This window comes from Dendropsophus ebraccatus, chromosome 11, assembly GCF_027789765.1.
Source record: "Dendropsophus ebraccatus isolate aDenEbr1 chromosome 11, aDenEbr1.pat, whole genome shotgun sequence".
In the NCBI taxonomy this organism is placed as follows: Eukaryota; Metazoa; Chordata; class Amphibia; order Anura; family Hylidae; genus Dendropsophus; species Dendropsophus ebraccatus.
In genome coordinates, this window is record NC_091464.1 from 42,446,092 (window position 1) to 42,514,787 (window position 68,696).

The 68,696-nt window shown below is 44.8% G+C and overlaps 3 protein-coding genes across 3 annotated transcripts; 2 read left to right on the forward strand and 1 right to left on the reverse strand.

Moving 5' to 3' along the window:
* Positions 1–843: 843 nt before the first annotated feature.
* On the reverse strand, positions 844–5,326 carry TXNDC17 (thioredoxin domain containing 17). Its single transcript, XM_069944501.1, has 4 exons — positions 5,098–5,326; positions 3,328–3,409; positions 1,474–1,549; positions 844–1,201 (listed from the first exon to the last, which is right to left on the reverse strand). Exons 1-4 carry the CDS (start codon positions 5,240–5,242, stop codon positions 1,133–1,135), a joined length of 372 nt encoding a protein of 123 aa, XP_069800602.1. The 5' UTR covers positions 5,243–5,326; the 3' UTR covers positions 844–1,132.
* Positions 5,327–6,405: 1,079 nt separating this feature from the next.
* On the forward strand, positions 6,406–30,264 carry KIAA0753 (KIAA0753 ortholog). The gene is made up of 16 exons (XM_069944669.1): positions 6,406–6,566; positions 7,592–8,150; positions 9,694–9,800; positions 10,363–10,425; positions 10,578–10,799; positions 12,576–12,783; positions 13,234–13,430; positions 20,224–20,390; positions 22,310–22,429; positions 23,595–23,684; positions 24,034–24,103; positions 26,091–26,234; positions 28,280–28,358; positions 28,446–28,566; positions 28,731–28,943; positions 29,961–30,264. The coding sequence occupies exons 1-16, from the start codon at positions 6,492–6,494 to the stop codon at positions 30,082–30,084; spliced, it is 2,559 nt and encodes an 852-aa protein (XP_069800770.1). The 5' UTR covers positions 6,406–6,491; the 3' UTR covers positions 30,085–30,264.
* A 15,846-nt stretch (positions 30,265–46,110) lies between these two features.
* On the forward strand, positions 46,111–48,112 carry LOC138767966 (uncharacterized). Its single transcript, XM_069945896.1, has 5 exons — positions 46,111–46,196; positions 46,283–46,330; positions 46,439–46,499; positions 47,005–47,084; positions 47,644–48,112. The coding sequence occupies exons 1-5, from the start codon at positions 46,115–46,117 to the stop codon at positions 48,051–48,053; spliced, it is 681 nt and encodes a 226-aa protein (XP_069801997.1). The 5' UTR covers positions 46,111–46,114; the 3' UTR covers positions 48,054–48,112.
* The last annotated feature ends 20,584 nt before the right edge of the window (positions 48,113–68,696 follow it).

Genomic DNA, 68,696 nt, shown 5'->3' on the forward strand with positions numbered 1-68,696 from the left:
TCGTGATCTACTGTTAAGTGTCACTGTTGTTACACAAAACTTTTGACATGTCCAGGTCTGAGTGTTCAGGGGATGTACTGATGGGGAGAAGATGCTCTGCAGGGCAGAGCTAGAATAAGAGTCAGACTAGACAGAAAAAAGAGAGTTGGGCTCCATTATAACACTCCCATTCTCCAGGTCGGTACAGGATTGAACACTCAAACATGTCAAAAGGTTTTTGTAATAACTGACACTTTAAAGTAATTTTCCAAGCATATATGTGTTTGAGCTTAGACCCTAAACTGCAGCAGTCCCTGCATATCTGTGGGCATCTCACAAGATGTGGACATAGCACAATTGTGGTGTGAAGGCATTGTTATGGGTAAGTAGTTAAAGTACATGATATCCTACTGCTCCAAAGTGACAGCAGCCTGTATTATAGTGCAGGGCAGCTCTGATTTTGGTGCTTGTTACTGGAAATGGTCAAACTTGTCTGCAGATACCCATAACAGAGCTCTAATAGCAGGAAAATGTTGTTGCTGTGTATTTCTGATAGCAGGACCACAACCCTGTATGAATTTTCCTGGTTCTCTATTTATGTGTTTTCAACATTTTATTTGGTATTTGAAAAATAGCTGAATTCTTTTGTAAATATAAAGTTAAAGTTATTTTTGCTCTGTTTTCCGACTGTGCAATACTGTATAATTACTGGCTGATACCTGACAAGTAAATTGCCAGACAAACCCACCTCTCAGGAACAGGAAGGGTGTATTGATACACTGTAATATGTTGTGTGATCAGGGCACCCTTGGGGGACTGACTACAGGTCCTTTGGTGGCGGACTTTTGTATAATGGTTTTAGAATTTGTTCCATTTTCTTTATTGAATATTGAAGACTGAACAGGCAGATAATAAAGCAGTGTGAAAACATGCAGGACTAATAAGTAGCTACAACCAGAAAGTGGTTTGATTGAATGGGATAAAATCATAGTAGAGCTACAAGTGTGGAACATGTCCAGATTCAGATAGTAGTATAAATTCTCTTCTCCATCTCTACACAGCATCACAATGGATGTGGATGAGCTCTTGTCTCCTTTTGGTGATCCCCAATGTATACAGGGAGTGGAGATATAAGGCACTGTCCAAGGATTGCTTAATCTTCAGAGAACATCATCTGTATCAGATCAGGCTTGAGGCATTCATCTTCTGTCAGTTTCTGTGGCTGTCAAGAAAATACATAAGACGAGTGTTTTAAACAGACCATGTACATGAAGAATCCCTAAACTCCCAATCACCCAGATTGATCAAACTGCACAAGAATATGGGATAACAATCTGAAACACTGAAACTTATCATGCGCCGCTCACATCAGCAGCACTGTTTCTTTTTGCATTAAAAACAGGTAATCTGCAGACTGGCAAAGTGGTAGGACCTTGGTGATATCTAGTCCTAAAGGGTTACTAGGTGAAGACTACGTATGGAGGGAATACTTACCGTTCCAACCTTGAGGAGAGTGGGGACACCGGTCAGCTTTAGGATTCTTTTGAAGTCATTGTTTGGGTTTTTCCAGCTGCAGAATAAAATGCAGTATGTGGTGAGAAAGCAGATAAACACTGTTACTTGTCATCCCAACTACAGACCCATACCATAGCTGCTACTAGGAGACACCACACCATTACCAGCTAGGAAGGATATACCAAGACATATAGTGTTTACACCAGTGGTGGGGAACCTTCGGCCCTCCAGCTGTTGCAAAACTACAATTTCCATCATGCCTGGACAGCCAAAGATTTAGCTTGTCTAGGCAGGATGGGAATTGTAGTTTTGCAACAGCTGGAGGTTCCTCATCCCTGGTTTACACAGAAAGCTTTATCTGATAGGTTCTTGAAGCCAAAGCCAGAAATGGATTTGAAAAGAGGAGAAATCTTAATCATCTTTATGACCTGTTCTGTTTATAGTCTTCCTGGCCTTGGCTTCAATTATCTGTGTAAATGTAGCCTAAGGCTATGTTCCCACTGGGTAAAAATAATGGCAAATAACGGACATTATTATCATTATTAGTTGTTGCTTTGCAACAACGGACGGTATTTTCCCTTATTTTTACCTTGTGGGAACATAGCCTTAAGGAGTTTTAATAACCAATGTATCTAGGATGTTTACAATGATAAATTTAAATCAGTGTGTATTTGCCTACTGGCACCCCACTAATCAGCTGATGGGGTGGCAGCAGGCATGTAAGTGCAGTGGAAATCCTAAAAGGCACTCCTGATGGTTTCCCGATTACTGTCAGCAAATCCTGATGGTTTTCTGAAGCCGCCTGATCAAGATTTCCTGGTAGTAAAAGCTGACACAGACACGTGAAGGGTCCTTACTTTTATTTAAGTTGAAATAGTTTAATTTATAGCCGAGTAATGATGTAGGGCAGATTTACTATCATATTGGTTGCAGGCAATGCTTTCTCAAAGAAGTTAACATTAAAGTGTTCCTGTTATTTGCAAAAACGTGACAAGTTATGATAGGTCGGAATCTAGGTGTTCATATCCCCACTGGCTGTGCTGTTCCCTCCTCAGCTTCTTGTGATCTCCATTAGAGATGAGCGAACCAGCCGAGGTTCGGATTCGTATGAACCTGAACTCTCGGCTTCTGACTGTCGCTGTCTGCACGCTCCGTGGAGAGGGTGGATACAGCCGGAGGACCGCCTGGAAAACTGGGATACAACCATAGCCATAGACTGTATTCGAGTTTTCTAGGCGGTCCTCAGGCTGTATCCACCCGCTCCACGGAGCTGGCAGACAGCGGGAATCAGCCGGCCAGTTCGCTCATCCCTAATCTCCATCTCACTTCAGCAGATTGCAGCAAGTCGTAAAGTGTACTGCATAGCAGTGTATTTCTGCCAACTTGTTCTAATGTTTGGATGAGGTCTGAACACCCAGACTCCAACCACGACAACTTTTGACACAACTCTTTGACAAATGTTTTGTTAAGTAATAGGGACACTAAGGGTCCCATTCCACCGGCCGATGGGGCCCGATCAATAACGTAAACAAGCTCCAATCTGCTATTACACGGACCGATAATTGTTTAGCAAGGGCTGCAGGGACATTGTTACTGATGTCCATGCAGCTCTTGTTTAAACACCATAGTTTACCTAAACATGCGCTCCTTCTTCCTCCCACTCCTGTGTGCAGCAGCAGCAGCTTTGGCTCAGCCAATCACTGGCTGCAGCAGTCCTAGCCAGTGATTGGCTGAGCGGTCTGTCAGCTAAGACAGCCGCTAGTAATAATCATGATCATGCCTGACGCCTAAAGGACAGAGAACAGGAAGCTGCAGTATACAATAGTTACTTACTATGCTCTCTCTCCAACTTCGCAATATATAAATACAGATCCCTCAGGAACATGTGTCAGCTCCTTACGCACAACCGGCTCAGCTAGAAAACAAAATGCAGATAAAGTCAAGTATAAAACACCTCAGCCTCATAAAAAAAGAATGTATATATAATTTTTTTTTTCTACAAAAAGGGGGGGGGGGCATTAGTGTAAACACCCCGATAAAATATCACCTACAAAAAACAATATAACCTATGTACGTTTTATTGGTCACAATTACAAATAGACAACAATTAGGGGAAAAAAAAAAAGCTGGGCAAAAAAAAACATTAAAAATCTGGGTCGAGATGACAGTGCCGAGGCCTCTAGCGATTGCTGGATGTATGCGGGAGAAGTTCACAGCTGTGGGCTTCACCTCTCAACATGCAGCTTGATGGCCATTTCAGGATGTGGCCTTTACTATAAGGGCCCTATTCCACGGGACGATTATCTTTCGCATAATCGTTAACGATAAACGATCCAAACGACCGCTATTGCGAAAGACCTGAAATAGTTCACCCATTTACATGGGACGATAATCGTTACTTATGATCGTTCGTGCGGTCGTCTTGTCGTCGCTATTGCGTTTTTCACTACTGCAAAACGACATCTTATTCAATGCGAATGAGCAATGATAAAAATAGGTCCAGGTTATTAAACAATCAACGATTTCTCGTTCGGTCGTTAATCGTTAACTGCTATTCAAATGAACGATTATTGTTTAGATTCGAATGATTTAACGATAATCTAAACGATAATCGTCCCGTGGAATAGGGCCCTAAGTCTATGAAGCCTGTCTTTTACATTGAGTCGGATTGGGCAGCCAGCCAGGGAGTAAAGAGCACAGCTATGTGCTTCACCTGGAAATAACCAACATTCAGGGGGGGTGTCAACAATCAGACAACACCCAATCTTACCTTTAGGGTATAAACCCACACACCGTATACGCAGCAGATGTGATGGTGAAGATTTGATGCTGTGTTCAGCTATTTAGATCTAATCTGCTGCGTATCGCAGTAGTAAATACGCTGCATATACGGTGTGTGGGTTTATACCCTTACTGCACAATCTGTCTACTACTGAGAGAAGCCCTTAACCGTGTGCTTCTCCCACCACAATCTAGCAATCAAAATTTTTTAGTTAGTTAGAAGGTTTGTGAAATTACACTTTAATGTGACGATTCAGTTTACAACAGCTCGTAGAAAAAAAATCCTATTCAGCTATTCCACCAATGATTAATGAGGATGATGATGAGCGCTCCAGCAGGCCATGGGACCTTTGACACATTCTTCAGGGACCATGGATACAGTAGGCGACTCTCTTCACCATCATCTATCAGCAACATAAAAACAGCTAGAAGACATCTGCCCCATAGCTATAAGTAGAGATGGGACCTGGCAGGCTGACAATGAGCTGCTGCCGCTCCATGGGGCTGCCCACTGATTCCATCCTATGTTACCCTATAGGGCCAGCTAGTCACATGTAACCAAAGAATCTTTATGTGTGGCATCTTTATGGCAAAACACTGCAAATAATAATAATAATAATAAATGCATCCAGATGTAAGCTGGAAGACAGCAGTCACCCCATACCATGACCTTACACTCTACTGCAGTCATCTCCAACCCATAGTGCTACAAGTTCCAGCTAACCACTGCCCAGGCATGATGGGATATGTAGTTCTACACCCTACTTTGCTGTGCTGATCTCAGGTGCCTCTCCCCTGATGTCTATGGGCAGGGCTCAGTACCTCTCACACAGTCCGGGCACCAGCTCACCCCCTGCTCAGTCTTATCCCCACAGAACAGGGCGAATAGCAGCTTCCCCTTGTGCTTGTCCACCGCCTGGCAGTACTCCTCATAGCCGTGCACCTTCACCTCTGTATAGCGCTCCATGCCAGCTGCCTGCTCTCCAGCACTGAACGTAGCCAGAGCAGGACGGCTCACGTGGTCTCATTCACCACTACTCACGCTTCCTGGCTCCACCTTTAAAGGGCCAGCGATTGGGTGCCTTCACACGTACCGTATCGCTGCGTATTCAACGCTGCGTTTTTATAGTTGAAAATCAAAACTCGCATGTAAAAATCGCACTAAAAACGCAGCGTTGAATACGCAGCGATACGGTACGTGTGAAGGCACCCTAATAGTGCAGTACAACCGGTCTAAACGAATTAGAACTGATCCCTAACCAGATCATAAGGGGTTAATGAATCTCTGGCTAGCATGTGACGTACAAACATGGTAGTGAAGCGTTGGCGGCCATCTTTAGTGAAGGAAGTAAGGGCAGCACAGTTTATATTGATGACAAACGGCTACTACAGGGATGGGGAACTCTTGGCCTTCCAGCTGTTGCAAAACTACAATTCCCATCATGCCTGGACAGCCGAAGCCTGTCCAGGCATGATGGGAGTTGTAGTTTTGCAACAGCTGGAGGGCTGAAGTTTCCCCATCCCTGGTTTACAACATATCTATTACATTGGTCATGAGGTGTGGGCGGCCATCTTTGTTTAGATAAGTAAGGGCAAGAAGGCTTTGTAACAAAAAAACATTCAAACTCAACTGACTTTATTTATAAAGCACTCGCACTCGTTCACAGATTACATTCTAATCTGTGTATCGTGTATCTATCTAATCTTAGCCAGTCAAAGAGTTTGACTCCTCCCATATACGTCACTGGTCACATGGTCATGACATCTTAAAGGTCCTTAAGCCTATAAAAATTTAGCATTTTCCTATCTCACTTTTTTTTTCCCCCAATCTGTGGCCACCTATCTTCTGTAAAACTACTACCCCCATCAATTCATGTCAGGGCATGATTGGAGTTGTATTCTGTAATGGCTGTGTAGCCACGGAATGGGAAACAGGGATCTAACGGATGGTGCTTACGTCATCAAAGGTCCTTTAGCATTTACTAACGGATTGAATTTTGGTCCGGGCGGGGACTCGTAGTTGGTAAGCAGTTGCTATGGCGCCGGTTTTAACTGCTTTTTAGAGGGAATATGGAGTAGGTTTACTGTATGTGACTGGAGGAGACGTGGAAAGCTCTATGAGGGTGTATAATGGAGCCGCAATAGTGAGAGTGTGGAGAGGAGTGTGACAGGTAAAGCCATGACAGGCTGTCTCCCATAGCCCATAGTGGGCAGCCATGGCTCTGGAGCATCAGCAGAGTGGATCAGGCCATCCTCAGAGGCCACATATCAGTCACAGCAAGGGGACCCAGGTGAGTGGGGATCTGGTTACTTGTCGGAAAGTCTTTTAGATGGCATTTCTGTGTCTATGGGTGGTGCTCACAGTAAGAAAGTTCCAGCAGTATTATAAAAATCTCGGCACTCACCATAATGCTTCATCATTTTTATTGTAGAAAAAAGTCCATCACAAAATACAACGACAACAGGACGTTTCTGCGTCGGCTTGACACCGAAATGTCCTGTTGCCGTTGAATTTTTTTAATGGACTTTTTTTTTTACTATAAAATTCATGAAGCATTATGGTGAGTGCCGAGATTAAACTTTTATAATGTGATCTGGTTACTTGTCATGAGTAGAGATGAGCCCGACGGCATCGGCACTCTCTCATCATGCCTTTGATCCCGGCCGCATAGTTGCGATCCCGCGAATATGCGGCCAGGATATTCCAGGGAATTCAACAGGGATTCCCTGGAATATCCTGGCCACATGTTCCCGTAAGCGCAAGTATGCGGCCCGGATCAAAGGCATGATGAGAGAGCGAACTGCTTTCGGACTCATCTCTAGTCATGAGATAATATTTGAAGGGGGGGGGGGGCACACACTACAACCTGTTATGTATGGTCGGAGTCACCTGGGCTTAGTGTATGCCCTGTCACATTACATGTAGACTGGCTGGATACATGAGATCAGTGACCCCCAACCTGTGGCCCTCCAACTGTTGACAAACTACAACTCCCATCATGTACATAAATCCTGGCAGGAGTTGTAGTTTGGCTGCAGGTTGAGGGAAAACTGCACTAGATGTTTCCTTCTCTGAAGCCATGGGTGGCGAGATGAACAGCGACTCCTATGGCAGCTGTACTGGTAGCCATATTGGATGTCATGTCATACCACTTTCTCAAGAACCAATGTGTCACATTTTATATTGTAAACTATGTTAAATAGTCCCAAAAACAAAGGTTTGCACATCCATAGTACATTTTCTTTACCCATGTTGACATGCCCTAAGAGAACAATCCTATGGAACTATACATTACATTTTCCTTTTTCCCCACAGCTTCGATTTAATTTGGACGTCATAACACACCCGACTAACCTGGCTGCCCAGTATACAAACCCCTCTCCTATCATAATAGAGAAGATCTCAGCACCTCAGAATAAATCCACAGACAAGGTAGCTGCTGAAGATTTACTCCGAACTTCCCATTCCTCCTTCAGCATTGTCTCTAAGGAGCGTCTAAACCTTGCTGTTCAACTTGCAAAGCGAGATGTCAGGCGAAAAAATTTCAGGGAGAATTCCGAATCCAAAACCCAACCCCATCCCACAGGGGAGATGGCACGCAGTCCTCACAGGGTTCACAGGAAGCCACAAAGCAAAGAGCAGAGGGCCAAAGGTTCAAGAAAGCCTGAAGTGACCAGGTCAGGGGCCAGGGTATATGTATATACCCCAAATCAAAGCAGGATGGACATGGGCATCTCAGACTCGCCACCTACCCGGGATACTGGTCCTGGGGATAATAAAGTAACAGGAATGGACCCAAGCGAGCACGAGGTGAAGCGTCTACAGAAGGAGCTGCACACATATATGCAGAAGATTGAAGAGCTTGCTAAGAAAGGTAACATTCTAATTCATCAAAGAAAAACCTTTAACAAAACCGCTAACACCATAATCATGATGAAAAATGACAAGTGAATGACAATACCTCCCTTCCTTTATCTGTTTCATGATAGCATGCTGAGAACTTGCTAGGGGATGTCCAGAAACCACACATACCATATAGAAAAGCGCATGTAGCATGGAGATCCTAAAATCCCTTTAGGTATGAAAATCCTAAAAAATAAAAAACCTGAGAAGCGGTGCGTTTACAACATGTTTCTGCTATGTTTAGCCTTCATCACAGCTGTGATAAAGAGTAGGCTTAGCTGAAGCACATCACAAAGCACACCATTTGTCATGTTTTTTATGGATTTTCATAAATAAAGGGATTTTATGATGTATATGCTGAAACAATCTTTTGTATATGGATATAACTTTTAAATTGTTTGGGAACAAGGGTCTGCCACTTTTCTCCAAGAGATAGGTTTTTTGTTTTGCAAAACTCTAGGCAAGTACATATGGCTGAGCTGCAATAACAATATTAGTGCTGTTCCTGGAGGAATTTAAGTTGTATTTTTTTTCTACTTTCAGACTACCCATTTGACTGCATCAGTGAGATACAGACCAGAACATAATTTTTTCTGTATTAAATAGGGAAGTGGTGGGGTTGCTCAAATTTACAGGGAGCAATTTGGCAGTATAGATAGATATGCACATACACTGCACTCTATTTATAATTCTGTGAGTTCCTCTGTATCCTATATAGAAAAGGGGCATCCATGTCAATCGATTCAATGTCCTTATGCAATATTAAAGGGGTAGTGCAGCGTTTAACATTTATTCACTAAATAACACATCTTACAAAGTTATACAACTTTGTATTGTGTGTTATTTAAGTGAATGGCCCCCTTCCCCGTGTAACCCCCACCCCCACCCCGGAAGTGTGGTGCAGTATACTTACTCAATTGCTGTCGCCCCCTGGCCGCCATCTTGGGTCGACGTTGTCATCTTCGGGAGGCCGGCCAGACCGCTCCCAAAGATGACTTCGTCGACCCAAGATGGCGGCTGGGGTCGACAGCAATTGAGTAAGTGTACTGCACCACACTTCCAGGGTGGGGTGAACACGGTGAAGGGGGCCTTTCACTTAAATAACACACATTACAAACTTGTATAACTTTGTAATGTGTGTTATTTAGTGAATAAATGTTAAACGCTACACTACCCCTTCAAAGGGAATAGAGGCACTCACAGTATAAAAAAATCTGCATTTCCATGATGAGTACCCCGCTAACTATTTGACTCTATATATGTCTGTCTGCTTGGCTTCCTAGTACTGCCGGTTCCCTTTACTCATTATTGCGCTTCAATGTCCTTATGCGTTGGATGTGTGTAGAGGTTTATAGATGCATATTACATCTTTTAATATAAATGTAACGAAAACTCTATAAGGTATTTAACATTTCATTTTGAATTTCAGATGATACCTGAATATCTGGAATGTATTTTTAATGTATGTGCTTGCCTTTTATGTTGACACATATATTTTCTGATATGTCTTTTAGACAACCGTGCAGATTTATTAGATCCGTCAGAAGAAGCGAGAGGCCGCATACGCCAGCAAGAACGAACAGCCCGATCAGCCAGAATGCTCTATGTCTTGCGGCAACAGGTAATGAGGTTTACTAATGAATTTGTAATGTTTTTGGCAGATTTGGCTTTTTCCTTTAAAAAGGCTATATAACTAAACCAGAATCACAGCTCTAGTTGTATACATGCATCTTTTACCTACAAACCTGGTTCTACAGGCTCTATCTCAGTCTGTGTTACCAAAGAATCATAGCTTTATAACAAGCTCAAATTCAAAGTGGAGCCGCATAAGCTGAGTGGAGGAGAGAGACGGAAACCAGTGTGGGCACCTGCAGACAAGCAGAGGGAATGTGATCTACAGCCCCCCTTCAGTTATTGTACATCTGCAGATCGGCATAAAAACTGCACTTTGGGGATGGGAGGGCAGTTAAGCAATTTTTTTTAAAAGGGGCCAGCCCCTCTGATAAAGTATGTTACAAAAAGAATGACCATTACTTTACATTGCCCTCTTAAAAATGTTTATTCCCTTGACACCCCCCCCCCCTTTTTAATTTGTTGTGTTTGATTTGCATATAGTGAATACATAATAAATAGTAAATGGATGGCTTACCGACTTACTGTATTGTAACTTTTTTATGTAATAGGTGAAAGAAATCCAAGACGATTTAGAGAAGTTAAGTCCTCTGAAAATCAAACACACAAAGAAGGTAAGAACAAGCAACTGACTGCATAAGTCCTCTCATGGACTCTGGTCAAAATCTATAAATAATATTGGCATAAAAGAAAATGGCAAATATTTCAACCTACCCAGACATAATGATTAATATTACGTGCATGTGTTTTTTTCTTCTCCTGTCAGTCCCGTGCCATGTCTAGACTGGCAACTGTTCATCGAGGAGCCATTCGTGCCCTGCAGTTGTTTATCACTCAGCTGAGTGAGCGTGGCGAGCTGCAGATCCCCTCTCTCTATAAGGAGCTCGGACACATCATTCGTCAGTTATCTCTCTGCACTGCAAAGCTTGAATCCGGAAATGATCCTGCTGCCTCCAATCTGATCAGCTCAATTCTCCAGCAAGTCCAGGTAAACGTAGAAACATACAAGATTCTTGACCACCAGGTCTAGTCCGCCAGTCTCTTATATTATTTTTTTTATTATTATATTTGGATACATATATATTTGTCCCAGACTTGTTTAACTTTAGTTACTGTACATTTACCAACCACATCTGCTTGAAGTTTTTCATGCTTCTACTATACTTTTAGAAAAGTAATATTTTATCGTGTTGCTTCTGATCTCCCCTCTCCCGAATCCACCCCAACTAACCTCTGATTGTGTATCTTTGTTCTTGTGTTCAGCTCTTTCCCTCCAGAACCTCCATTGAGTCCCTTAATATATTTAAAGGTTTCAGTTATGTTCCCCTTTCACTTTTTTCCTTCAGAGACTATAAAGAGTTAGTACTTTCTGTCATTCCTGATATGTTTTGCTTCACCATCCACCATTTTTGTAGCCCATCTTTGGACCCGTTCTGTTTTATCAATATCTTTTTGTAGGTGAGGTCTCCAGAACTGGACACAGTATTCCAGATGTGATGTCACTAGAGTTCTATACAGCGGCATCACTATCTCCCCCTTCCTACTGGTTATACCGCTAGCTATACAGCCCAGCATACAATTTGCTTTCACTACCATCTGGTTATACTGGTGGTGTATTTTAGAGCAAATGTACCATCAGGTACATTTGCTTTAATTGTAGCATCAATAGAACGGCGCCGGCACGGCAAACAGCAGAAGCCCTGGAGGTGGGCCAGCCTGCCCCCAGTGCGAGGAAACTCCTGCCCCTGTGTGACGCGGCTCCATTATAATCAATAGAATTGCGTCAAAGAGGGGTGGGGGTTTCCTCCCACTGGGGGCAGGCCGTCCCGCCTCCAGTGCTTCAGCCCCAGCCAGTGCCTGATAATAGAACAGCGATGTGCACGGAAACTGGGCCACGGTTCAAAAAAAGGGCTGGCTTCCCTGCGCTGGCACCATTCTATTGATATGCTACACTTAAAGCGAATGTACCTAATGGTACATTTGCTTTGAGGTGTCACTGTTATAACTTTCAAAATCTAAATCAGCAGGAAATGTCATATAAAGTAAGTTTGCAATTTACATTCATTATTTCTTTTAATGCTTTCATGCTGTAAAACAAAGCTATACTTACCAGAAATACAGGTCCAGTGCTGTGTTTTCCATAATTAAAAAAAAAAAAAAAAAAAAGAATGTAAATTGAAAACATGCTTTATATCACGAATCTACTGTTTTAGGTTTTGAAAGTTATAATGACAGTCAACGACACTTTAAGGCTGTTAGAAATCGATACCCCTAAAATTTTCTCTTTAGAAGTCTTTTACTACCAAACTGCCAATACAATACTCAGACAGAGGATTTATTTTCCCCAAGTGCATTTTTTCATTTGGGAACATTGAAGTGCAGTTTCCATTTTTGACCATCTATCTAGTAATGCTAAATAATTTTCCATATTACAGGCACACTGCATGTTGTATAAAGGTTACTTGTCACTGTGCTGGAAGATCAGAGTGCTGATCCCTGGTCAGCTGCATGGACGAGCTCGATTCTGATTAATAGAGCTTGTGCATGGAACTCCCCCGGCATGGTCATTTGCTGTGGCAACCCGACCTTCTGGTATCAGCCGAACTTCATTTAAAACTGTGGAGAAGAGCACAATGACAAGTACCCTTTAATGAAATCTTGTATAATTGTAAAGTCTCAGTACTGTTACCGTTGAAATATCAATTAAAAGCCTACTGGCTACTGAAGGTTATTTTCCAATTGTCATATTTTTCTTTCCTCTTAGGACTTGGATGTACTTCTTGAAGCTAAAATGTCTTCAGAGGCAAGAAGGCCTTTGCAGGATACATCTCCCAATAGATCTCAATCTGTGGTAAAGACTTCCACAAACCCTGCATCACCTGTGAAAGGCCGTCGTATCCCCCATCCTGTTAGTAAACAAACAGAGCACCGAGAACAAAGTCGGATGCATGTGAATAGACGTCTTGTGGTTGGTAAGTTATATGTGTATATACACAATAGATTTCAAGCCTATGTTGCTTTAAAAAACAATGCTACAGTTGTGAATGTGACTTGTGAATCCGTTTGCAGAAACCTGTACTAATGCTATGAAGCAGATAGTACCTTCCTGAGCCAGTCCAGATGCAGCATTGGTTTTATTTGTTTGTTTTGTCCTGTCACACTTATATCCTTATATCTGTGTCAACATCTCAGACAAAGTAATGTGATGGTTACCTATTGGGGTGTATAGAAGGGATCGTATCCAAACTGTTTTTGACCCTTTTGTCACCCGCTGCAAAAAGCATCTCTTTGCCAACATGATATGGGTGCCCAATAATTTGTATACTGTGTAATATTTCATTTTACCCAGAATTAACATCTGATCATTGGGCGGCCATCTGTGTCTGATTTAACTTTTGTATGTTCCTATTTACTTTATACAGAAGACCCTCCTGAATCAATGAATATTGAAGTCCAGATGGAATCTAACCTACCACAGCAACCTTCTTCTCCAGAAAGGCGTTTGGCTTTGCGGTCAGGTCTAGAGGCATTAATTCAAGCTGGGCGTCTGAAGGGATTGCAGAGAAGTCAGGTGGGACAAAAGAAGAGCAAAGGAGTGCTGATTCCTTATAGACCGAAGGTACAAAATGTCATGATAATAGTTTTTGTTTCTCGTGCGTCTTATTGGGGGACACAGATACCATGGGTATAGGCTGCTGCCACTAGGAGGCGCTGACACTAAGAGAGACAAAGGAAGTGACTCCTCCTGAGCAGGATATACCCGCCCACAGGCACTGAGCTAAACCAGTTTAGCTTAGTGTCAGTAGGAGGCAGACACAGGTCTGGGTTCTCCAGACCAGTTTCTTCCTTTATGTTTAGTTAGTTGGTTTTTCTTTTTCCTTCTAGGTCCTATGGATTCTTGGGCACGGTGGGTTATCTAAAACTCACCCTGATCCCCCCACTATGCGACCAGGGAACAGACCATAAATGTAAATGGGCTGTGACCCCTCGGTCGCCACCGGCCGGCAACGTGACACCAGGGCCCCAGATCAGTCTGACTATCTGGTCGCCTTTCTGCGGACTCTGTATCCGCACAGCCCCTTCCCGCCTCGCCCCCCAAAGCTTGGCGCGTTAAGGTGAGGCACCCACCGGCTGAAGACGACAATGGTGAGTATGTGCTCCTATATAGGTGAGTATATTCCCCCTGCCCTCCCTCCCAGGCCGCCATTTTACTCCACATAGGCAGCTCTCCCTCTCCAGTCACTTGCAGCCCTCCCCAGGCAGATACTCCTCTCCCCTCAGTCGGTAGCAGGCCAGCCCTCTCCACCATTTTATTTTTATTAGTGTCTCTCTCTCTGGGTGCCACTGTGAGGGATGTTCCTCCCCTGACTGGGTGCTGCGCAGGCCGCAGCTTCCCGCACTTTTCCTTTTCATGTGGCTCTAGAGACCATACTAAAGGATGCTCCGCCCCTTTTCCCTAAGCCCCGCCCCTTACCGGGTGCCGCGGCATCCTGCCCTTTTTTCCCTATATTGTGGCTCTCCAGAGTACACACAGGGCTACCTCCGCCCCCTCCTGATATGCCCCGCCCCTTTTCGGGCGCTGCGCGGCCCTCTTCATTACTTCTCATTATGTTTGGCTCTCACTGGAGCCTGCTCTGGGGATGCCCCGCCTTCTCAGGTAAGCCCCGCCCCTTCCGGGTGCCGCGCGGCCCGGAGAATTGCGCCTTTTTTCTTAACTGTGGAGCCTGCACTGGAATGCTCCGCCCCCTCCCGGCAGGCCCCGCCCCCTTCGGGAGTCGGGTGGGCCTCAGCATCCCACCTTAATCTTACCTGTGGCTCTCCGTGGAGCCTTCACAGTAAGATGCTCCGCCCCCTCCCGGTAGGCCCCGCCCCTTTTCGGGTGCAGCGCGGACCGTGGCATCCCCCCTTTTGGCTCTCTCCAGAGCCTGCACTGAGGGATGCTGCTTCCCCCTCCCCCTGCCATGTGTGTGTGTGTGTGCGGTCTCCTGATGGAGCTACCACACACACTACCCTTCTATTCCAGCAGCTTGGGACACTTGATGCATCTCTCCTGCCACCTACTGGTGGAAGTGGTTATTACACCATTACATATATGAGAATGGCTTGCATCATGTTTTATTATGGCCAATGTTCCATATAATGTTCCAGCAACCCTTGGTCTGCAGATCCAGCATTTTTGGTGCTGGTTGACACCTCTGTGTCAGATTTTATATATATAAGATTACATTAATACTTATATACAGACACTCTGGTTCCCCTCCAACCACATACGCACAGACATATTCCCCATCACCATACAGTGTTTCTGTGCCCTCAGTGAGATCCTCTGCTACATGGTGTCACGAGAAGTTCATGGAACCAGACACGTTACCCGCTATCCAGGCGGTGTATCTGTGCTCTGAGCAGAACCCTCTGCTACATGGTGTCACGAGAAGTACATGGAACCAGACACGTTACCCGCTATCCAGGCGGTGTATCTGTACTCTGAGAACTCTCTGCTACATGGTGTCACGAGATGTTCATGGAACCAGACACATTACCCGCTATCAGGTGGCGTATCTGTGCTCTGAGAACCCTCTGCTACATGGTGTCACGAGAAGTACATGGAATCAGACACGTTACCCGCTATCCAGGTGGTGTATCTGTGCTCTGAGCAGAACCCTCTGCTACACGGTGTCACGAGCAGGACACGGAACCAGACATGTTACCTGTTTCCAAACAGTGTATCTGTGTTCTGAGCAGAACCCTCTGCTACACAGTGTCACGGTAAGTACACGGAACCAGACACGTTACCTGTTTCCAGACAGTGTATCTGTGCTCTGAGCAGAACCCTCTGCTACACAGTGTCATGGTAAGTACACAGAACCAGACACGTTACCTGTTTCCAGACAGTGTATCTGTGCTCTGAGCAGAACCCTCTGCTACACAGTGTCATGGTAAGTACACAGAACCAGACACGTTACCTGTTTCCAGACAGTGTATCTGTGCTCTGAGCAGAACCCTCTGCTACACAGTATCATGGTAAGTACACGGAACCAGACATGTTACCTGTTTCCAGACAGTGTATCTGTGCCCTGAGCAGAACCCTCTGCTACACAGTGTCACGGTATGTACATGGAACCAGACACGTTACTCGTTGACAAACTATCTCTGAGCAGAACCCTCTGCTACATGGTTTCACAAGCAGGACATGAGACCAGACACATTACCGTTCCTAAGGGGACTACTGTGTTCTTGAGGCAGAATCCTTTGCTAAATGATGTCGCAAGCAGGACATGGAACCAGACACATTACCTATTACTATGCTGTGTTCCTGTGCTCTCACAACAGAACCGTCTGCTACATGGTTTGTTAGACAGGTTATGGGACCAGACTCATCACCCATTGCCAGTCGTTGTTCCGGTGTTACTCAGAGCTTCCAGTCCTGTCTCTCACATCACCCATTAGCGGGCGGTGCTTCAGACCTGCCTCTCATCTTCATGACATAGATTCCTTTACTACATGATGTCACAGACATAGAACTGGACATGTTACCCCCTCCCAGGTGGTGGTACAAGGTTATTCAGACCTCTCCCCTCTGCTGCATGATATGGCTCCAACTACATTACCTGTAGTTCGGTGTGCACAGATTGTGGTATTCTGTTACACGATGTAATACACAACCTTCAGGTTTGCTCACTATCCTGGTGATGCTGGGCAGTTCTCGTATCCAGTCCTCATTTACATAGGGACACAGTCCTGATCTCTTCCCTGCTCCCAGGGCACACACTGTAGGCTTCTGTTTACAGGTCTGACCAGGCACGTTACCTGTTTCCAGTCCAGGTATTTGTATCTCTTGAATGCTGGTCTTCTGTTACTTACTGCTTGCAGCTACTCTGCTCGTGTTACCCTGTATATTACCTTTCATCCTCGTAGGACTTCCATGATCTGTGCCTGTCACTTCAGGGAATCATCATGGGGTAACTTGTTACTACACCATGTTGTCTTCTATATGTTTCCACTAACAAGTCTCATTACCTGCTCTCAGGCAGCGTAACCTTGTTGTATTCCTCTTGGGCTGTATCCTTTCTAAAGCCCAAGCATCCTGCTACGTGTCCCACTACACGAGGTACAGAACCCCTCGCTTTACCTGCCCCTGGACTGTTGGACTCTCATACTCTGGTCCTCTGAGTGGCCGGCAGCATACAGATCCGGTCACTATTTCATCCTGGTACTGTCAGGGTAGTTCTTCTGTCCTTTGTCTGGGCATAACTACCATGTTCTGGCATTTGTCTCGCTGGCTGTTCCCCAGTAGTATGGCTTGAATTGCTTAGGCCGTCCCCTCTTTGATCTGGATGAAGTGAGGCCTCTCTGCTCCTCAGGTAAAACAGTAAAGGGTTTCTTCTACCCCTGGTGTATGTAGGACATCAATTGCCTACATGTCTATCACAGTGCTACTTTAGGACTTCTCCTTCTGCATCTGCCTATGGCCAACATGGCAAGTATTTAGTCTTCTCTCTTAGGCAGCTGCAGTGTCACAGGGTGAGGATTTCCTGTTTACTGCCTGCACTGTTTCTCTACCGTCCTAAGCATAGGTGTATGGTCTCTTCGTGGTCTAGCTTCTCCAGGTGTCCTTGCTTGGCCATATGGACTATGAAGCATTGCTCTCAGTTCAGGGTTTTGCAGTGCTCCCGCTTACACCATTACTCCTTCTCCCTGGCTTAATGCACTGTTGTGCATGACCCCCCCATCCTGGGTTTGGTTTTTTACCACTCAGTCAGAAAATCTTCAAGCAGCCCTTCCCTCCTCCAGGAGGATGGAATATTTAGTATAAGTATCCTCCTGAGGACTGCTATTCCGTAATAGCTTCTTCCGACAGGCAGGTGTGGGTTTCTGACCCTCACTGGCCTCTATGAGCACTCCTGCTTGAATTCCTTGTCCTTGGTCTTGTTGTTGACTGGCCATCCCCCTCCCTTATGTTGTCTCCCATGTGGATTCCTTGAGAACTTAATCCCTTAAGGGTTTCCTCTCCTTGGAAACAGGGTTGTTCACTGGCCCATTCTGGCAGGACTTACATTTGCTGTTCTGCTCTTACCAAGCAACGTCTCTGCTCACCCTTTGAGGCGTTGGTTTCTGGATCTAGTTTACATATGGACTCTAGTCTATGTATTACCTGTTGTGCCCATTGTCCTGTGACAACTCCCATGCCCATCAGCCTTACCTTGACCTCCCTTGACAGTTTTCTTCTGGGACTCCAGGCTCTCGAGTACCTCTAGGCTTCCTTGGAGCGGAGTGTTTTATATGATCAACCTCCTTTCTAAGGCTCTAACAGCCCATGGAGTTGTTTTTTCCCCGGCTTACCGGCTTTCCTCTGCTCCTCTTTTCTGCCGGGCACTGCGGGGTACCAGGTACTACTGTACTCCTTCCAGGACAACTTACTCAAGATTCTGATCTTGTTTTTCCTTCCTTCCCTGGACTGCATTATGCTTGGACAGCTTGATTCTTCTTATTAACATGTGTTTCTCAGATGGGATAACTCATGTCATAGGCCATGGCTTCTCTTGTGCTCAAGTTTTGTCTTCTCAGTGAAGACTGTACTCCTAGGCCCATGGAGCTTCCAGCCTGGCCATTCTTCCCAGCTCCATAGTCAAGGACGCAGCTTCTCCTGCATCTCATGTGGCACCTTCTATGAGAGACGCTCAGTCCTCTCTCTCCTTTATTTGACGCCTTAGACCTCTATGTGCCATGAAACATTTTCCAGTCTCTCCCGTCATGGTTGTATTTGCCTTTTATTCTATTCTACCTCAGAGTAAGTCCCTGCCGCCTGTGGTCACCCACTTGGCTGGGCGTCTGCTTTTTTTCCCCACATCTAGCCTACTAGTTCTGTTGGACTCGATGTTACATCATGTTGCTGGCTTCCAGGACGGACACAACCCACTCTGTCTGCCGTGCAGCACGTTGCTCCAGGGACTAGACATTTTTTCCTTTGCTGCGGACCTGTAGGGGTTTTCTCTGATGCATTCAGCATCATCCCTTGCTCTATTCCTAGTTGATGGTTGTGTTGGTGCTATTCTGTGCCTTCTCACCAAGCGCTCTTGTCTAGCGGTTATCTTTCCCACCCCATGGACTGCTTTTGGACGTCCCATGGTATCTGTGTCCCCCAATAAGACGCACGAGAAAAGAGGATTTTTTACTCACCGTAAAATCTCTTTCTCGTAGTCTTCATTGGGGGACACAGCACCCACCCATTTTCTTTTGGGGTTTTTCCTCGGTATGGTAGTTTTCTCCGTTTTTGGTGTTATTCCTACTTTACCTGTTCTTGACTTCTCCTACTGCTCTTGTACAAACTGGTTTAGCTCAGTGCCTGTGGGCGGGTATATCCTGCTCAGGAGGAGTCACTTCCTTTGTCTCTCTTAGTGTCAGCGCCTCCTAGTGGCAGCAGCCTATACCCATGGTATCTGTGTCCCCCAATGAAGACTACGAGAAAGAGATTTTACGGTGAGTAAAAAATCCTCTTTTTTTTGTCTTTTACACCTGCGTTGTTGTGGGTTGTTATTTTTTTCTTTCTATACATGTGGTGCAGCTATCCCAGGGAGTGTTGGCCGAAGGTTCAGGGGGTATATTAGCCAGCTGGGAAAAAAGACTGCTCCAGCAATGTTTCAATGTTTGCTAGTCTTGCTTCCTGACATGCATTGTAGCCCACTTACCTTAGGAAGCATGCTCTATATACATTAAGCCTGTCTTTCCTGCTGCAGCTACCTCTTCTTCAGGTGTCCCATTCTCCTAAACAGTTCAGTCACATTATGTGATTTGATCTTGGGTCTGTGTGTATGAAAAGGATCTTTATATACATGGGGGAGCTGGTCTAGGGTATGTATATTCTGGGCAAAGCTAGGTTTTATAAGAAGGAGACCTGGCTAAGAGTCTATCTCCTTTTGCCAGTGTGATGTGTCTGTTTTATGGTCTGCTTAAGGGGATCATATGTACTGTTTGTAATTCAAATGTTGTCTGCTGCAGGGCATACAGAAAGTATTTTGTACTACAAACAAGCAGCAGTAGCTGTACCGCAGTGCCAAGATACATTATAAAAGATAAACCACTTCCTTCCAGTGAATTCCCTTAACTTATAATGATACTGATTGGATTCCATTAGTGTGTCCATCATTTCTATAGGAAAAATAGAACTTGCAAACATTGCTACTCTTCTCATTAGATCTGAAGGAGCTGCAAACAAAGCCTAACCTTATTGTAACATTAATAATTGATCTTTTCATTGGGAGTTCTAGGTAGCTTCTTATCACAAGGGTTACCTGGTTATAAAAAATTGAGAAATGCTCCTAACATTTTGGCATATTTTTTTCCTTATGAAAGGAACTAAATGTAGCAGATTTAATTTAGCCATGTTGCAGAATATTTCTATAATGTCTCCGTAGGGCTTCCGGCAACAGCGAAAAACAGACCCATCCCAGCCTTCTCGATTTCAGGAGAAAACTCTGTCATTCAGACTGAAGGAGAATCAACCAGTTGTTAAAGAGAAGAAAACTCCTTGGGTACCACCCAACCCAACATCTCCTTCGGCCTCCCCAAAAAGGTCCAAAAGGTAAGTACCTATGATCTTGCTGTTAAAGCGTATTTGTCATTTCAGGGTCATTTTATTGAAAACAATAAATATCAATAGTACAAGCGATTTTAAGAAACTCTGTAATAGGTTTTATTTAGCAAAACTGTTTCCCTCTGTACTTAAAAAAGCAGTTTTTCTAGCTCCCTTCTGACTTCTGAAGAAGCAGGATTTCTGTGTCCATTATGCTCTATGGAAAGGGGAGGGGTTGAGAGGAGTGAGTGAGCACGGAGGAGTCCTGCACAGTACAACACCCTGCAATCTTCTCTCAGCAAGTTCTTAGATAAGCACTTACCTTTTTGACCTCTGAATCCAGCGTTTTAGATGCCCAGTCAGTCTCCTAACAGCTGACCTTCATGTCTCCTCTTGCTGCTCACTTATGTCCCTCGGCCCCTACCCCCTCCATAGGGATATAATGGACACAGCAGAACCCGTCTTCACTGGCTTCTCTGTAAGGAAGACTGATTTTGCCTGATTTCCAGCCGTTGCTTAACCCATAGCTGCACCAGGACATTACTGAACGTCCTGATGCAACTATGGAAGTTCTGAACTGCCGCGATCCCGGGTGCTACATGCAGCCCGGGACAGCGGCTATTAGTGGGCACGGTCTGATCGCGGTGCCTGCCAATTAAGTATTAATAAGCAGCTGTCAAAGTTGACAGCTGCTTCTAAATACTTATTAAAGCCCTCCCCTGGTGGTCTAGTGAGGGGATCACCGCCTGCAACGCAATCGCGGAGGGGCGATCCCAGTATCCTTATCCAGCCAGGGTCTGTGCCGTTATGGTGCTGATCCTGGCTTGGCATTCCATTGCTTTCGGCTGCAATATAGAGCAGATGTCATGGATCTATGCAGTATGACTATACTGCATAGATCTCTATGAGAGATCTGTTTAGTAATACTAGAAGTCCCCCAGGGGGACTTCTAGTATATGTGTAAAAAAAAAAAAAGTCTTTTTATTAATACACAATCCCCTCCCCTAATAAAAGTCAGAATCACCCCCCCCCCTTTCCCCATTTTATAAAAAAAAATAATAAACAAACAAAATTTTTGGTATTGCCACGTGCGTAATCGCCCGAACGAATAAATTATCACATTCCCGGGCTCGCACGGTAAACGGCATAAGCGTAAAACATTTCCAAAGTGCAAAATTGTGCATTTTTGGTCGCATCAAATTTCGAAAAATTGTAATAAAAAGCAAACAAAAAGTTGCAGATGCGAAATCAATGTACCGATAGAAAGAACACATCATGGCGCAAAAATTACGCCTCACACAGCCACATAGACAAAATGATAAAAGTGCTATAAGAATGGGAATGGAGCGATTTTAAGGAACATATATATTTTTTTAAAAGCCATCAAATAAAAAAAAGTTATACAAGTTACATATTGTTGTAATCATACCGACTTGAGGAACATGTATAACATTTCAGTCTTACCCTAGGGCGAACGGTGTGAAAACAAGGCCCCCCCCCCCCCCCCCCCCAATAAAATATTTGCGTTTTTTTTTCCAATTTCACCACACACAATTTTTTTTTTCTGGTTCCACTGCATATTTTAGGCAAAAATTACGTCTGCCATTGCGAAGTACAATTAGTGGCACAAAAAAAAGGGCTGATCTGGGTGGAAAAATGCAAGTGCTATGGCCTTATATACACAAGGAGTAAATAACAAAAGCGCAAAAATGAAAACTGGCTGTGTCCCCTAAGGGTTAATATTAGGTGTAGAGACAGACATCATAACGTAGTTCCCTGACAATAATGATGATAGAAACGAACCTGATGATTTTCTGCTTCCGTGGCTGACCTGATGTGTATGGCATCTGATCATGTTGTTGTGTAGTATTTACATGAAGACATCAACTAGACTTTTAACATTGCACTGTGATCTATTCTCAATGCAGGGTGAGCTGGAGCACAGAAACCAAAAGTTTTAATATATCTCCATCTAAAAAAATGGATCAAATAGATTCTTCAGTGAGAAGCAAAGCTGAAAAAGAGGACAAAGAAAATGAAGACTCACGGTAACAATACATACTTCCTTATTTATTTTCCAGTACCCTTGTTGTTTAAAAGGTGTCTTCCAGAACATCTATTTAAAATGTAGAGGAGCTCAGGGTTACTTGTACTAATGTACCAGTGCTGTACTAATGGTGCTGATTCCCGCTGCTGAGTGCTTTCCAATCTCCTCTCGACACATAGGAAATGCCCGCTAAGGCAGGTTACTACTACAGCCAGTGACTGGCTGAGCAGACATTTGGCAATGGAGTTCGGCACCATCTGTGGCAGACGACTACATGTGTTTTTTTTTCCTTTCTTTTTTATTATTATTATTATTATTATTATTATTATTATTATTATTATTATTATTATTATTATTATTATTATATATATATATATTATATATATAATTTATTTTTTATTTTATTTTTTATTTATTTATTTATTTAGATAGCACCAACAGATTCCACTGCACTGTACAATTCTGGGGGAACATACATAGACATAAATCAGACATTACATATACATAAATTATCAAGCCAAACATTAGGAGTGAGGGCCCTGCTCACAACAGCTTACAGACTATGAAGAGAGAAGAATGGAGACAAAAGGCAGAGGGGCAAAAATGCTTCTTTTTTTAAGACGCCTTGACAAATTATTAAAATAGAATTAGCTTTCTGGAATACCCCTTTCAAGCTTATTATGCAGTTATTCTTCACTCTGTTTTCTGCCGTTCTGTTTTGGTATTTTGTTCTTATAATGAAAAAAATCTTTATAACAGCCCCCATAATTTTAATTGTGTGTTTTTTTATTTATAACACTAATTATTTATAAAAACTGAAATCTCTAAGATCACCCAAAATTATCCAGCAAACTGTTCTTTAAAGGGGTACTCTGGAGGAGGAAAAAAAATTATATTCAGGTGAACTGGTGTCCGAAATTTGTGAATTACTTTTGTTAAAAAAAAAAAACCTCTTCCAGTACTTATCAGCTGCTCTATGTCCTGCAGTAAGTGGTGTATTCTTTCCAGTCTGACACAGTGTTCTCTGCTGCTACCTCTGTACATGTCAGGAACTGTCATGAGCAGGAGGGGTTTGCTAAGGGGAGTTGCTTCTACTCTGGTCATTTAAACGGAAAAAAAAAAAAAAATGTTTCCTCTTCCATATTCCCTGTGCTTTTCCTTGAAAGGTTGGCTTGGCTGAACTCTGAAACGGCAAGACGACTGCAGCAACTTGACAATCTCTACAGGGAGGAAATAGCCAATTTACGGAATCTTAGGTAGGTGGATAGAAGCTAAAATGACCAAGGGTACACAAAGGAATTAAAAAGAGACACTTTACACAAGGGCATCTAGGATGTGTCTATACTGGGGTATAATGTAAGATAACAGTAGCCACTATATAGCAAGCAAAAAATGTTTGAAGGCTGAATGCTTTGCCTAGTCTCAATCTAAAAATGACTTTTGGAAGAATTATTGTGAAGAGAGCCACAGTCAGCTTCAAGATCAACACAATTGCTGGGAACATTCCCTATAATGCTGACTGACTGAATGAAGTGACTGAGCATTTTTACATTTATCCTTATTTACAAAAATTTTTTCATTTACTCTTCCCCCTCTTTAATATAGGGAGGAGGCTCAAGCTGCAAATCGGTTGCCCTATGAACACTATGCAAGTAATAGTGTTACAAGACAACAGGTAGAATACAACTTTCCTTAAATCTGTAGAAAAACTGTAAAATGTGCTTGTCAGATAGTAATACTCATTGGTAAAGGGCCTTTGGTATATTTGTTTGCTTAAAGCGACTCTGTACCCACAATCTGACCCCCCAAACCGCTTGTACCTTCAGATAGCTGCTTTTAATCCAAGATCTGATACAGCTATTGTCCTAAAAAACAACTTTTAAACTTGCAGCCTGTGTCAAACAGGAGTATCTGTGCCCTAACTTTGCACCACCCCTCCGTCCCTCCTCCCCACCCTCTTCATCATTAGGAATGCCACTGGAACATTTTCTCCATGCTGAACATTGCACATGTGCTTAACGATCCAGCCCATGTTCAGTATTCACACAGCTGATGAATAGGAGACAATCTGCCTGGAGCATTCCTAATGATGAGGAGGGCGGGGAGGAGGGACAGAGAGGTTGTGCCAGCCTAATGCAAACGCAATGTAAGCCCCAACCGTTTGACACAGGGCTGCCAGTTTAAAAGATGTTTTTTAGAACAATAACTGCATCACCTGCCGAACGAACCGCAGGACAGAACTTGGATTAAAAGCTGCTAACAGAAGTTACAAGCGGTTTGGGGGGGTCAGATTGTGGGTACAGAGTCGCTTTAACAGCTGCAGTCTGGGTGCCATGCATAATACAAGCCTAAAGGCATTTTCATGTGGACCTAAATTCTGCCTCAGAAAAACAGCTCCAACACCCCTTATTTTAGCACATTGTAACTTTTGCACATTTTTGCCATGATTCTATGCTAGAAAAAGCACCAAAATGCACAAACAAATGTGCTCAATGCACAGCAAATGTTTTTGGAGTTCTGCCATTGATTTTAGTGGGAGAAAACGATGCTGTTTACAGACAGAACCTGACTAAAGTAGTGACAAGGCGGAAAAAAACATGCTCCTATTAAAATCATCAGGAGGTGGGTTTCAATTTATCACTAGAAAAAAAAAAAAATCTTGGCTGCTGTGATTCTGTCATTGCCTGGGCCCCTACTGATCTGTTTTCAGGTACCTGGTACATGAAATGACTGGGAATGTCTGTTTAGCCAATCAGCGTCTGAAGCGGGTGACCACTGTGGACAGTTGTTGGCTGGACAGACCAGTGCACGTTAGCTATGTTAAAGGGATTTACTAGTCAAATAAAAAAAACTTTGAATACTGCCTCCCCATGTAGCCCAAACACAGGGAGAGGCAAAAGGCGCACTAGGCAGGTCCTGCATGGTCACCATGGATTAAGCAAGCTGGTATTTGTAGGAGAAAAAGAGCAGGAAGAGTATGGGAACATGTCTGTAGTGCTGCGACCAGGAATGGCACAGAGGGCTCCCAAATAAAAGAAGTGCCAGGGGTGAATATTATATAGAAATATACACAGCCTGGCAATGCTTAAAGTGTACCTGTCGTTTATTTGCATAAATCAATAGTCCAGGTGATTTTAAGAAACTTTGTAATTGGGTTTATTAGCCGAAAAATGCATTTTTATAATAAAAAAGCAGTTTGAAACTCTCCCCCCTGTCTTCATTGTTCTCCTATGGAGAGGTGAGGGGTTGAGGGAGATGAGGCACCAAACCAGGGGTCAGCACTGACCTCTCTGACCTTTTTGAATACCTCTTTCATGCAGCTCCCCGCTGTGTAATCCTTTGTTCTCTGCTGCCGACTAATCTTCCTCCTCCTCCTTCCCCTCTCCATAGTAGAGACAGGGGCATGTCTGATGCAACAAGACACAATTTCCTGATAATGAGCAGTGAATGAGAGAGAGGAGGGGGGGGCCTGGGGAAAGTCTTTTTGAATGCAGATTATGGCATATTTGAATAATAAACACAATTACAAAGTTTCTTAAAATCGCCTGTACTATTGATTACTGCAAAAAAACAAACAAACACACGAAACGACAGTGACACTTTTAATGTTTATTTTTTGTCTTAGATGTCTTCTATAACGCACCATAATTTTTTCCCCTCAGTTTGAGGAGGACATGTTACCAAGAAGAGAAAAAGACGAGAGCCTTCAAGAACAGAGTCTGCTCAACAGGGAAAAGAATTCTCATGGTTTTCAACAACCTGACAATGAATTGGAGGCTATGCTCCAGAGAATGGAGGAAATGGAGGTAAAGATTTAGTAATAGTATTTAAATAGAAGCTTAATAACTGTTTAAAGGAAACTGTCAGATTTAATTCACGTTTCAAACTGATGAAACTGTTAGGTAGCTGTTGGGCAAGGAGACACATGGTACCTTTCATATATCTGCTGTGCTTCCATAATGTAGAAAAGTGCTTTTACTTTCTGATACAAAGAGTCCCCAATATCCCCAATATCCTGAACATCTGCAAGCTGGAATTTCTCTGTACTCCGCCTCTCTGCTTGATTGACACCTGGAGTCCCAAGCAGGTTCATGTATGGGAGGGGGAGTAAGAAGTTGTTACAGCTTGCTGCACTTCAGGAGCTCGGGAAAGCCTCTTAGTACTATGTAATAAAAACATTTTTCTACATTCTCGAAGCACAGACAGATATATGAAACTACCATGTATACTTTACCTCTTTGCAAGAGATTGTTGACTGCTAGACATGCCTCTCCGACGCATTTTATTAAGTTGACAGAATTTGAGGGGAGCATAATTGGACCTAGAGGAGCAGGATGGTTGTTTCAACAAATTGCCTGCCATTTATGCAGTCCGACTCAAGCTGTTAGGAGGTATTTGGAAGCAATGGTTAGGTTGGGTCCACACTAAGTTTTTACAATCCGTTTTTTGTCATCTGTTTTTGCAAAAAAAAAAAAAAAAAAAAACGGATGAAAAACTAATGCATTTTTTTGCATCCGTTTTAATCCGTTTTTTCATTGACTTCCATTACAAAAAAAAAACTGACCAAAACGCATCCGTTTTTTTTAACGTACACAAAAGTAAGGTCAGCTACGTTTTTGTGTACATAAAAAAAAACGGATGTGTTTTGATCCGTTTTTTTTTTAACGTACACAAAAACGTAGCTGACCTTGCTTTTGTGTACGTTAAAAAAAACGGATGCGTTTTGGTCAGTTTTTTTTTTTTTTTTGGAATGGAAGTCAATGGAAAAACAGATCAAAATGGATGCACACAAAAGCATCCGTTTTTCATCCATTTTTTTGCAAAAACTTAAAAAAAAACGGATGGCAAAAATGTAGTGTGAACCCAGCCTTATCTAAGGGTAAAAAACGTGATCAGGTTCCAAAAAGACCGCCAGATGAGAGGATCGTTTGATCCACTGAAAGACAGGAGCAGCTCTCACAGTTTCCCTGTCCACCATCCAGACACAGCTGACTCTTTTTATTACATCCCTGCCTCTGCCTAGGCAATTTTCAGGCACTTAGCAGAAGAAAATGTGGTGTCACAGCTCTCATTATATGACCTGCCATTGATATTCAACCATTGTCACCTTCATTTGTAGTGGTGTCAAGAATGATATGCTTGGACTGCTGCTGACTGTAACCATATTGTCTTTACCTAGATTCTGTATGGGACCTGACAATAGTTGGGTTTAAGTATTGAGGCCTTGTGATGAGTGCTTTGCTGTGAAGGGTCAGACTGCCCCCTGCTGGTGTAATAATCTGGGAAGTCATCACCTTCGATAGTCACCCCTAGTAGTGATACGAGGAACACTAACAACTCACCCAGCTGACACCCATCTGTAGCATCTGTAACCAATGCAATTTCACCTAAGATTACTTGCCAGAAAGGAAAAAAAACTGGTCAGACTGCTAAAAATCAAGTGTGCAGCAAACACTGGGAGAAAAGTACAGAAGAAATGTGATGCAACAACAAGCATTGTCAAATATACCACAAGGGTTCTTTTTTTGTAAATTCATGACTCCACATTTTCAGGATCTAGTCCATGTGTTTTATAGCCTAAATCTAACACACTAAAGCAGTGCTTCTCAATTCCAGTCCTCAGGCCTCACCAACAGGTCATGTTTTGAGGATACCCCATAGAAAGAACGCCTGTGATAATACCCGATGCACTGAGTATCATTATATCACCTGTGAGATACTAAGGAAATCCTCAAAGCATGGCCTGTTGGTGAGGACTGAGGACTGGAATTGAGAAGCACTGCACTAAAGTAAGCTGTCATCTGTGATTAAATGAATGTGATTTTCTAATAATTAAGCATTGTACCCTTAGAAATATCAAGAAGGCATTCGACAGAGGTTTACTCGGATAGTTTATTCAGACCCGGAATTCTGGGCACAAGAAGAAAAAGGTTAGTCCTATGATCGTCATGCTTCTTTAGCTTTTGCTATCAGTCCTGCATTTTGTCTTATGTCCTTATGTGTTCCTTTCTTTACAGAGAGATCTCGTGCATTTATAGATGAGAGGCCTCGTTCTCCCCACCCTATCAGGATCACCAAACCTGTGGGACAACGAGAGCCAGTGGTGGACATTCTGCTCGAGGAGCCTTATGAAGGAGAGTAAGTGAACAGAATATACTTTACTATCTCCCTTGATAATAGGATCATACGTTGGGTTTACATTGTGTTTTTGCATCCTGCTGGGAAATATGTATGTGTTTTTCCTTCCTTTTTCAACAGGACAGAAAGTATAGCAGACTGATTTATTTATGTTCTTTCCAAAGTTCACTACAAATACACAAAGAAGAGCTGGCACGTCATTCTCCTCATCACCTTGTCCAGTACCCTCTTGAGCACACTAAGGGGCTCCTGCGTCTGTCTGTTCCCTCACAAATGTTAAAGAATATTCACAATTACACAGAAAACTTTGACCGACACCTTCGACTGACCTCCCATGAGGAAGTGGGAGATTTTAGTCCATGGCACATAACAGACAGGTAAGTGATAACTTGTATTGTGAATTACAGCTACAAGTCTTCAAGTGGACCTCTCAATTCTTTCCTTGATCTCTTTTATATCAAATAATTACAAAAGTCATTTTTAGAATTATCTAGATTGATTAACCCTTTCAAGACCTGGGTTCATTCATTCCTCAATGCCCAGGTTGTTTTAGGACATCAGATTATGGTATCCTAATGATCCCATAAGCTGGTGTCCCTGTGTCTGCACCCTCTCCTCTGTTCCCTGCCGCTGTTACTATCTTGTAACAGCGGTAGGGGAGAGAGGGAAGGGGGCAGAGCTTACAGGCGCACACCCCACGCGCCCAGCCTTCCCTCCTGACCCCCGCTGGCTTCTGTAGCCAGGAAACCAGAAGCCTGAGGCTTCCGGTTCCCATGTCTACCATTGGGGCTCTGCAATCACTTGGCAGAGCCCCGATGGACACCGGACAGAGAATTCTCCCTCTATAGAGGGAGAATTCTCTGTCTGGAGCCCTATAGATGCTGCGGTTGTGCTGACCGCAGTATCTAGGGTTAACTCTCTCAGCGCGGCTCCGGTGCTGAGAGTTGTGGCGGGTCCCCGGCTATCATGGATAGCCAGGACCCTCTGCGGATCACACAGGTGCAGCTCCTGCGCCTGTGTCCTCCTGGATCGTTAATTTACATTGCTGCAGTGACGTTGATTAACTGTGGGGCAGCGGGAGGGGGTTCATGATGGTCTCTTACCAATTGTCATCTGCAGCACTCTATTAGTATGTGAGAGTACAGTAGATGTCTATATTATCTCACTGTCTGTATGCTTCCCCGTGGACAGAATGTGAGGTAGATTACACATTACATAAGGAGTTAGCTTTTTATACAGGATGCTACCCTGTGTCGGATTCTGCAGCTCAAGGGACGGCTTCTATTTGTCATCTGTGAGACATCTTCAGTAAATTTCTCCAGGCAATAATAATCCTGACACAGATACCCTGTGTTTCAATAGTACTGTTAGTAATTATGTCTATTATTTTGTAGCCTGGCAGAGGAACTCCTAAATGACGCCTTAGGTGAGGTAGCAGCAGAGATACAAGACCTGTGTGAGGGCTATGCAGAAGCTGTCTTTACATCAGAATTCATGGAACCCACAGAAGACAAATAGCCTGACTCCAGCCTCTTCTCTCCAAGCAAAGGATCAGTCAGAGTTGATGGAGTTGTGGAGCAGATATTTTCATAACGCGTGATGTTTTGGAATTGCCTTTGTACTGAAGATACAGACTATGCACATTGCAATATATGCTGGATGTATTTATAGCCTATAGTGATCCCAGTGACCATTATGCGGGGGGGGGGGGGGGAATAGTACAGCCTCAAAACAACCATAGAGATTCTTTGTCATTATAATTTTTTTTATGCTTCCTTAAAGTCAATTTGCTAATAAAGTTTTCTGTGACACAGCAAAGTTATATTTCATACTGAGGTTTTTAAGGGTCCGTACAGGATCTGCAGATGTCGATGTAACTAACTTATAGCATCAGATCGGCAACACAAAATATGTAGCAGATCTTGTATGTACGAATGGATCCTAAAGGGGTATCGTCATATTGCAATGATGGATCTTGTCCCCTTCCGACCTGTTTTCTCTTGCTTGCGGTGGCTGGGAAGCTGAAATCAGGGAAGCTGAAATTATGTAATTGACATAAATTTCTAGAAGTAACGTGTATACTGTATCTGGCAGGCCTACGCTCTCTACGCAACTACCTTTAACATCACTAGGAGTTACAGAAATTGCATAACTTACCCAGTTTGGCTGTTTTAAGCTTCAGGCCTCCACAACCAGGCTGGAGGGAACCGCAATGCCATGGCGGTGAGATGGGAATACCCCTTTAAAGATTACACCTTTTATACAATTAATATTTTTAACTGTTTGAAAATGTATAGTATCTTACCACTCCATCCCTGCTGTCTGGTCTCTTCCAGGTGCTACAGATACTATTTTAGGGGGGGGGGGAATTATTAAGAATCTTTTTGTAGATCTATAACCACAAACCGTATTCCCAACCAACATTGACATCCACTTGACTACAAGCCGGACTGTTCTCCTGGTTGTTAGAAAGAAGAGTATGCCCTAGGGTGGCCATTTCTGAGACCAACATCCATCTTCACCCAAGTTTCTATCCTTGAAGCCCGTTGTATGCCAACTACCTACATTAACCCAGTTACTTTCCTGGTTCTTCCAAATCGTTTTGCCACTCTCCATATCTTCACCAATACTTTATCAGTGAGCCCCATGCTCTTCTTAAGGGGTTATCCAGGATTAGAAAAAGCACAGCTACTTTCTTGTAAAAACAGCACCACCTTTGTCCTCAGGTTGTGTGTGGTATTACAATTTAGCTTTATTCATTTCAATGGAACTGAGCTGCAAAACCCCACACCCAAACTGAGGACAAGAGTTGTGCTGTTTCTGGAAGAAAGTGGCCATGTGTTTCTAACCCCTTTTAAGATTTTTTTGCTCCACCAAAAAAGTGGAGCTTTAACAGGAAAGTTAACTCCTGTTTTTGCTCTATTTTTCTTTAACACCATTTATTCTCTTAGTTCAGCAAAGATCAGAATAAGTCTTGAGAAAAAGTAACCCCCTCTCTAGGAGCCCAGCAAACTAGGGAAATGTATTACTAATATCTGCACCAAAATACTTGATCTCTGTCCTCAGGTATAATCATCATATGCTTCTTCCAAAATATAGTAAACTAATAGAAATGTATGGATACATATATATAATCTATCAGTCTTATGATTGCACGTTACATCTAAATATGTGTGATAAGAGTGTGAATACAAACCTGCTTAATGTGAATTACAATATTTTACTGAACCACTCTGGACATTGTTCATGAAAAAAAATCAGGAAAACGTATGTAAGAAATTTTGTTTGGTAAATTATTTTGTATTTATTCTTTTAATAAAACAGCTTATGTAAATGAATGTGTTTTTGTTCCTCTTTAAGACTTTTTACAGACATTTGCATTACTAAAGGGGTAAGAACCTAACATCTGAATGCTTATTCTAAAATATTTTTTTTTACATAAAATACATGCAAAAGGGCCATCAATCAGAAAAATCAGAAGGAATAGAAAATATAAAGGAAATATTTATACTCCTTCCTCTTCTTGCTCTATCTCAAAAACTGCAGCTGTAGTAACCTTAAGATTTTCTATAAAAGTCCCCTAGAGAGATTTAAAGTGTCGACTGTTTACATTTTTTTTTTTTGCAGAAATTAATAGTACAGGCGATTTTAAGAAACTTTGCAAATGGGTTTATTAGCCGAAAAATGTATTTTTATCATGAAAAAGCAGTTTAAAGCTCTCCCCCCTGTCTTCATGGTTCATTTATGGAGAGGGAAGGGATTGATGGAGATGAGGCACCAAAACAGGACAACAAAGAGTTAATTTGCAGCTACATCACCAGGCTATCTCCTCTGAAATCAGCACTGACCTCTCTGACCTCTGAATAGTGGCTTTCACACGGCTCCCGCTGTGTAATCCTTTGTTCTCTGCTGGAGACTAATCTCTCCCCTCTCCATAGGTTACACAGGGCTCGACTGATGTAAAAGAGTCGAGATTTCCTGATAATGAGCAGTGAATGAGAGGGGGGGGGGCTGGGTAAAGTCTTTTTGAATGCAGATAATGGCATATTTGCATAATAAACCCAATTACAAAGATTATTAAAATGGCCTGGACTATTGATTTCTGCAGGAAAAAAAAAATAAGACAGTGACACTTTTTAATGTGCCTGTCAGCATGGCCGCTTTCAGATTAGCAGCAAATTTAAAGTAGAACTCCGGGCCACAACTATAAATCCACAGCAGGGAGTGAATGCAGGAACATAATAAAGAATGTATACTTACCCGCTCCCAGACCTGCGCTGGCCTCCTCGGGCTCCTGACACGTCACAACCCATGCTCAGGAATGCATGCACAGCCAGTCAGTGACTGAAGCGGGACACAATAAAAATAAGTTACACATAATGAAAAATCAGGAATCATTTAATTGAAAACTCATTTATTCACTATAGTAAAATAAAGGACACGAGCTGGACTTCAAGTTTCCATGCACAAGAACACAATTTCTTTGTGTGTAAGTTGGGTCTGTCTGGGAAAATGTATATTTTACTGATAAAAACTGTTCCTGTGTATGCTGCAAATGAAACTGTCATTTTGTAAGATTTTTCATCAGTTTTGGAAAATCGTGTTATTTATTCCCACTAATGTGTTATAGCTTTACCACATGCACTACATTGTCTTATGTATTTTCACCCCGCAAATTGTTTCTCGGTAAAATAAAAAGGTATCATTACAAGGTACAAATGGTTCCACAGAAAAAACAAGCCTTTAATAAGGCTCTGTAGATGGAACGATAAGAGATATGGCTCTTAGAAGGCGAGGGGGAAAAAACGTAAAGGAAAAAAAAATTGGCTGTACCTATAAGGCTAAAGCAGGCTGTGTCCTTAAAGGGGTTTTCCCATCAGATAAAGTTATCCCCCGTGATGTGGAAAATGGGAACCTCAGCTTATCATTTCCATCTTCCGGACACTGGCTGTATCCTCAGGCCCTGCCTCGTCTTGCTGTCAATCATTCTGGAGAAGGCGGGGCCTGAAGATACAGACAGAAGACTGGAGACCTGGATTGGATCACAAGCAGGATGGATGTAACTATACACCGCTGCTGGTAATCTTATATATCAGTGCTGTCAGTTTTCTCTTGGTGGCTGCACATAACTCTGAATACTTAGGACAATGTGTGGCTGAGAATGATAAATTTTAAAGCCTGCTCTAAAGACTTGATCAGCAGAGGCATTTTCCTCATGGTTGACTAATCGGTATCACTTTTACCCAGGCTGATTATCAGACGCAAGAGCGTTTCCAGCATCATTCCTGGCCGATAATTGGCTTGTATAAAAAGGCCCTTTACTCCTAGAGAATGAATAGAGTGCTGGCTTGTATGTGCCACCCCATTCTGATGGAAGACTGGGGTATCCGTTCTCCAGATATCTCATGGGGGTCCCCAGCGCTTGGTCAGCTAGTTCTACCCTATACTGTGGATCATCATCATTCACCTTGCTGGTAGGGTCTATTTCTGCACCATCTGATATTGTCAGCACTAACTTGACAATGTCACACTATGAAGGGACATCATTTTCACTGTAAACAATTGAGAGAAATCTTACCCATGTCCAGTAACATATTATTAGCCGCATGGTCCCACGCGCTCTATCTTCAGGCCATTCTGAAGATAGAGCGTGCGGGACCCAGGGATGAAGACAGCGCGGAGAAGAAGCCTGGACAGGTAATGTATGCTGCTGCAAGGACATCGGTAACGATGTCCTTGCAGCCCTCGCTCAACGATCATCGGGCCGTGGAATAGGCCCAGTAAACGAGCTGCGATCTAGCAGATCGCCGCTCGTTTACATCGTTGATCGGACCCTTAGGGCCCTATTCCACCGGACGATTATCGTTCAGATTATCGTTAAATCGTTTGAATCTAAACGATAATCGTTCGGTTGAAATGCAGTTAACGACCGAACAAGAAATCGTTGATCGCTTTATAAGACCTGGACCTATTTTTATCGTTGCTAGTTTGCAAACGTTCGCAAATCGTTTACATTGAATAAGACGTCGTTCGGTTGCTCACAGTAGATATGAACGCAATAGCGAATAAATAGCGAAGAAAAAACTATCGCAAATACGATCATAAGTAATGATTGTCGTTCCATGGAAATGAGTGAACGTTTTCAGGTCTTTCGCAATAGCTGTCGTTTGAGATCGTTAATCGTTAACGATTATGCGAACGATTATCGTCCGGTGGAATAGGGCCCTTAGTTGTAAGATCTTCCTAGATGTGGGTTGTTACAGTTGTATTAGGTAGCTCTGTCTTTGCAGCGGATAGCAGTGTCTACCACAAAGAGAGAATGGAAAATGCTGGACCTAGAACCTATGTGATGTGAAAAGGTGGATATTCAGGTTTATCGGGCTGTATACCTCAGATAAATGTTGGCCCATACTCCTGATATAATATGTATAGGGATAGCCCGACAACTTACATTAGGGAGTATCTGACTTTAAGATGCTGGAAATCACTTACAAAGCAGCTACCATTACAGCATACTTTTTTCCAGTTTTGACCACTAGATGGCAGAGGTATTTTACAGTTATTACAAATTGTGGACTATATTATATCAGTTATTATATATATTATATACTGTATTTTCCTGCATATGACTACTTTTTAACCCAGGAAAATTTTCTCAAAAGTCAGGGGTTCTCTTATACGCCAGGTGTCGTCTTATAGGGCGAATGCTGAAAAACTATGGAACCAAACTGTAGGATCTGCAGTCGTTGCATATGGGGGGCTAGCTCAAGAACGACCGCATCTCCACAGTATGGGGGGGTGACCATATGAAACACACCTCTTTCACCTGTCTGGCTCACCCTTGTATCTTACTGTATTACTGTATCTCCTTCTCTGCCTCTCAGATTTCGCTGATGTCTGAAGTTTTTCATTATTTTTTATTTGGTGTGGGGTGGTCTTATACGGCGAGTATATTCCATATATTACTCTGTATTTTATTAGTAATCAGATTTTTATAGACATCATGCAGAAAAGATATAACATCGTGTAACATAAAGCAAAATTATCACCAACATCCATAGAAAAATATAAGGATAAGATGTGCATATCAATATGATACAAAGAAGTAACAATTCAATGAAGGCATAACAATGTGAATTCGTAAGAACAAAAAATGTCAGTGTTTACAGCCATTTTCAAATAGCCAAAGAAAGAAAAAGAGAAAGAAAGGAAAAGCAAGAGGAAGAAAGGGAAGAAAAATAGAGAGAGAAAGAGATGGAAGAGAAGAAGAAAAAAAAAAGGGGGGGGGGGGGGGCGAGAGGAGAAGAAAAGCACCGAGCAGGCTCCACCGGAAGGACAAAAAACTCAGGAGAAAGAATAGACAGATCATGTGTCCATAACGCTTTGAGGTACACTATTCCAGGGTCTACCAAATGATCGAGAGAAACTCCTCAGAGTCCATAAACAAACGCCATGGTACCCAGATTTTATTGAATTTATCAGATCATTCATGTACCTCTGCAATAATCTCTTCCATTCATCTTATTTCCCTTATCTCATGTATCTATTCAGCAACAGTGGGCAGGGTAGGGGTCTTCCAATCAAACTCTAAGATAAGAGGCTGCACAGAGAAGGGAAGGCCTCTATTATGGGGGCTGCACAGAGAGGCAGGGCCTCTACTATGGGGACTGCACAAAAGGGGGGTGGTAGGTCATCTACTATAGGAGGCTGCACAGAGAGGGAGGGCCTCTACTATGGGGACTGCACAGAGAGGGGTCAACTATTATAGAGGACTGCACAGAGAGGGAGGGCCACTACTATGGGGTGTATGTAGTGTCCCAGTACAGGCGTAATGTCTGCAGAGCCCATGAATGATTCTGTAAGACGTAACGTGTGACTGATCAGTGTAACTGGCTCCTTAGAAAGCATAATTATCCCCGAACAGCTGAGGAAATCAATGTTCAATTTTAGCATTATAGCTGATGATGACTTTATGCGGAAATGCATCCTCCTGGACCCTATGATGTCTTGCACTGAATAAAGAAGCATTATTTAACTTGGTGAGTGCCGGGATGTCTGCATAAGCCCCACCACAGAGTGCCGACTCCCCAACTATACACAGACTATCCAGACTCACCTCTCCCCGTGCCTCTCCAGCACTGGATTTCTGCTCCAAGACCCCCACTGGGCTCCAGGATCTCGTGATATCACCTGAACTTTGAGTAAATTGCCTTCCGGCGGAGGTCCCAGAGCCTGTAAGACAGCACATCGCGGGCTAGGGGAGAGGTAAGCTCGCTTGGTTGTTATATTCTCCCCTGCTCCTGCCGCCTGTCACATTATGGGGATAAAGCGGTATTGGGAGGTAACAAGAAAAAAAGCATTGAAGTTATACTAACATCGCTCAACTTTGCCTAGTAGAGGAGATGTTTTCTTTGGGTATTTAAGCACACAAACAGGGGTAATGCACAGCCAAATCAAGGGTGCTCATTATGTAGCATACAAAGCAACAGTACTATCACATAAGAAAAGGGACAGATGTATGCTATAACACACTATAAGCACACCACTATTCAGTCAAATAGAATAATATAGTCTTTATTACCAGTATCAACACAAAACAAAACACCACCCTACACAAACCCTACATTAAAAACATTTAAAAACACATACAATACTGTGGGGATCCACTCAAAATAAATGGGATCCCTAAGACACCACCCAGCTCAATAAAGTTATAGCCACGCTCTACCAGTAAATGATTGCTGTCAAATACAGCCAAACCAAAATATAAATAACAAAGTGCAACAGTGCAACAGTGCAAAGATGTCAAATGTAATACAGATATGCATATAAGACTAAAGTGCACACAGGGAAACAAGTCACCAGGTAGAGCGTGGTTTTGCTGAGTGGGTCCAAGAAACACCCTACGCGTTATGTCCCGTGACCGGAACTTCGTCAGGGGTAAATATCTGTTGTGCAGGGTTGTTTATATATCCAAAATAATAAACGTCATTATATAAACCTGTGGAATAGTTTATCAAACTTACAAATAGAGGGGAGGGAATCATCCGGAGCTCCGCACACATCCAAGATGGCGCCCGCAGCGTTCTTAATTCATTACTGCGCCTGCGCCAGAGCTGAAGTTACAACCCAGTTTTTACATAGAGCCGCAGTGCGCATGAATGTGCTGTAATGCCAAAAACCAAAATGGCCGCTAAGGTTACTTGTATCCTATGCGCATGCGCAACCTCCGTCACTGGGGGCGTACACAAATACTAATCACCGAAGTGATTGCCGTACTCTCACTGTTATTCAGGCTACTGTACTTTACCATGCATAATTTATCAGCTGTGTATGTTATTAAGGTTAAGTGCTACAAGTCATTTAACAAGGTGACAGGAACAGCAGATCTAAAATACCTGCTAAATATATAATAGAAAAAAACTTATTTTAAAGTGGAGCAATGCTACAACACTGCTCATACACATGAAATTAAGCCACTATACAATCCATAAGTTGTGAAAAAATATATATATGTATAAATAAATAAATAAATAAAAAATAAAAAATAAATAAAAAATTATAATAATAAATAATAAAGAATAAATAAATAAAAAATAATAATAAAAAATATGAAAAGACTAAGTGATAATAGAGCTACGTGCTAGTGCGTGAAATGCAAATGACACCATAAACATTGGTGAACCCATCCTAATAAGAAGTATATAAAAGAACATATAAAAACCTTATCCCAAAATTACTAAAAACGGCGAGTACGTAGTTGAGCTCAGTGCATATATAAATATCAACTGGCCTGGAGAAATACCTAAGACTGTACCACTATGTTAAACCACATGTGACGCTTTTATCCCCCCTGAAAATTCTATGTCGTATGCTCATTCTATGGTACGTAGATCATATACACTACCTTTTCACCAAAATTACTATGATCGGCGGGCACAAAAATTAAACTCATCATGTATATATACTATAAATCAACTGAGTATAGCGCTTAACCCCCCCAAAAAAAACAGCAAATTCACGTGCGCACTATAAAGTTCTTTAGTCATAGCAATAGCTATTTCAGATATAAACAGCCGCGTACAGGAGGATCTTAATTATATATGGCGCCATTTTATTTTCCATATGTATCATGGATCATTCCTATTGGATGTGGCGGGCTCACAGAGACTCCCTCCCACCCCAGTAGCACACCATTATGAAATAATCAACAACCGTGTACATCATGCCTTATAAAAGAAACACTTATCAAAATACTATAGTATACAATTAAGTAAACAGGACTTTCACCAGGAAGGGACTCTATAAGGTATTTCAGGGGATCAAGTATCTACTTTACCATAATAAATAGACACTTATCACAAAATGTTGAAATGTCCATTTATATGAACAGACCTCCAATACGAGCGGGGTTCCATAGCGGATCTTAACGATCGAGTTTTGTTGAAAAAACACATGCATGTTCTACAGAGTTCATAATCAGTTCCAAAAAGATCATAAACCGTTCGGCCCACTTGCTGGCACCTATCACAGAGGTGCCGAAATGGCGGCAGTCCTAAGTTGGCCAAAAGAAGATCCATGAGGAAATCCGTCAAGGGGAAGAAGAAAAGGAGGGGCAGTCTTGAGAGATAATACAACAATTCTTCAGAATTATGGGCATCAGCTAAGGGAAGGTTTCCCACACGTCCACGGGGGCATCAGATCAGGCCCGGACTGGTAATCTGGCAAGGCGGGCAAATGCCCGCTGGGCTGGCCAGATTACCAGTCCGTGGGCCGCCCGGCTGTCTTATCACCGCTGCGGCCCGCTCCTGACATGCTCCTCCGCTCCAATCCAATCAACGTGGGGCCGATGCGGCCCCTCGTTGATTGGCGGAGCACGTCAGGAGCGGGCCAGCCGGGGTGAGGTGAGGTGAGCGGGCTGTGGTGGCGGGAGGGGGCTGCGGTGGCGTGTCTCTGCCCTGTTATCCCCCCAAGTGCCGAGGGCCGCAGACGTGCCGCGCGCAGGCACGTCTGCAGCCACCTCCACCAGGCCCCCAGCGGTGACGTCACTTCCCTGACGCGCCGCTGAGGACCTGGAGGAGAGAGAGGACGAGCCGCCGCCGCCGTGGACCGAAGATGCAGCCGAGGAAGAAGCTGCTGGGAGCGAGGTGAGGTGAGAATGTTTTTTGTTTTTTGTTTTAACCCCTTCACATGTGGCCATGCAGGGGGGCTATTCTATATAGGAGGGGGGTGCAGGGGGGGCTATTCCATATTGGAGGAGGATGCAGGGGGTCTATTCTATACAGGAGGGGGTGCAGGGGGCTATTCTATATGGGAGGAGGATGCAGGGGGCTATTCTATATGGGAGGGGGATGCAGGGGGCTATTCTATACAGGAGGGGGATGCAGGGGGGCTATTCTATATGGAGGGGGATGCAGGGGGCTATTCTGTATGGGAGGGGGATGCAGGGGGCTATTCTATAGAGGAGGGGGTGCAGGGGGCTATTCTATAGAGGAGGGGGTACAGGGGGCTATTCTATATGGGAGGGGATGCAGGGGGGCTATTCTATAGAGGAGGGGGTGCAGGGGGCTATTCTATATGGAGGGGGATGCAGGGGGCTATTCTATAGAGGAGGGGGTGCAGGGGGCTATTCTATATGGGAGGGGGATGCAGGGGGCTATTCTATACAGGAGGGGGTGCAGGGGGGGCTATTCTATATGGGAGGGGATGCAGGGGGCTATTCTATAGAGGAGGGGGATGCAGGGGGCTATTCTATAGAGGAGGGGGTGCAGGGGGCTATTCTATACAGGAGGGGGTGCAGGGGGCTATTCTATATGGGAGGGGGATGCAGGAGGGCTATTCTATATGGGAGGGGGATGCAGGGGGCTATTCTATACAGGAGGGGGTGCAGGGGGGCTATTCTATATGGGAGGGGGATGCAGGGGGGCTATTCTATACAGGAGGGGGTGCAGGGGGCTATTCTATATGGGAGGGGGGTGCAGGGGGGCCATTCTATATGGGAGGGGGATGCAGGGGGCTATTCTATATGGGGGGGATGCAGGGGGGCTATTCTATATGGGGGGATGCAGGGGGCTATTCTATATGGGGGGGATGCATGGGGGCTATTCTATACAGGAGGGGGTGCAGGGGGCTATTCCATATGGGAGGGGGGTGCAGGGGGGCCATTCTATATGGGAGGGGGATGCAGGGGGCTATTCTATATGGGAGGGGGATGCAGGGGGGCTATTCTGTATTGGAGGGGTATGCAGGGGGCTATTCTATACAGGAGGGGGATACAGGGGGGCTATTCTATATAGGAGGGGGGTGCAGGGGGGCTATTCTATACAGGAGGGGATGCAGGGGGCTATTCTATATGGGAGGGGGATGCAGGGGGGCTATTCTATATGGGAGGGGGATGCAGGGGGCTATTCTGTATAGGAGGGGGGTGCAGGGGGGCTATTCTGTATGGGAGGGGGATGCAGGGGGGCTATTCTATATGGGAGGGGGATGCAGGGGGGCTATTCTATATGGGAGGGGGATGCAGGGGGGCTATTCTATACAGGAGGGGGATGCAGGGGGCTATTCTTTATGGGAGGGGGATGCAGGGGGGCTATTCTATATGGGAGGGGGATGCAGGGGGCTATTCCATATGGGAGGGGGATGCAGGGGGGCTATTCTATACAGGAGGGGGGTGCAGGGGGGCTATTCTGTATGGGAGGGGGATGCAGGGGGGCTATTCTATATGGGAGGGGGATGCAGGGGGCTATTCCATATGGGAGGGGGATGCAGGGGGGCTATTCTATACAGGAGGGGGGTGCAGGGGGGCTATTCTGTATGGGAGGGGGATGCAGGGGGGCTATTCTATATAGGAGGGGGGTGCAGGGGGGCTATTCTATATGGGAGGGGGATGCAGGGGGCTATTCTGTATAGGAGGGGGGTGCAGGGGGGCTATTCTGTATGGGAGGGGGATGCAGGGGGGCTATTCTATATAGGAGGGGGGTGCAGGGGGGCTATTCTATATGGGAGGGGGATGCAGGGGGGCTATTCTATATTGGAGGGGGATGCAGGGGGGGCTATTCTATATGGGAGGGGGATGCAGGGGGGCTATTCTGTATGGGAGGGGGATGCAGGGGGGCTATTCTATACAGGAGGGGATGCAGGGGGCTATTCTATATGGGAGGGGGATGCAGGGGGCTATTCTATATGGGAGGGGGATGCAGGGGACTATTCTATATGGGAGGGGGATGCAGGGGGCTATTCTATATGGAGGGATGCAGGGGGCTATTCTATATGGAGGGGGATGCAGGGGGCTATTCTATATGGAGGGGGATGCAGGGGGCTATTCTATATAGGAGGGGGATGCAGGGGGGCTATTCTATATGGGGGGATGTACAGCAGGGGGGCTATTCTATATAGGGGGATGTACAGCAGGGGGTCTATTCTATATGGGGGGATGTACAGCAGGGGGGCTATTCTATATGGGGGGGATGTACAGCAGGGGGGCTATTCTATATGGGGGGGGGGATGTATAGATGAGGATGTTGCTGGAGCATGAAGCCTAAAATGTCTGTCTGGCAGATCCCGTGGAGAGGAGTCCTGGCCAGAGAAGCCTTCATGATGGCCGGAGCCAGATGGAGAAGAAAAGGAAAAGTGGACGTTTGGTCATGCAGAGAAGACGCCTACTGTGAGTGACAGGATGTAATTGCACTATAATCACTTATCAGGTCTGCAGAACCTTTATACAGCTGGGATCTACCTCAGTATCAGGGGTGTCAAACTCCGGCCCTCCAGGTGTTGCAAAACTACAATTCCCACCATGCTTTAGCTGTCCAGGCATGATGGGATTTGTAGTTCTGTAACAGCTGGAGGGTCGGAGTGTGACATCTGTGTTCTATTGTCACTGTTCTGGGAGAATATTGGTCTTTATATAGTGGCTGTTATTTGGTGCCAGTATAGTGGTATTATCCAGTCACTGTATGCTGCGGGCAGTGGGCATGGTGTGATGGTATGGTGAGGGTATTATCCAGTCACCGTATGCTGAGGGTAGTGGGCATGGTGTGATGGTATAGTGGTATTATCCAGTCACTGTATGGTGAGAGTAGTGGGCATGGTGTGATGGTATTACTCGTATTATTGGTAATATTAGTGTTGGTATGGTGTGATGGTATAGTGGTATTATCCAGTCACTGTATGGTGAGGGTAGTGGGCATGGTGTGGTGGTATAGTGGTATTATCCAGTCACTGTATGGTGAGGGTAGTGGGCATGGTGTGGTGGTATAGTGGTATTATCCAGTCACCGTATGCTGAGGGTAGTGGGCATGGTGTGATGGTATAGTGGTATTATCCAGTCACTGTATGGTGAGAGTAGTGGGCATGGTGTGATGGTATTACTCGTATTATTGGTAATATTAGTGTTGTATATAGTGGATTGTATTCAGTCACAGTGTAGCGGTATTAGTCATTATGTGGTGATAATGGCAGTGCTCATGGTGTGGTGATATTATTTGTTACTTATATACTGGTAGTATTGGCAGTATTGGTGGGTTTGCTTAATAACAGTATGGCAGTAACGGGTACACTATGGTGATATTTGCTTACTGGTGTTATTAACTATGACACTGTTATCATGCACATAAAATTCTTACCTATGTTACCATTATATATCCTTCAATTTTTCATGTGGCCCTACTGATAGATAGATGGATAGATAGATATCCAGTAGGAAATGGCTAACTAGCAGCTTATTATGTAGCTTTGACCGCCATTATATGGTGTGCAAACATAGTCAGGATAAAAGGGATTTAAAAAATATAGTAACTTTTGTCCAAAAACAGCACCATCCTGTCCTCAGTGTATGGTTATTACAACTTGGCTCCATTCACTTCAATGGAACTGAGCTGCAATACCTCACACAAACTGAAGAAGAGTGTGGCGCTATTTCTGGAAGAAGGTGGCCATGTTTTTCTCCTATAAAGGGAATCTGTGAGGTCCGTACCAGGTCTAGAGCTGTAGATCTCAGCAGACAGATGTGAGCGAGATATCACAGACAGGACCTTTAGTCCAGTGTAAACTTATATAATTGTCCTTTTCATTTCCAACTAAAGTTTCACAACAGCAGCGGCAGTAGCAGCAGCACCCTACACGTCCATCAGTCAGAGCAGGAAGGGGCGGGGCAGAAGGTGCTGCTGTGGCTCCACCTCTGTGACACTTCAGCTGGTAATGAAAAGAACGATTATAGAGGTTTACACTGGACTAAAGATCCAGTCCCTGATCTGTACGCTGGGATCTACAGCTGTGTACCTGGAATAGACCCCACAGGTTTCCTTTAAGGGAACGTTCATACCTAATCCAATGCGGATTTGATGCTTCTGATTTAATCAGTTGAATGAGTGCATATATATGCCACATCAAATCCACAGCAGATCATGTTATAGCATTATTTTTAGGTGCTGATGGTGGGGTTCACATGTTTAAGGGAGTAGTGGGGACATGGATAAATGAAGCAGAATTTGCTACAGCTCGTATTTTACACGGCTATCCATGATATATAGGGAAGGATATGGTATGTGGGCTGCTGGGGTTTGATTGCCAGGGCTGATTTTAAGTCCCAGTCCGGCCCTGCATCAGATACTCATGTTACCTAGTGGATAAAAAATGATTAAAGTGTAAGACATACAAACAAACAAACCATGTGTGAAATGCTAGGGAAAAAAAAAAAAAAAAAAAGAGGGATCTCGTGTGAAGTGACATGTAAGAGGGGGGATAAAGGATCCCCGCCATGTAAGTGGAGCATGAGTGCTGAATGTCCCCTGCGCAGGGAAGAAAGTGTTATAACACTGATAATTCTATTTGTAAAACCCTGTGTAGAGCATTTCCTCATTTATTATTCTTTATTTTTTATTTATTTATTCTTTATTATTTATTATTATTATTTTTTATTTATTTTTTATTTTTTATTTATACATATATATATATTTTCACAACTTATGGATTGTATAGTGGCTTTATTTCATGTGTATGAGCAGTGTTGTAGCATTGCTCCACTTTAAAATAAGTTTTTTTCTATTATATATTTAGCAGGTATTTTAGATCTGCTGTTCCTGTCACCTTGTTAAACGACTTGCAGCACTTAACCTTAATAACATACACAGCTGATAAATTATGCATGGTAAAGTACAGTAGCCTGAATAACAGTGAGAGTACGGCAATCACTTCGGTGATTAGTATTTGTGTACGCCCCCAGTGACGGAGGTTGCGCATGCGCATAGGATACAAGTAACCTTAGCGGCCATTTTGGTTTTTGGCATTACAGCACATTCATGCGCACTGCGGCTCTATGTAAAAACTGGGTTGTAACTTCAGCTCTGGCGCAGGCGCAGTAATGAATTAAGAACGCTGCGGGCGCCATCTTGGATGTGTGCGGAGCTCCGGATGATTCCCTCCCCTCTATTTGTAAGTTTGACAAACTATTCCACAGGTTTATATAATGACGTTTATTATTTTGGATATATAAACAACCCTGCACAACAGATATTTACCCCTGACGAAGTTCCGGTCACGGACGTAACGCGTAGGGTGTTTCTTGGACCCACTCAGCAAAACCACGCTCTACCTGGTGACTTGTTTCCCTGTGTGCACTTTAGTCTTATATGCATATCTGTATTACATTTGACATCTTTGCACTGTTGCACTTTGCACTTTGTTATTTATATTTTGGTTTGGCTGTATTTGACAGCAATCATTTACTGGTAGAGCGTGGCTATAACTTTATTGAGCTGGGTGGTGTCTTAGGGATCCCATTTATTTTGAGTGGATCCCCACAGTATTGTATGTGTTTTTAAATGTTTTTAATGTAGGGTTTGTGTAGGGTGGTGTTTTGTTTTGTGTTGATACTGGTAATAAAGACTATATTATTCTATTTGACTGAATAGTGGTGTGCTTATAGTGTGTTATAGCATACATCTGTCCCTTTTCTTATGTGATAGTTCTTTGGGTATTTGCTACTGCTTTGGACAGTTCCTGGCATGCAGCAGAGAGCACTGTGTCAGACTAGAGAGAATACACCACTTCCCGCAGGACATACAGCAGCTGATAAGTACTGGAAGACTAGAGGATTGGCACTTTCTGACACCAGCTGATATAAAAGTGATTTGTATACTGTTCTGTATGGCATCCCTCAGTATATACAACCACAGATTGTTTGTTATGTTGAACTGTTAGTAATATTCTGGAACGTTTATTACTATGAGATGAAGGACAATCCATCCTCCTGCTGTGTAGCTGTAAAACCATCTCCTCCCTACACACACTGCTCATCCTTCACACAATGGGGGAGATTTATCAAACATGGTGTAAAGTGAAACGGGCTCAGTTGCCCCTAGCAACCAATCAGATTCCCGAAATCTGATTGGTTGTTAGGGGCAACTGAGCCAGTCCCCCTATGTGACTGTGACATCATCGCTGACACAGCCTCACAGTACAGCTCTGATGAGTGATGACATCACTACGGATGGGCAGTGTTCTATGTGTCCGGGCTGCACTGGCCTCACTCCTGATTCTGCACTTGTAGATGATGGAGGCACAGAGTGGACTTGTGCTATTTATGCTATTAGCTTCGGGCTTTGGGATAGAAGAGGTGACTGAGACATCAGGTAATGGCTTCATACTGGGGAAATTTACTTTTCTACATGGAAATTACATTTCTGTATTTAATGTCTGTATTTTCCTTTCTGGACAGTGACCTCAGGGTTAGTGAGTGCCAGCGGACAGGACGGCGGACAAAACAGTGAGTAGTCACTTCCATATACATACATATATATATATATATATATATATATATATATATATATATATATCTCAAATAATAATAATAACTGTCTGTGTTTATTACTAGGCGGAGGCCTTATCAGCCTGATTGTCGCTGTGGTCCTTGCTGTTGTTACCTTCATCTTCTGGTAAGTTTATGCTGCTTATATTCTCTGACTAAGCCTTAAGCTTAAAGGGGGACTCCTGTATTTTTTTTTTTTTTTTCAGATCAACTGGTGTCAAAATGTTCAATAGATTTGTAATTTACTTCTGTATAATAATGTGCAGTCTTTCGGTACTTATCAGCTGCTGTATATCCTGCAGGAAGTGTTGTATTCTTTCCAGTCTAAAATGGTGCTGATTTTCAAATAAAAGTAAATTATAACTCTCTAAATTTCTGACACCAGTTAGTTGATTTAAAAGAAGAAGAAAAAAAACACGCCAGAGTCCCCCTTTAATATAGAGGCGGTGTTATTATCTTGCTTCATTTTCTAGGAAACAGAGCTGACATGTAGCTTTCTATCAGACCTCTAGAGGGCGCAGTAACTATTGCAGCCACATTATATACAGATAAGGGGATGGCTGCTAAATGAACAGGTAAATGAATATTGTCATCTATAGAAGTTTATCTAAGGACTTTGCTTTGTTTCACAGCGCAATATATTGGATTCGACGCAGGCGTCACCAGAAGGCAGAAGAGACTGAGTTAAGAGAGGTCATTGTACAAAACCAAGGTAATACTTACTATATCATAAATGTCTTATAGGGGCATTTTTATCTTCTTTCAAATCAACTGATGTCAGAAAGTTATATAGAATTGTTTTCTACTTCTAGTTAAAAATCTCCAGTCTTCCAGTACTTATCATCTGCTGCATGTCCTGAAGCAAGTGGTGTATACTTTCTAGTCTGACACCGTGCTCTCTGCGGCCACCTTTGTCCTTGTCAGGAACTGTCCAGAGCAGGAGAGCTTTTCTGTGGAGATTTGCACTGTGTCAGACTGGAAAAAAAATGCACCACTTCCTGCAGGGCATACAGCAGCTGATAAGTACTGGATGACTGGAGATTTTAAAAAGAAGTAAATTACAAATCTATATAACTTTCTAAAACCAGTTGATTTGAAAGAAAACAACTTTTTCTGGAGTACCCCATTAAGATTTAGATCCAGATCCCCCTCAGTTACCCTGTTAGTGTTATACTGGTTGTTGTCTATGGCGGCCTGTATTCTGTCTATAGAGCAGCAGGTAGAGGCTCATAACACAGGATGATTCTGATGTCTTCCCTTTTACATTGCAGATGTGCCAGAGGTCAATGTGATTCCAGAAGAGGTAGTGGACGGCAGAGATCAAACCACCACCGAGGAGGAGGCCGAAACCATCAGTCATTGGCCAGTACATGTACATGTCAATACCATCATCAGACATGTGGCTGATTGTAAACCAAAGCTGAAGAAACATGCACCGGTAGCAATGACACTTTATGAAAAGACGCAAGAAATTAAAAGGAAGAGACGTTTTAAAAGCCTCCGCTCCTTCTTCAAATTCCAGAGGAAAAAATCGTTGACCAGAAGCCAAATAAGAAAGGAGCGTGAGGAGAAATGCAGACAGGTCGGCCTCTGGCTGGAACGAAGACGAGGGAAAAAAATTAAAATAGAAGAAAAAAATCCCCAAAAGATGAGGAGATCGTCCTGTTTATGCTGTGGGTAAGGTTCCATGCTGGTCATGGACTTCAGCTCCCTCACCAGTCATATTTCTGACCCATAATAAATACCATCTATTGAAATTCTGATGACTTATGGCCGTTCCTTCTCCAATCACACTCTGCAGTTATTAGGAAACATCAGTATAGCTGGTGAAACACGTAGGGAGGTAGGGGCAGGTACCAGCAGGGGGCGTTCTTTTTCAGGACATTCTCACCACTCAACCAGAAGGGCATAACAGGGTCTAGATAAGAAGGATATAGAAAGGCACACATCACTGGCTGCTCCTCTACATCCCGGCTTACCAATTCTCTATTGCTATTTGTTACTGCTGTATTGGAATTGGGGCAATATATTGTATTTTTCTGCACAGAAGACTATTTTTTTTAACCCAGGAAAATCTACTCAAAAGTCAGGGGTCGTCTTATACGCGGGGTGCCATCTTATAGGGCGGGTGGTGAAAAACTCCGGAACTGGACTGTAGAATCTGCGGTCACCACATAAGGTGGGGAGAGCTCAAGTATGGCCGCATCCCCAAAATATGCAGCAACCATATGAAACAAACCTCTTTCACCTGTCTGGCCCACCCTTGTATCTTACTGGTAATACTGTTAGTACTGGGAGACTGGTCACACTGGTCAAGCAGACTTTATTAGTAAGGCTTTCATGTGGAAGGCTCGGTGTAATCCTCAAACTCCAAACTCCAACCTGGCTTTTTTATGTCTCTGGGTCAGAATTGGGGTCTTCCTGGGTATCCTACCATAGAGTCCCTTTTCATTCAGATGGCGAGGTATAGTACGGGCTGACACTGTTGTACCCTCGGACTGCAGGGCAGCTAGAACTTGTTTGGATGTTAGTCGAGGTTCTTTAGCCACCATCCGCACAATCTTTCGTTGAAATCTTTTCCATCCACATCTAGGGAGGTTAGCCACAGTGCCATTGGCTTTACACTTCTTGATGACACTGCGCACGGTAGACACAGGAACATTCAGGTCTTTGGAGATGGACTTGTAGCCTTGAGATTGCTCATGCTTCCTCACAATTTTGCTTCTCAAGTCCTAAGACAGTTCTTTGGTCTTCTTTCTTTTCTCCGTGCTCAATGTGGTACACACAAGGACACAGCGCAGCGGTTGAGTCAACTTTAATCCATTTCAACTGGCTGCAAGTGTGATTTAGTACTTTATACTCCATAATCATGTATGATGCCTATCTTATCTATTTTCTATGTATTTAATCTGCCTATTTATGTCATCTTGGTCAGGAACCGCAGCTTGTGTGATTGAACATTACTTTGTCATCTTTTAATGTTTGGTTTTTGTATATGTAATTAATAAAGATTTTCTTTGCTACATAAATTCATCATTTTTTCTTGTTTTGAAGCTACATCAGCTTTCTCAGAAGGGGAGGGGAGAGGGAGACAGAGAAAAAAAATCTCACACAGATTTTTGTGTCTTCAGCAGAAAGCAGCATGGGGGGAAGGAGATTGAATAGATTATAACAAAAATGAATGAATTGATAGTGTTATCATGGGCTGCAACATCTGAAAAATTATGTTTAAGTGGAATATCCCTTTAAGGCCACTATAGCAGTAGTCCCATGCAGGCACAATTAAACTACATAAAAAAGATGGTAGTCAGAGAGGGGTAGGGGACTTCTGGAGCATTGCTGGGCTATTAAAGGTGTTTATTGAAGGTCTCTTACTTTTTTAAATATAACACCGCCAACCACTTGTAAACTCAATCTGGCTAGCAGGCTTCTCACAAATCTGCCACTCTCAGGGCCCAATTACACCAACAGATTATCTGACAGATTTTTTTGAGCCAAAGCCAGGAATGGATTATACACAGCGAACATCTAATAAAGGAAACACTGAGATTTCTCCTCTTTTCAAATCCATTCCTGGCTTTGGCTTAAAAAAATCTTTCAGACAATCTGTTGATGTAACAGGGACCTAATGTCTAGTTATTAGAATGTATATACTGGGATTGGTGGTTATAAATACCATGAACACATGATACCAGAGAATTAAAGAGACTATGTCAGTAGGTTTATACTGTCCTATTGAAGTACAGCATAAACTACCGTGTTTCCCCGATAGTAAGACACCCCCGAAAGTAAGACATAGTTGGACTTTCGGGGGCTGGGCTAAAGTAAGACATACCCCGAATGTAAGACATAGTACATAGGGCGGTATTTTTGTACTTTTATGTCCCTGCGCCCGTCCTGTCAGAGGCTCGCACGCGCGCGCACACACACACACGCGCGGCCCGGCACGAGCGCTGCACGTCATGTGCAGGGACGCCGGTATTGGTGCGGGAGCTGAAGGAGCAGCAGGGCCCAGGTGACTGCCCGCACCGCCCCCGTCTGGTCCAAGCGACCTTCCCCCCACCCCCCGTGCGCGCACCTGTCCGCCCTCTCTGAGGCCCCGTCCTGCCGCACCGTCCATGCGCCCACCACCCGTCCGGTCCGGCGTCCCTGCTCACTGAGGGGAGTACAGGACAGCCGCCCTCACGTGCTGCTGCTCCTCCAGCTCTGACATGGCCGCCTCCCTGCACACACAGGACAACGTGTGACAGCTGACCTGTCATCTCATCCCCTCAGTAACAGTACAGGATAGGAGGAATAATGGGCTGCAGCAGGCGGGATAACTTATAGCTGTGTGTGTTATCCTGCCAGCTGCAGCACATCCATTCCTCCTATGTTACAGTCCTGCACTGTTACTGAGGGGACTACAGTCATACACCCCTGTCCGCCCCCCTATACAGTCATACACCCCTGTTTCCCCCCCCTATACAGTCATACACCCCTGTCCGCCCCCCTATACAGTCATACACCCCTGTCTCCCCCCCCTATACAGTCATACACCCCTGTCCAATATAAGACATACCCCAAAAGTAAGACATAGTGGGACTTTTGGGAGTAAAAAGAACGTAAGACACTGTCTTACTTTCGGGGAAACACGGTAGTGACAGAGAAGCTGAACAGCTGTATCACTTACATTGTACCGTGCAGCTGATTGGGAGATGTCCTCCTGAATAACATGTACAATAAGTAGTCCTCTCCATTATGTGCGTGTGCTCAGTAATCCTGGATATTCATGGGCACGCCACTCACCAACTGCTTATTGGCAGCTATCTATATGCTGTGTATAGGCAGACAACTTTCAATCAGCAGTTGGAAGGTAGGGGGGGAGAGGTGAGGCATGAATCCCATTCTCTTGCATGTTAGGGTAAAGGCTGAACAGAATGATATTAGTAATACATTGCCCTGTTGAGCATTTCTGTCACTAGTTTATGCTGCCCTCATTTAAGGCAGCATAACCAGTGACAGATCCCCTTTAAGGTAAGCTACTGTGGACTAATGACCACCTGTGTTACCCTGGTGTTTTAGTATAAAGCTATGTTATAAGGTTCTCATGTTGATATGGAGACAAACATGAACACATAAGCAAAGCATTATATTATTATCATTTAATATAATGGAAAAATGGATGGATAGATGTCCTGTTCTCAATAAAATTTGATCTTCTACCAACTGTGATATATTCATATGTTTACCATGTTGATCCCCTTCGGTTCTACCCTGTCTTCTAAACCACACATTCAAACCCTGACTACCTTCTACTGCCGCCACCTCAGAAACATTTTCTCACCCGTGACTCCACAAAACTGCTGGTCCATGCTCTCATTATTTCCCGCTTGGACTACTGTAACTTCCTCCTCTCTGGCCTTCCATCTAACTCCCTTGCTCCCCTCCAGTCTATCCTTAACTTTGCTGCCCAGCTTATCCACATTTCCCCTCGCTCTGCCTCTCCCCTCTGCCAATCCCACCACTCTCTCCCCATTGCTCAACTAATTCTTTGTAAATTGTTGACTTTGACATGCAAGGCCATCCACAACCTGTCCCCTCTGTACATCTCTGACCTGATATTCTGCTACCGTCCCTTACACAACCTCCGATCCTCCAATGACCTCCTTTTGTGCAACCCCCTTGTTCGTACTTCACACAACTGCCTCCACGACTTTGCTTGAGCCTCCCCTCTTAAAGGGGTCCTCCAGGCTAGGGATATTTTCCATGTATGGCCGGGGAGGGGGTGGATATAGATGCTTCCACCTACCTCCCCAAATCCAGTGTAGGGTCCCGGATCGCGCCGCCCCGTTCTGCGGCCACACTGCCACTTCCTGGTCTAAGCTGCGGCTTGAGACATCACGTCTCAAGGCAGCTCAGCCATTCCGCAGCTGAGGCGGGACCCCGCTACGACTGCTGAATGGATGAGCAGCTTTGAGATGTCATGCCTCAAGCCGCAGCTCAGACCAGGAAGCGGCAGCGTAACTGGAGAACGGGGCGACTCGATCTGGGACCCTACACTGGGAGGTAAGTGGACGGCGGTGTCTAAATCCTCCCCCTCCCCGGCCATACACTAAAAATACCCCTAGTCCAGAGTACCCCTTTAAACTCACTACACCGAGACTTCTGGCTGTCACCGACAGCAACTTTAAAACACACCTCTTTAAACTAGGCTACAACCTACAATAATTCTGCTCCACATTTTGACTAATAATGTTTATATCATTAGCCTGCTCCCATTTAACTCAGTGCCGCTCTATGCCGCTCCTTGCCACTCCCCCGGGTGCCTGGAAAAGGAAGCCGGCTGATGAGCAGATTTCAGAGATAACAAAGCACTTCACTTCGCTATTACTGTAAATTCGCTCATCTCTAATCATAACATCAAGAAAATGCATTAGAAGGAACTCTACATGTATTGGATTATAAGCAGGGAGTCCACCCAGGGGCTCAGCTCATTCATAGCTGTACTGTAATGGTAATAAGTCGTGTGTAAAAACAAAAAGAGCCATCATTTCGCCAGTCCCATGTGTCTATCCAGAATTTGTGACTAGTCAGAAGTAATGTCTGATATCAGACAAGCTGATATACAATAAACTTCACATTGCATATTAAGGTATGTGACAAAAGCAATAAGCAAAAGACAATGAAGTCTATTATTAAAAAAAAAAAGTAAGGTTAAGTGACAATTATCCAGTTAGAGTGCGCTGACAGGCTGACTAGTCACAGGTGGCTCTCCGCCCACATGACTAGTTGCCGTCCCTCTCCCTGCCTTGCGCCTCGCAATAAAACATTTTTTTGTCCCCGATATAATGTTACCCCAGCAGAAGCGGCTCATATGCTAGGGGAGCAGCGTTCTAGATCTGTAGGATGCAGTTAGGAGCCCTATCAGAGCAATCATGCTTTCCTTTAAACCTATAATCTAAGTCTAAAACTAAGCAGAACATAAAGTTGCCCACATTGTTCTTCAGTCTAAAGGATTTGCTGCTTAATCCTTAAACCAGGCATAGCATCACGTTGAACACATGCAGAAGAATTCTTTTTAATTCAGTATGTACAGTATTATGTTTAGCGACCCTTTAATAATTAATCATTACCCCTTCATTGCCAAAGACTGCAAAGGATTTTAAAAAGTAAAAACGGTGAGGGGGCACAAACCTTGCTTGTTATTTTTCAATAAAGCTGTCCCTGCTTTCCATGCTCGGTAAATGCATGAATCAGTACTGTGAGGAAGCATTCCCAGGGGGAGGTAAAATATAAATCCTCACACAATTTTACTATCTAAAGCATTACTGTCATTTGCACTTGTCCTCAGACATGTCAAAAGTTATTGATTACAGTAAGTCCTGGATGTCAATCAAGTCTGACTTGTTTGCTCCATTATAGTCTATACAAGACAGATGTCTTAGGCGGCTGGGGAGTGGTGCGGACTTCTGTGCACGTCCCCCAGCTGTATCATGGCAGGTCTCAGTAGTAACACCCAGTACACATGTCTGAGGACATGTGACAAGTTACTGCAAATGACAGTAATGCTTTTAATCTTTGATGCTGTACCTGTCAGTGTCTGTCTGGTTAATGCATGAAGCACTAGTCTTCTGTGCTGTAGCATAGTGAAGAAAGCCAGCAGAAATGATACCCAGAGCCATTCACAGCCAAGTCTAATAATTAAACGGTGCTTATATTGTGTAACCTAACATGTAAAATAATAAAGTTGGAAGCCTGACAGCTGCAAGTGTAATTCAGAAAAGTGCTGGCGCCTGCTTCAAGCAGGAATCTGTCAGTCGCCTAATTGTGTGATTGTCTCTGTCGCACACTGATTTGTCCGGCATTGCGGCATTGTGCATGTCGATGTGTAATTAGAAGCACGTATATGAATGGTCATTTGCAGAACGGAGTGTTCTTCGGGTATTTTTTTTCTGTAGACTCAATGGATTAAATTGCTTTTAATTTTGTTATCTCTCCATAAGAATGCAGCTCACATCCTCCCCATCTGCATCATGAATGAATTGTAGGTCCCACTGGAACTGCAAGCTTAAAGAAGCTGCGATGAAATTGGGGAGTAATAACTGGAGTGACGCATTAGCCAAGTCTGAAAAGCAGATTTTCAGCATCTAAAGGGAATATAAAATATACATTTTCAGTTCCCATGAAGCTCGCAGTGTCTCAGCTTTGTAAAATAGATGTTTCTAGGTCTGTACGAAGTTAATGAAACTGCTGTGCTTCAATCTCGGCGTCATTACACGCACTTGGCTGCCACCCCACCCTCTGCGGCATCGCTTGCTGCATGCTGAATATTTAGGGATCTAAAAATAGAAGCAGGCATTTCAGGAGAATGCCAGGCTCCATCCCTGAACATCCTGATCAGGTTTGTGAGTCTTAGTTACTGTAGCGCTGGCTGTGTCCAGGTGACCTCCACAAATGATCCCAAGCATTGGGTGATATCAGACTATACACTGACCACCTTTATTTCATTCATCTATATTTATTTAAATTCATTCTACAAGACATGACAGTTTTCCTTGATGATCCTGAATGGTCAGGAGTACCTGACAGCCATGCTAGGTTTGCTTTCCCATTGGCCAGTTGACTACTCAGCTGACTTAACATGTACCAACACTCTTGGGTAGCTGTACAGGATGCACTATGTGTGTACATGAGGAGCAGCACTATGTCTGGCCATTCTATAACTTGTATATGGCTTTTTTCACCAGTTTCCCCCTCTATAGACTTCATCTAGTTTTCAGTTATTCCTGAACTAGTGGTTGTAGACTAGCCTCTGTGATGTCCTCCATACACTGAACATACAAAGAAGAGGAGATCCTGCTCCACTGTATCTCTATATCACACCACAGAAGTAGCAACAAAGTATACAGCATCACGGTGCACTGTAAATTGTGAACGGGGTGAGAAATAACCGCAACTACAAGTAACTTGTTTATTAATGATATTGAGAATGGAATTAACAGCAATGTTTCTATCTTTGCAGATGACACCAAGCTTTGTAGTACAGTACAGTCTATGGAGGATGTGCAGATGTTACAGGATGACTTAGACACACTGAGTGTTTGGGCGTCCACTTGGCAAATGAGGTTCAATGTGGATAAATGTAAAGTTATGCACCTGGGTACTAATAACCCACATGCATCATATGTCCTGGGGGGAGTTACACTAGGAGAGTCACTGATGGAGAAGGATCTGGGTGTACTTGTAGATAATAGACTACAGAACAGCACACAATGTCAGGCAGCTGCTTCTAAGGCCAGTAGGATATTGTCATGCATTAAAACAGGCATGGACTCACGGGACAGGGATATAATATTACCGCTTTATAAAGCTTTGGTGCGTCCTCATCTGGAGTATGCCGTCCAGTTTTGGAACCCGATTCATAAAAAGGACGTCCTAGAGCTGGAGAGGGTACAAAGACGGGCAACTAAACTAATAAGGGGAATGGAGCATCTTAGTTATGAGGAGAGATTAAAAGAATTACATTTGTTTAGTCTGGAGAAGAGACGTTTAAGGGGAGATATGATTAATTTATTTAAATATATAAATGGCCCCTACAAGAGATATGGGGAAAAGATGTTCCAGGTAAAACCCCCTCAAAGGACAAGAGGGCACTGCCTGCGCCTGGAGAAAAAAAGGTTCAATCTCCGGAGGCGACAAGCCTTCTTTACCATGAGAACTGTGAATCTGTGGAACAGTCTACCCCAGGATCTGGTCACAGCAAAAACAGTAGAGGGCTTCAAAACCGGCCTAGACAAGTTCTTAGAGCAAAATAATATAAATGCATATGTATAGAACCTATCACCCCTCCCCCTTCCCTGTATCCATCCCCTCCTTGGTTGAACTTGATGGACATGTGTCTTTTTTCAACCGTATTAACTATGTAACTATGTAACTATATGTAAGTAGTTGGAGCCTTTACCTGTGTCTTTCTCCACCTCCTCCTCTTCATAGACTTTTATGGGCAGCTGTGACCAGATACTTCAGTAAGCAGATACAAGCTGTTTTGTTTTGTTTTGAAGGAGGCGGGATCCGTTTCAAGTCCGCTCAGATCTCGCCTCTGCCACTGACTGGCTGAGCGGACCTGAGACGTATCGTCTCGGGCCCGCGTCAGACACCAGGAAGCGGCTGGGAACCGGGGACCGGAGCGCCGCGATACGGGACCCACCACTGGAACCGGGGAGGTGAGTGGACGTCTTTTCCCTCAGCCACCTTCTCCCCGATCCCAGCAAAAAAGTGCCCCTCCCCCCTGGAGCTAGTAGGGGGCAAGGATAAGTAAAGCATGAGCATTTTTCTCTGCTAAGATATATTACAAAGTTTCTTACATTTATTTTTACTTTTATTTTATGCAAAGTTTGTAGAAGTGTAGTGCCTATTTGATTTTATTTATTTAATTGAATTTAAAATTAATTTAATTTAATAAATTGAATTTAAAATTTAATTTTAGATTTGTTTATTTAGGGTGCAATCACATTTTTGAGGGCGCAGATTTGAGGGCACAGATTTGAAGTTGCAGATTCAAAGGAATCTGCAGCTTTAAATCTGTACCATCAAATCTGCTGATCCTGTACATGTGAACGCACCCTTAAAGGGAACCTGTCACCCGGCATTGCGGCACACAGAGCCTGCCCGACTGTCACGGCCGCGGCGGCGTCCCGTGCTCCGGGCCGCCGCCGCGACTCCTCTCTTCCCCATGCAGCAGCCGGTGTCCATAGGCAGGGACCCGGCGCTGCTGTTACTTCGGCCCCGGGGGGCGCCTCACCTCTCCACGCTCCTGTCCGTCGCTGTGCCGGCCGGCGCGCGCGTCCCCGCCTCCTAGGGCGCGCGCGCGCCGGCTGTCTCAGATTTAAAGGGGCAGTGCGCTCCTAATTGGTCTATGCACTCAATCACTCCCTATAAATTCCAGCCCTGCCCCACTACAGGTGTTGGAGCCTCTACATGCTTCCCATAGCGTTTGGCCCAGCTCCCTGTTGTTCCTGATTCCTGTCCGCTACCTGGTCCCTAGTCCTTGTTCCTGATTCCTGTCCGCTACCTGGTCCCTACTCCTTGTTCCTGGTTCCTGCTTCTCCGTTACACTTTAGTTCCTGTGTTCAGCCTGTCACCTGCGGTCACGACTACAGACCTCTGCCAGTACCATCTCCTGCCTACTGCTCCTGCCACGCCTCGCCTGCCGTCACCAGCAACCAAGCCAGGGGTAGCGACCTGGGGGTCGCCTGCCGCAGCAAGTCCATCCCGCCTTGCGGCGGGCTCTGGTGAAAACCAGCGGCCCCTTAGACTCCGCTCCCTGGTGAGGTTAGTGCCATCGCTGGTGACGGTCCAGTGGATCCACTACTCCAGGCGTTACAGTAGGCTCCAACCATGGATCCCGGCGAGGTGCCTGATCTCCGTGACGTCGCCAGAGTGGTCGCTCAACAGGCTCAACAGATCCAGCAACAGTCGCAGCAAATCCAGCAATTGACTGCCGCCCTACAGCAGCATACTACGGCCCAGCGCCCACCACCACCTGCAGCCACCTCGAGACTTCGATTGGCCCTCCCGAGTAAATATGGAGGCGATCCCAAGTTGTGCAGGGGATTCCTGACTCAATGCACCATGCATATTGAACTTTTAAGTAGTCAGTTTCCCACCGAGCTCTCTAAAGTGGCTTTCATCATCAGCCTATTGGAGGGTAGAGCTCTGGCCTGGGCCACGCCACTATGGGACCGTGATGATCCTGTTGCTGCCAATCTCCGAACCTTCCTGGCCGAGTTTCGCTCCATCTTTGAGGAACCTGCCCGTGCTACTTCAGCTGAGACTGCTCTCCTCAACCTCTCTCAAGGGAGCTCCTCTGTTGGTGACTACGCCATCCAGTTCCGCACCCTGGCAGCTGAATTGGACTGGAACGAGGCCGCCCTATTAGCCACCTTCAAGAAGGGCCTATCCAGTCGGGTGAAAGATGTGCTCTCCGCCCGCGACCTCCCTACATCTCTGAACGATCTTATCCTAGTGGCTACCAGAGTCGACAACCGATTTTCCGAGAGAGAGGAGGAGGTCCGGCAGGAACGACGACTGAGCCTGCCCCGTCGCCATCCTCGGCTGGCACCGGTGTTCCAGAATCCCGTTGCTCCTCAGCCCCAGTCGTCTCCAGAAGTTCCTATGCAGGTGGAACGAGCTCGCCTGACGACTGATGAGAGAGCCCGTCGAATGGAGCTGAATCTCTGTCTCTATTGCGGTGGCGCTGATCACTACCGGCAGAGATGTCCCCTACGTCCTCAGCGTCCGGGAAACGCTCGCACCTAGATCCGGTGGGAGAGGCCTCCCTAGGTGTGAAAGCCACCTCTCCAAGGTTGACTATGCCAGTCTCCATCCAGACACCCACAGGGCAAGTTCTCCAGACTACTGCCCTTATCGACTCTGGCTCTGCTGGCAGTTTCATTTCTGCTTCGTTGGTCCAAAGATGGCGGCTACCCATGATACAGCTAGCCCAACCCCGGTCTATCTCTTCGGTCACGGGCGAGATTCTTACCGAAGCTGTGCACTGCCAGACGGAACCCCTAGTCCTCCAGGTGGGCGCCTTACATCAGGAGAGGATCTCCTTCTACGTTTTGCGCCATTCCTCTTCCAACATCCTGTTGGGTCTTCCTTGGCTGCAATTACATACCCCTAAGCTGGACTGGAGAACTGGGGAGGTTCTCAGCTGGGGCCAGGACTGTCCAAATAGGTGTCTGAGACCTCCTCAACCCAAGTGCTCTACGAGGTCACCTGCTAACGCCAAGCCTCTATCGGGACTACCGCAGGAATACCGTGACTTCGTTGATGTTTTTTCGGCCAAGGAGGCGGACTCTCTACCACCTCATCGGCCCTATGATTGCCCTATAGACCTTCTTCCAGGGTCTTCTCCTCCACGTGGTCGAGTATACCTTCTCTCTGTGCCCGAGACGGAAGCCATGTCCTCCTACATCCGGGAGAACTTACAGAAGGGCTTCATTCGTAAATCCATGTCTCCCGCTGGCGCTGGATTTTTCTTTGTGCAGAAGAAGGACGGTTCCCTCCGCCCATGCATAGACTACGGGGGCTTAAATAAGGTGACTGTCAAGAACCGCTATCCTCTTCCGCTAATCCCCGAACTATTCGACCGTCTCCGTGGAGCTAGGATCTTCTCTAAGCTGGAGCTGAGGGGAGCGTATAACCTGATCCGAATTCGTGAAGGAGACGAATGGAAGACCGCTTTCAACACCAGGGATGGGCACTACGAATATCTGGTCATGCCATTCGGCCTATGCAACGCCCCAGCGGTCTTCCAGGAATTCTTGAATGATATATTCCGCGATCTCCTCTATGTCTGCGTCATTGTCTATCTTGACGACATCCTGGTCTTCTCCCACGACCAGCAGGCCCACGTGTCCCATGTACGGCAGGTTCTACGAAGACTACGGGCCAACCGTTTGTATGCCAAGCTGGAGAAGTGCATTTTCCATCAGCGCAGCCTGCCGTTTCTTGGATACATTGTCTCCGACCAGGGCCTACAGATGGATCCTGCCAAGCTCTCAGCTGTTCTCCAATGGCCTCGCCCTGAGGGACTTAGAGCTATCCAACGATTCCTTGGATTTGCCAACTACTATCGGCAATTCATCCCTCACTTCTCTACCCTGGTAGCACCCATAGTGGCTCTCACAAAGAAGAGGGCGGATCCCAGACGCTGGCCTCCAGAGGCCGAACAAGCCTTCAATAGCCTAAAGTCTGCCTTTGCCTCCGCTCCTGCTCTAGTTCGCCCAGATATCTCCAAGCCGTTTTCTCTTGAAGTTGATGCTTCTTCTGTGGGCGCAGGAGCCGTCCTCTCGCAAAGGGACACATCAGGCAAGATCAGAACTTGCGGGTTCTTTTCTAAAACTTTTTCCCCGGCCGAGAGGAACTATACTATTGGAGATCGTGAACTCCTGGCTATTAAGTTGGCACTGGAGGAGTGGCGTCATCTCCTAGAGGGGGCTAAACATTCCGTTAACATCTACACGGACCACAAGAACCTCCTCTACCTCCAATCGGCTCAACGCCTCAATCCCCGGCAGGCCAGGTGGTCCCTCTTCTTCTCTCGGTTCAACTTCACCATTCATTTCCGTCCAGCCGAGAAGAATATAAAGGCCGATGCGTTATCCCGAGCATCCGATGTTATGGGGCAAGAGGAATCTCCTCGTCACATAATTCCTCCCGATCGCCTAGTACCAGTTGCCACTTCTACTCTGCAGAGATTGCCTCCCGGTAAGACTTATGTGCGCCCCGCACTCCGTAAACGCATCTTGAAATGGGGTCATTCCTCTATGGTGGCCGGGCATCCGGGAGTTCTAAAGACCGGGCAACTGATCTCCCGCCACTACTGGTGGCCTAGCCTACTCCTAGATGTCAAGGACTTTGTGGCGTCCTGTACCATCTGTGCCAGAAACAAGTCCTCCCATCAAAAACCTGCCGGCCTACTTCAGCCCTTGCCAGTCCCAGACCGCCCCTGGTGCCATATAGGCATGGACTTTGTCACAGACTTACCTCCATCTGCGGGTGACACGGTCATTTGGGTTGTTACTGACCGCTTTTCCAAGATGTCCCACTTCGTGGCTCTTCCTGGATTACCATCAGCTCCTCGCCTGGCCCAACTGTTCTTTCAGCATATCTTCCGCCTCCATGGTCTTCCTCTTCATATAGTGTCTGACAGAGGCTCACAATTTGTCTCCAGATTCTGGCGTGCTCTCTGCTCTCAACTCCAAGTGAAGCTGGACTTCTCTTCGGCCTATCATCCCCAGACCAATGGGCAAGTGGAGAGGGTCAATCAGGTCCTTGGCAGTTATCTTCGACATTTCGTCGCCGCTCGCCAGGACAACTGGTCCAGTCTGCTTCCATGGGCGGCGTTCTCCTACAATCATCTGGACTCGAGCTCCACAGGCAAGTCACCCTTCTATGTGGTCTACGGACGTCATCCTCGCCCTTCTCTGCCTCTCTCTCCATCCTCTGAAGTCCCAGCCGTGGAGGAGTTGTTATCTGACCTGCAGTCAATCTGGGAACAGACTCGAAAATCTCTGCTCAAGGCATCTGACCGCATGAAGGACCAGGCGGATAAGAGAAGAAGACCCGCCATGAATTTTCTCCCTGGTGACAAAGTCTGGCTCTCGGCCAAATATGTCCGACTCAAGATTCCCAGCTACAAGTTGGGTCCTCGATTCCTCGGTCCTTTCTCGGTGCTAAAACGCCTCAACCCTGTCACCTACAAACTCCGCCTACCCCCTACGATGCGGATTCCGAACGCCTTCCATGTCTCCCTCTTAAAGCCAGTGGTCCTCAACCGGTTCTCCGATAAGTCTTCGCTCTCTGCTCCACAAGCCGTCTCTGACGACGTCTACATTGTCAAAGACATTCTGGCCATGAAAACTGTCAGAGGGAGACGGTTCTTCCTGGTGGACTGGAAAGGATTTGGTCCTGAGGAGAGGTCCTGGGAACCCGAGGCTAACATCCTGGACCAAGATCTCATCAAGAGGTTCCTACAGGCCAGAAAGAGGGGGAGGCCAGGAGGGGGGGGGGGGTGTACTGTCACGGCCGCGGCGGCGTCCCGTGCTCCGGGCCGCCGCCGCGACTCCTCTCTTCCCCATGCAGCAGCCGGTGTCCATAGGCAGGGACCCGGCGCTGCTGTTACTTCGGCCCCGGGGGGCGCCTCACCTCTCCATGCTCCTGTCCGTCGCTGTGCCGGCCGACGCGCGCGTCCCCGCCTCCTAGGGCGCGCGCGCGCCGGCTGTCTCAGATTTAAAGGGGCAGTGCGCTCCTAATTGGTCTATGCACTCAATCACTCCCTATAAATTCCAGCCCTGCCCCACTAGAGGTGTTGGAGCCTCTACATGCTTCCCATAGCGTTTGGCCCAGCTCCCTGTTGTTCCTGATTCCTGTCCGCTACCTGGTCCCTAGTCCTTGTTCCTGATTCCTGTCCGCTACCTGGTTCCTACTCCTTGTTCCTGGTTCCTGCTTCCCCGTTACACTTTAGTTCCTGTGTTCAGCCTGTCACCTGCGGTCACGCCTACAGACCTCTGCCAGTACCATCTCCTGCCTACTGCTCCTGCCACGCCTCGCCTGCCGTCACCAGCAACCAAGCCAGGGGTAGCGACCTGGGGGTCGCCTGCCGCAGCAAGTCCATCCCGCCTTGCGGCGGGCTCTGGTGAAAACCAGCGGCCCCTTAGACTCCGCTCCCTGGTGAGGTTAGTGCCATCGCTGGTGACGGTCCAGTGGATCCACTACTCCAGGCGTTACACCGACCCCCCGGTGGAGCCCCGGATACTTACCCTTTGCTTCAAGTCCCACTCCTGGACCCGGTCCCCAGACAAAAATATCGGCACCGGAAGGTGAGTGCACGCTGTATGCTAATTACCAGACATGATGCCCGATGCCCATAAAGAATGATTGCAGCCGTCCTTCTCTATGGGCGTCGGACTCATCCTTGGAGCGCGCGGCGCACGGCTGCTGACGGCGATGTCTCCGTCCCGAGATTGGGTCCAGGAGTGGGACTTGCAACAAAGGGTAAGTATCCGGGGCTCCACCGGAGGGTTGAGCAGGCTCTGCACCGCAATGGAGGGTGACAGGTTTCCTTTAATCATTGTTCAGTCCAAGATTAATATGACAGTAACTATTATGGTTTTATACTATACTTCAAAGTAAATGTCTACCCTTGATCACGTTTTGTTAATCTCTGAACATTAATTTATTCATTCATTGTATAGCATTTAATGTTCAGGTTTTTTTTTTCTCCAGAAAGAGAGATCAAAATCTATCATATAGGCATAGCATTAGATAACAAAACAGTTATATAGGCTTTGCATTGAACTAAATAACACCATTGTGTGAAGCAGGTTCCCCCCCTCCCCTAGTGGTGGCATTGGAAAGATTATTTTTATCAGTTTACATTACTGACTATAATTTTGGTGCATCTAGGACCATCCATGCACACCATGGAAAAATCAAAAAGTGGCGACCACTGCGAAAAAAAAAGTTGCACATCGCACATTGCACAAATAACCTACAGTATTTAGAAAAATGCATGCCTATTCTATGGCAGAAAAGAGATGTACATACTATAATAATGCCCCCCCCCCATTACTATGGAGCTGTATTATACAGAGCACTAACCATTATAAGGATAGACAAAGTACAGAACGTTGGACCTAGAAATGACAATACGCTAAAAGCTTTATTTCCATCCAATGCTGGACAATGTCTTTAGTTGTGATAATTCATTTTCCTTCTCTAGTATAGTCACTTTTTCATAGCAGAGTATTAATAAAAGCTATTCCGTATTATGCTCATATAATAGTTATGAATTCATAGAATGCTGTGATTTATGGATGTATTGTAGAGATGAGTGACTCGAGCTTGTGGGTTGTGGATCTTGAATAGATTTACAAATCATTAGTCACTACTAGAGATAAGTAAATTGACTCAGTAACATGAAAGCTGGAAGTGGGTGAGCTAAATCTCGAAATCGGTGAATTAGTTTACCTGTATCTAGTAATGGCTAAAGAGTTGTGAACTGATTTAAAACTATGGGTCTCGCATGTAGCTGGTTCAGTCACCTCTAATGCTTTCTTAAAGGGGTATTCCAGGAGATAAACGTAATAAAACTTTATTAAAGAAAATGTATATATATATTTTTTTTTTATTTTTTTTTTAACTTAAATTTTTTTTTTGATTGGCAGCAGTAAGGGATGACACAGCCGCTCTGCCACCAATAACCAAGGGCTGTGTTGGGAACAGGGTTGTTCAGGCCCTGGTTTTTGCACAGTTACATATCACTAATGTTGCTGCATGCAGCATTAGCAATATTGAGCAGGGGCAGGGGAAAATTTTATCAGGAGTAAGAACTACCTGCATTGTGTCAGCGATGAGCAGCAGGACCGACCTCTGGACCCACTCCGGGATCTCCAGCGCTGATATGCTTTGACCCAGCTGATGGACTGGCTGCTCAGCCAGTCAGTGACTGGAGCGGGTCACCGCTCCAGTCACTGATTGGCTGAGTGGCAAGTCCATTAGCCGGGACAGACATTTCCCCCCAAATCGTAACATCATCACATTTTGGGGGAAAATACTTTCCGATGGGGCACGCAGGCATGGCGAGAGGTAAGTTAGCAATCCTGATCAATTTCCCCCCCCTGTTCCTGCCGGCTGCCAGGTTTTTAAGATGGCCAGACTTCTTCTTTAATATCTATTCTGATACATGTCAGCATTTCAATAGACATTAGACTTGGTGCTTGTGTCACTAGAACTGGAGGTGCACAGTGTAACAGAGTGAGTCCCGCCCCGGTCACTTATTGGCTGAGCAGACAATCACTCAGCCGGGTATGTGACGTTGCAGCTAGAAGAGCTGCAGGACACCAGTTTCTGTCAATGAGACCTGGGAACAGCACTACGGGCATGCTGATAAGTAAGTTTACTTTATTATTTTCCCTCAGCCCCCCACTTGTCTGACTTTTTTTTTTTTAAGTGGGACTGTCATTGGAGAAAACTTTTGATCAGTCCAGGTCTGAGGGTAGCGCGTCCTCTTCCCGCTCTGTGTTGGAAAAAGCAGTCAGACTCATAATGTATGGAGCCTGACTCTTCTTACACAGAGCAGGGTCCTCTCCTTGCTGGTTCTCACGATTGGTACGGGTTTGAACACTCGGACCCGGACCGATCAAAACTTTTCTCATGTCTCTGTGTCACGTCAAAAGTTTTCCCAAACGACAGTGACACTGATTTGGGGGGACTTTTTCTTTAATCTAAGGATACACTGACACATCCATAGATTGCATGGACCCATTCATAGGTATAGGTGGATTGATACGTGGCTCGGTAAATGGCTTTCCAAGATTTTTTTTTCTAAACAAATCACAGCTCTTTTATGGATCCTTAGAAACTCCAGATGTGTGAAAGGGTCCATTGAAATGAATTGGTACTAGACTCTGTAACTGCGAACAGTACAATACTGATGTGTGAAAAGGGAATACATTTACACAAAGTGTAGATGGCTCTAGTAACCCTGCCCATGTGTCTACCCACATATAGGATACAAACATGCATCCTGGCAGATCTTTTTATCTTGTATGATTTCTTGTGGACATACAGTGTGCAGGCACAGAATACACGTGGATGTCTTTATGCTTTAATATATGAAATCCTCATAGCAGATAAATCTCTGAGGAGACATGCCAGCATGCCAAGGTCTAAAGGCAGATGATGGGGCAAACTAAAACACAATCTGACATTTGGTTAAAGGGAGAGGTCAGGTTTAATCAGAGTTCAATAGATGGCTGTGTATTGGAAGCTGCAGGTTTTTTTCCAGGCACTGGTTCAGATTGCTGGCATAGATAATCCATCTGCCGTGTCACTGAGGAGAATGAACCCGGACAAGTGAGTAAAATTCTAGACGAGAGCTCACGCTCCACCAGATGCTTTACAGAAATAGTTGACAGGTAACAAGAAATAAATATGAAAACAGATTTTATCTTCTACTTCTAAACTACACAAAAAAAAATACAATATCTATAAGGTTGCTTAGAAATATATAAATTTTTCTTTACAATTAAACAGACTATCTGTGTCTTTCATCTGCTGGTTGGATCATGTATACAAATATCTCATATAAGGAAGGTGATATGGGGGGAGAAGAAAGACGTGTATGTTTATATTTTACAAGCCTTTCAAAGTTGCCCGAGGCTCAGGTGGTAATATAAAGCTGGCCATCCCCATAAAAGAAACGTCGTCTGAAATCCCCAATTATGGCTGAACCAGCCAACATTATATTGTGTATGGGAAGCTACAACTCCCTGCACTGAAGACACTGGAGGAAAGTCACCTGTGGTTTGTTGGTACTATAAATTGTAGGTATAATTGTGGTAGGTTAAATACATGCAAGATGTTGTTGTGTCAGCTCAGCCAAAAGATGTGCCAGTGCTTGTCCAGCACACAAGTGTCATGTTGGTACCTGCTTTGTTTATGTGGCTGACTGTGGTCCCCAAATATATAAAAGGGCTGGTTGTCCTTAGCTGCATGTACACACTGGAGTGTCTAGACTAGACTGACCTTTCTCCCTGACTGACCTTTGTCAGGGGTCCTGCCAGCAGCCAGGCCCTGGCTTAACTACAGAAAGAACAGTAGGTTTTGTGTCTAAACTCTCTGAGAATCTGGTAAGAACTGACTTCTTCCACCAATGTCTCCTACTACAGGGGCCTAAAGTGAACTTCCCTGTGAGTTGTGGGGATGAATGTGTGCATAAGAAAGAAGAGAAAGGATTGGTTAGCAGTAGAGAGCACCTCCTATTGGTCAATAGTAACACATGGTACACATAAAACATTAACCCATGACTCTTCTCAGCTGTGCAATACATATAAATACAAAACACTGACATCTAGTGGATAAACTTCAGACTACTTAATCACCACTGTTAACCTCAAAAAGGAAGCTTTTTGAGGGTAGCTTCACACGTACCGACTCGCAGCGTTAATAACGCTGCGAGTCGGCTGGGTCCTGGCAGATCACTTTTACTGCATACACGCAGTGGTCTGAACGACTGCTGCGTGTATGTAATTCTTACGGCCGCTTAACCCCTTCAGCTGCCGCCCGACTCCCGCTCTGTATACATTACCTGTCCTCGCTGCACGGGGTCCCGGCGTACTGCTCTCCCGCCCGGCCAATCAGTGGCTGCGGCAGGGCAACACACTGATTGGCCGGGCGGGAGAGCAGTACGCCGGGACCCCGTGCAGCGAGGACAGGTAATGCATACAGAGCGGGAGCCGGGCGGCAGCTGAAGAGGTTAAGCGGCCGGCAGAATTACATACACGCAGCGGTCGTTAAGATGGCTGTGTGTATGTAGTGAAAGTGATCTGACAGGACCTAGCCGACTTGCAGAGTTATTAACGCTGCGAGTCGGTACGTGTGAAGCTACCCTGAAAGGTGCACAACTGTGGTGGGACGCCACATAATACTGTATATTCAGCTGATCTTGACTGCTCAGATCAGGGCTAGTCTGTGTGAAGTTATGGATGTGTCCCCTTGGCTTTGCGGCATGGCGTTTGTTTCAAGCATTTCTTGTGTGTTTTCTAGTTCCTTTTGTTTATCTATTTGTTTCTGATATCTCTATTTTTGGTTTGTTATTTGTTTGTTTCCTATTGTTCTTATGTAGTCAGTGGTGAGGGACTACTGTGTATCAGTGTCTACACAGTGACATGTCAGTCATTGTGAGGAGGGGAATGCACTGTATTGTTACATAACCCTTAGGGTCCTTTCACATGAGCCAATTATGTTGCTAGAAATACTCATTCAGTCGATAATTGGATCGTGTAAAAGTGTCAGTAATCAGTCAAGGGGCGCAAAAAATGCTCGATCCTCGGCTGATCTTTCGAGGGGCGCAAAAAACGCCCGATCCTCAGATCATCTTTTAAGTAGCCCTTTAAGTCATTGTTTCCAACTGCACATATTCCTGCGTAAGAACCCTTACATAAGGCAGCATATTCAGGTGAGAGGTCCACTTTAATGAACAGCTGTAGACAGGATGCAGAAAAAAATTACAAATTTGGTCAGCTCTCCTACAACACCATTCACACTAGGCAGGAGCATGTTGCTATGGCTGAAATTGCAAACACACAAAAACACAAAGAAATGCAACAGCTCACCGCAATGGCAAGATACAGAACCAATACAGATATGAAAATAGCTAAAAGCAGCCCCCCCCACAACTTCTAAAAAAATCTCCATAAAAAAATGAGGCACTTGGTGACCATTTGCAAAAAGTGTAAACCACCCCAACAATGATAAGGTGGCCTCATGCTCGGGATGGGCCTACACTGTAGACAGGATGGGTCAGACTCAGGAGACGTTTATTGCTTGTGTCTGAATGGTCACTAATTGTTTCTTTTGTAAGCAGCAGCAGGACAATAGTCAGACAGCTCCGTCAACTTCATTTGCAGTCTTATAAAGCACGGCTTACACTGTGTGTATATATAATAGACGCCAAGTACAAATGGCAGTACAGGATTATTGTGTCCTTTATGTAGCTGATTGCCCACATAACAGGACAAGCCGCAAACAATTCTCTTTTTAGTAGCTCCAATCCATGTTTACTTCTCCGTTCACCTATGTATTATTTCTTTTGCTTTTTTTGTTGTTGTTTCCATGGTGACATCTCTTGTTATGTGGTTGGTATAACCCTCTGTAATTTGCCTCTGGGACACTTATTCAATGTTCGCGGAGATATAATATTAGCTACAGAAAGCACAAAGGCATGTGATATGTTGGTGAACCACCTTTTGCACTTATTGTTCAGAACAGA

What these genes read in the sequence shown, in the direction of transcription:
- TXNDC17 (XM_069944501.1), bottom strand. Translation starts at nt 5,242, where the DNA reads ATGGAGCGCTATACAGAGGTGAAGGTGCACGGCTATGAGGAGTACTGC. An exon ending in GTGCCCGGACTGTGTGAGAG is followed by an intron (nt 3,410 to 5,097) that starts GTACTGAGCCCT and finishes TTTGTTTTCTAG; the next exon opens with CTGAGCCGGTTGTGCGTAAG. An exon ending in GAAGTTGGAGAGAGAGCATA is followed by an intron (nt 1,550 to 3,327) that starts GTAAGTAACTAT and finishes TTTATTCTGCAG; the next exon opens with CTGGAAAAACCCAAACAATG.
- KIAA0753 (XM_069944669.1), top strand. Translation starts at nt 6,492, where the DNA reads ATGGCTCTGGAGCATCAGCAGAGTGGATCAGGCCATCCTCAGAGGCCA. An exon ending in GTCACAGCAAGGGGACCCAG is followed by an intron (nt 6,567 to 7,591) that starts GTGAGTGGGGAT and finishes TTTTCCCCACAG; the next exon opens with CTTCGATTTAATTTGGACGT. An exon ending in CAATTCTCCAGCAAGTCCAG is followed by an intron (nt 10,800 to 12,575) that starts GTAAACGTAGAA and finishes CTTTCCTCTTAG; the next exon opens with GACTTGGATGTACTTCTTGA.
- LOC138767966 (XM_069945896.1), top strand. Translation starts at nt 46,115, where the DNA reads ATGATGGAGGCACAGAGTGGACTTGTGCTATTTATGCTATTAGCTTCG. An exon ending in ACAGGACGGCGGACAAAACA is followed by an intron (nt 46,331 to 46,438) that starts GTGAGTAGTCAC and finishes GTTTATTACTAG; the next exon opens with GCGGAGGCCTTATCAGCCTG. An exon ending in GTTGTTACCTTCATCTTCTG is followed by an intron (nt 46,500 to 47,004) that starts GTAAGTTTATGC and finishes TTTGTTTCACAG; the next exon opens with CGCAATATATTGGATTCGAC.